We start from the raw sequence: 72089 nt of genomic DNA, 5'->3' as shown, positions 1-72089 counted from the left end.
GGCCGTCCGTTCGATTTCTTCCTCTCCTCGCCGTTGCCTCAGTTTTCGTCGCCGCCGCTTCCGTCGCCGCCGCCTCCGTCGTAGCCGTCATCCCCGACGATAGGACCTCCCCGGCGCCGTAACCCCCTTCCCTCCGTGACGTCTCGACAGAAAAGCAAAACAGGGGAGAAATAATCTCCCCCTCCCTCGCGCGAAGATGATCTCGCACGTGCGAGATCATAAAATAAAAAAATAAAAAAAAAAACTTTTTCCTCTGGAAAAAATTAAAAATAAATTTTATAGAAATCATTTTCTATAAACTATTAGTGTCTCATGTTTTTTTAAATATTTTTCTAATTGAAATTTTTTATTAAAAATCATATAATTTTCTAAGTAAAATTTTTCATCCCAAGATGGGGTAGAAAACTATATAAAATTTTTTTGAATAAGTATTTAACAGTTGATGCTGTAATACTTTTAGCATGAAGCAATTTTCATTGCAATTTTGTGTTTGATATTTTATTTAATTAAAATTTTATTCATAAGTATAATAATATATTAGATTGATTATTAATTTTTATTTATTTCCCTAGAAGAGACAATAAAAGGTCCATTTAACTTTCCTAACAAAATTTTAAAATATTTCCTGTAATTTTCTAATAAGTCACTAATAGTAATAAGATTTTATTTAAAGGTTTTTTGGGAATATGTATCATAGGAAAAATATTTTTATTTTTTCCTAGAATGTAAATTTTTATCTAGGGGCACTAAGGAGGCCATAATAAATTATGGCCAGATTCAAAAATTACAAAACAAGCTAGATAACAATTGGAGTAAAAAATATTAATATTGGTGCATTTTAATCTATTATTGAAATTCAATCCTGAACCTCCCTTATCATTATATTTTTTTAAAATGTATGCATAATTTTATATATAATTTATTCAAAGCCACCCCTACGTGTGAGATCATAAACAAAGAAAAAAAAAACTCTTTGTCCCTTCCTCATGGCTCTTAAATAAATTGAAAAGATATTTTAGTAGAAATACGTTTCTAGAGACTATTAGTGGTTTTTTCAATAAATATTGAAAAGACATTTTTAATAGAAATATAAGGACCATTAGTACCTCATGTTTTTTTAAAATATTTTTTTAATTATAATTTAGTTTTAAAAAATCATATAATTTTCTAAGTAAGATTTTCTTGCCAAGATGGGTTAGAAAACCATATAGAAAATTTTTGAATAAGTATTTGACAATTGATGATATAATACTTTGAGCATGAGGCAATTTTCATAGCAATTTTGTGTTTGACATTTTATGTGATTAAAAATTTATCGATAAGTATAATAATATATTAGATTAATTATTAATTTTTATTTATTTCCTTAGAAAAGGCAATAAGAGGTCCATTTAACTTTCCTAAGAAAAATTCAAAATATTTCTTGTAATTTTCTAGTAAGTCTGTAATAGTAATAGGATTTTATTTAAAGGATTTATAGTTTTTATTTGGGTGATTGTAAATTGATAGTGATATTTTATTTAATTTTGTTGTGCTTGATTATTGTATGGAGTTTATTTATAATGTTATGCAATGTATGAAGTGTTTAAACTATTTTATGGAGTGTATAAACAATTTTATGAAGTGTTTATGGAATGTATAGACAATTTTATGGAGTGTTTATGCAGGTATTATGTATATTGATTATGCCCAATTTTAAGTAGAAGTCATGCCGAATTTTATACAAGTATTATATATATAGATTATGCTCAATTTTAAGTAGAAGTTATGCCTAATCTTATCTACGTATTATATATATAAGTTATGCCCAATTTTATATAAAATGTATACATAATTTTATATACTTTTTGAAAAGTTTTAAATGTATGTTGAGGCTCGAGCTTGGCTCAAAGCTCGACTTGAACTAGTTGGGTTCGAGTTCGATAATAATTTTAGGCTCGAGACGAGGCTCGGTTCGAAGCTCGACTCAAAATATTTAAATCAAATTTGGCTTAAACATAAGCAAATTCGGGCTGAGTGAGTTTAGATGCCACCCCTAGTGGAAAAGAACCCCCCGGTGGAAAAGAAGCGAGGACGAAGAAGCAACAGCTGTCCGTGAAGTTGGGAGAAAAGAAGTATGAGACAAATAAGAGGGTTGACGAATAGGCTTGAAAAGAGTTTTAAATAAATAAGAAACGCTTAAATCTAAAGACAAAACTGTAGGACGGATAAACATTGAAGGATTTTGTCCGAAATCCGAAACGGACAGACGTTTATCCAAAAGCCAAACTGCTTTGTGGAACTGGAAAGATTTCCGAGTTTCTCCCGTAATATTTCTGGACAATAGGGATAGTTGACGATAAGTCCTGTCCTAATCTTACCATCTTTGCTTGTTATCTTCGATTACAATGAATCGGGACCTATTTTAAAAGAGCGACGGGGTTGACAGACCATTTGCTTCCTGCGTCTCTCTCTATCTCTCTCTCTCTCTGATTTGTGCCATTCCAGCGGCTGGTAACCTACGAGTCTGCCCTTTTTCAAATTGTCCCTGTTTTTGGAAGTTTTTTTATCTGTCAACTGCTGGTTGTAGAAGCAAACGGCGTAGTTTGGTGGAAGAAACGAACTACAAAATGCTTTTCTGTAATCAAAATGGTTTATGGTTGTTCGATTTTGTTTTAGGATATGTATATTTATTTCTATTGTTTTCTATTCCAGTTTGAAGTAGGCATTTGGTGGCGTACAGTATGGCTGCTATTGTGTTGGAGTCATCACCTATCTCTGGTCTGGATTCTGAGATTCTATCCAAGAGTTCCTGTCATAAGACGGGTCCAGGATATGCTTCTCCTATCGAAGCCATGTCCGGTCCTCGCGAGAAGCTCATCTATGTCACCTGCGTATATAACGGTACAATTAGTTATTTACTCTCTAATATCAGTTTTTGTGAATCCATTTGACCAAGAACCTCGATTTTGGTAGTGGCGTTTCTCCTGTTTATGAATGATGAATTTTGGGTGCTCAACTCTTTTTCTTCTTTTTTCTTCTAATCCTTCCAAACTCAAAATGATGTTTGTTTCCACTCTTTTTATTCTACTGTGCCCTGAGTAGGTATATTAGGACCTTGTGAAACTGTGGTGGGTGTATCTGGGTTTCTTTTATTTGTATTGGAGCAAGCCTATCCATAATGATGTTTTGGCGGACTTATCATTGTAATTGTTAGGAGTTAGGCCAACTTGTTTATTTATTTTCCTATGATCTAATAGGAACGGGCAGAGAGAAACCTGATTACCTTGCTACAGTGGACGTTGATCCAAGCTCCCCAACCTACTCAGAAGTTATTCATAGACTTCCAGTAACTCACATAGGTGATGAATTACATCATTCTGGCTGGAATGCCTGCAGCTCTTGCCATGGGGAGTTGGTCGTGTCTAGACGTCATCTTATACTACCATCACTGCTGTAAGTGAACTCTTTTGATCTGCATATGTTTTAGAGCGGTACGGAATGAACTTTACTGAAATTGTGAGGTTACTTGTCATGATGTTATGAGTGATTAATTAAGACTTTATTCTGGCTATTGACATAACAAAGCCCAGCGCTTTTACCTTGGTTTAAGCCTGAATGTTAAAGTACTAAGAATTTAAATTTAACACTGTTATGACAATGTATGCTTCTGCAGCTGACAATGATTGATTATCTATCAGTATTTACTGTATCATTGGTTTATAATCTGTATAAAAGGAACATGACTCTCCAATTGCTAACACTATCATGACAATTCTATGCTTTTGCCACTGACAGTGATTTATTATCTATCAGTATTTACTGTATTATTGATTTATAATCTGTATAAATAGAACATTGCTCTCAATTGCTGGTTTTCTTCTGTTATTTCATTTTCAGGTCTGGTCGTATCTATGTCATTGATACACAAAAGAATCCAAGAGAACCCTCTCTGCACAAAGTTGTTGACAATGCAGAGATCTTGCAAAAGACAGGATTAGCTTATCCCCATACTTCCCACTGTCTTGCATCCGGAGATATAATGGTTTCCTGTCTTGGAGATGGAGAGGGAAATGCCAAAGGAAGTGGTTTCCTTCTTCTTGATTCCGAGTTCAATGTTAAGGGGAGGTAATATACACTGGTTTAGGCTTGTCTTACAGGCTAACTAGTGCAGTGCAATTTCCTTTTATAAGGATGGAGCTCTGATGCTTCTAGTTTTCTATCTGTGTGCATGCACTGGATTTATCTTTGGAATGACCTTTTTCAGAAACAAGACACCATGAATACCTTTACCAGACTTTCTTCATTTATTTTAGTTTCATTCTGTTTCTTAGTCATAGTTCTGTTTATAAACGAAAGAGAGATCTCATTGATTCTGTAGGTGAAGATCAATGAGATGGTAACTCATTGTGCTGGTCTTGGGTAAAAGGAAATCATGTCATCAAATGTGTTGCAAAACAAGTGCCCAAACTATGACAGCAATGACAACTCTGGTTCATTTAGACTCTTTAACTGTAACATTTTATTTCTTAGGTGGGAGAAACCTGGTCATAGTCCCCTTTTTGGGTACGATTATTGGTATCAACCCCGACACAAGACTATGATTAGTTCCTCATGGGGAGCTCCTGCAGCTTTCACAAAAGGGTTCAACCTTCAGCACGTTTCAGATGGTCTCTATGGAAGGCACCTATATGTATACAGCTGGCCTGATGGTGAGCTCAAACAAACAATGGATCTGGGCAATACTGGCCTCTTACCCCTGGAGGTTTGTGAAGAGGACTCTGTAAATGTTTCCACTGTTGAGTATTATGAGTAATTAGTTTTAGTACTCATGTATGGGCTGTTGTATATGCTTTTATTCTGCTCAGATCAGGTTTCTACATGACCCTTCCAAAGACACTGGTTATGTTGGCTGTGCATTAACCAGTAACATGGTCAGATTTTTCAAGAAGTCCGATGGTTCATGGGCCCATGAGGTGTGTTAAGATTCTACTTGTAAAGCTTTACTCTAAAAACTTCAGTCTCAGGGGAGCCTGTCACTAATATATATTGCATTGACAGGTAGCAATATCAGTGGAACCACTTAAAGTGCGCAGCTGGATTCTGCCAGAAATGCCTGGACTCATCACTGATTTTCTGATATCTCTTGATGACCGGTTCCTTTACTTTGTCAACTGGTTGCATGGGGATGTCAGACAATATAACATTGAAGACCCTGCAAAGCCTGTATTGACTGGTCAAGTATGGGTAGGAGGACTTATTCAAAAGGGTAGTAATGTTGTAGCTATAGGAGAAGAAGGACAGGACATCCAGTTTGATGTTCCAAAAATTCAGGTTTGCATCTTCATCTTCTTAAAGCCATTTATTTTTTAATTTGTGTTAAAGAGTTAATCTTGATAGATATCACTTTGTAACTATTTTTATTTTTGCTTTAACTTATGGTTTTACTTCATCCCATGCTAGAGGCATTCTTGTAATTGGAACATTAATGAAAATTATAAATAAAAGTTATTGAGGGAGGGGGAGATAACTCTCTCAGACTGTAATCTCTCCGCTTTCTCTTTGTAATGTTAATCTATTACAGATTCTGGCCTTTAAGATTTGATCTTTCATTTTGTCTTTTCTACTTGCTAATTATAGTTATTGTTTTGTCAGAGTAAGCAGCTAAGAGGAGGCTTTCTCTTTGAAATGTTAATCTATTACAGATTCTGGCCTTGAAGATTTCATCTTTCATTTTGTCTTTTCTACTAGCTAATTATAGTAATTGTTTTGTCAGAGTAAGCAGCTAAGAGGAGGACCGCAGATGATCCAATTGAGTTTGGATGGGAAGAGGTTGTACGTGACAAATTCACTCTTCAGTACGTGGGATCGCCAGTTCTATCCGGAGATTATTGAGAAGGGTTCGCATATGATACAGATAAATGTTGATACCGAGAAGGGAGGACTTACAATTAATCCAGACTTCTTCGTGGATTTCGGGTTGGAGCCAGAAGGGCCTTCTCTGGCTCATGAGATGAGATATCCAGGGGGTGACTGTACTTCTGATATCTGGGTTTGAGGCAGTCTTTCAATGTTCATAACTAAAGGGTAGTTTAAACCTTTTAAATAATTCAGCAGTGAGAAATAATTACTCATGCTGTTAAGTAAAACTGTGTATGTTTGATATACCTATATTAACGAAAACAAAAAGAATGAACAAGTCATGACAAGATAAAGAGAAGAGAACGGAAGAAGCTATTCCCTGTCATTGGTTCAAGATTAGAATAAGCAGTTCCCTGCATGTTTTAATTACTAGTAATTTGTTTAATTTGTGTTGCTTCCAATTATTTGCAAGATTGTTTCATATTTGTTGAGAGCAGTGGGTGAACCGATGGTGCTTGACAGTGATCAACACGAATTTCTTGGATCACTTTAGAGGTATTTGGGATTGTGGCTTTGCAGGCTTTCTACTTCGTGTTGTTGTTCCTATTGGATGTAATCTAGATTGATATAAAGAAAAGAAGAAGGAAAGAGGCTCCCACAGAAATTCAAATAATAACCCATTGTCAGAGCCCAAAAAATTGAAGTTCAGGAAATACGAAGTCCGTTTGAAGAATCTAATTCGATAGCAACGTCAAAAAAGAAATAGCCTCGGGGAAAAACTTGGAGAAAGAAATTGAATGACAGGTGAGGCGGTAAGTAAAATTCAAGAGTTTCAGACTAGGACGAAGAGCCTCGAGTAGAAGCGATTATGGCGCCAGTCTTGAAGTTAACCCAAGACAAAGAACCGTGAATGGCAAAAACTGCCAATGGAGATGGCAGGAAATTTTCGGAGTTGTTAAGTGCAATCAAGGTGATAAAGATGAAAGAAAAATCAACCCAAATAAGAATTTTATCGTGGATTTCAAAACAAATAAAAGAACCAAGTTGCAAAAGACGAAACAAAATACTCACAAATATGGAAGATTTACCTGATTAATGACAGGCTTTACCATGGGACAAAATTCTTTATTAAAAATTTGTGGAAAAGGTTTAGGTTGGAGAAATTGAGAGAAATCTAGGGTTGAGGGTTCAAAATAGGGGGCGACCGAGATGAGATGAGTGAAATTAGGGTTAGAGAGAGGGGCAGCGAGGTTGAGATGAAAGAAATTTAGGCTTAGGTTCTAAGAGAGGGTCAGCGAGAGAAACTGAGAGGGACGACGGTTGGGAAAAACAGAGAAAAGAGAGATGACCTGAAAAGAAGCCAGTTTAAGAAGATAGGAAAAAAAGGCAGTTGTAGAGAGGAAGAGAAGTCGAGGAGGGACGAGGCCACAAAGGAGAACCGTCGAGTGGAGAGCAAAAATATTGAATTTAGGACCCCATGCTTGGAACCTCAAGTAATATGATAGAGGAAGAAGAGAAATTTTAGACTATGAGAAAGATTCTTCCACGAATTGAGAAGAGGAGAGCTTGATTGAAACCCTTCAACCAAGACCCTTATTTATACTTTTTTCCATTACATATTTAGTGGGGTTAGTCCACAATGAACTTGAATTGAAGTGAAGAATTAAATTGAACTAAAATGAATTGATTCAACTTCAACTCATGTTTGGGTGTTAATGTAGACGAGTTCAAGTGGCTGGAAAACAGACTCTAGTGTTAGTGCCCCCAAATGAAAAATATGATATAAAGAAGAGAATGAGTAAAATTTTATAATATACTTAAATAGAACATATATATATACATATAATTAACCAAAATAAACGTGATTACTACACTTATAAGCGATTTAACGTGTAGTATTAGAATATCTTAATTAATAAAAAAATATATTATATTACTTAATGATTATAGTTTATTATAATTTAAAACAATAATTACGTATGACTAGAATAAATTATACAAAATTAATAAAAAAATTGAAAAATAACATAAGAGAATATAATAAATAAACCTAATGGTTTAATTAAATATAGAAATTGGATAATTAAACCAATTAATGATTACAGTTTATTATAAATTAATATACTAAATACGTGTGACTAGAATAAATTATTTAAAATAAATAAAAACTTTAAAAATAGCATAAACGAATATAATTAATAAATAAATTATTTTGTAATGTCATAAGATATAGTTTAACATTAAAACTCACTATTTTAATACAAAATAAAAAATACATAATAAATAAATAAATATATTAATTTATCAATAACATAATATATTTATTTATGTATTATTAATTAATAATATATTAACACAAATTGTAAATCCAGTGGTTTAAAGTTTATTATAATTAAACTAATTCATGATTAAAGTTTATTATAAATTAATATACTAATGACGTGTTTTTAGAATAAATTTTTAAAAAGTGAGAAAAAATAAAAAATAACAAGTCGTCGTTGTCGAAGAGCCATGCCACGAAAGAGACCTTCAATTTCGGATTTCCCAGACGGCTCCGAGACCGTTGTGAAGTTTTCTTACGGCGTGAAGATCAACCTCACGACAACAAATGTCCCTCCATTGCTCTGCGCCGACGAAGTTCCTGTCCCTATCCGTTCTCCGAAGTATCATAGACTCGGTAAGAACCCTAAAATCCCACGAATCGCTGATGCCGATGACAGAAACCCTAGGCATTGCACAACGAGAGAGACAAGATGAATGAAGCTGGGGCGAACGGAGAAAGCAGAGAGCGAAAACAAGAGATGACGAGAGAAAGCAGAGAAAGCGAAGACGAGAGGAAGAAATGGGGTGAAAAAATCGTTGGGAGACGAAGGCCAAGGGAGAGGGAGAGGAGAATAGCGAATGAGGATAATTTTTTCCTTTCGGGTGAGGGGAAGAAGCAACGCGCATCGCGCGAGGAAAGTGGATGATTCACATAATAGGTAGGAATCAGTTTTCCCCCATTTTTGCCTGAGCGAATGAAATGGTGTAATCTCACTTCAATTCAATTCTTTCTACACTAACGCCATAATTTGATGAACTAGGTAATGCGGGAGGAATTCATTCCACTTCATTGTGGACTAATGCTTTTGGAGTCACTTTCCCTAGTGAAAGTGAATTCACTTTCACTTACACAGTGCACGAACATGCCCTAGAAGTTTAACGAACATTCTCAGGTCCCTTTTGTCCCTTCAACTTCTTTGCTTTCCCTTTCATATTATCTTTTTAACATTTTTCTCTAAAGTTTACCACAATGCCCCTCCCCCCTTTCTCTTTTTCTACCTTGCCCTTAATGCAAAATAGACTTTGTTGTAATTGGGACATGGGTTATTTAATTGTAATCTGATTCTACTTATTTCCTTTATTAAACACAAAGGTCTATTATATTTAGTTAATAAATCAAATTAGTAAATTATTTTCTCCAAAAAATCAACATATGTAAATCACTAAAGGAGTAGGCAAAAAACAAAAACACGAGTACTTCAGAGAAGGAAAAGACGACAGAAAACAAGCTTTATAGCTCAAAGTAGGTTTCTGTACTTGGCGTAACACTTGCATGCTTGAAATAATAATTGAACCCAAGATTCAATTCAAAATATATAGAGTTAGAAAATATTAGATCTTTGATGATTCCATCGTTGCAAAAACTTCTAGATAGGTATCCTACATTTGAATTAAATTCTTTCTAGTTAAAGAATATCTTGTTGGCCCAAGTGGTATCTCAACTAGATTCCGACTCTAGTAAGTGAATTAAGGCTCTAGAAAACCTCTTAAACAAAGTAAAAGTACAAAATAGAAAAGAAAAACTTTCAACTTCCTTCGGAGAGGTAGCCCACTCCTAATGAGAATCAAGCTTCCAAATCATTATGGATGAGCAATCAAATGTGTGGAGCTTGCTCGAACATGGAATGTAGAGACTTTGGAAAATATGAAAGTTTGAGTTTTTCATGTAAGGGTAAAACTAGAACTTTGTGGCACAAAAATCCTTATAGAATTGTTAGATATACCAATAAAGACTCATAATCTCCTAGGAATGAGCTAAAATCCCTTATTTATAAGTTTGGAAGCACAACTAACCATTTTAGAAAGGTTTATTGATTATACCTTTCCACTGATCAATCAATCACCCTCAAACGGTTATATTTTTTAGTTTTTATGGCCTTATGATTGATTATGGCATCAATCAACCATTTTAAAAGTTTACAAATTTGGTTGATCAATCATGATTTATACACTTGTCAACTAGGATTCTAATTGATTGACCATGCCTAAAAAGGTTGATTGATCATACTTTACAAATGCTGCAAGACAACTTCTGCCTTGCAACATTTGTATGATTGATTATGCATATAAAGGTTGATTGACAATAATTGATCGTACAATTAAGTGGGTGATCGGTCATGTTATTTTTTAGTGTATAGCATTAAGCTCAAAGCATGGTAATGGTCAAATCTGTTAAAGAACCCATATTAAGGAGTCTAAGATGAGTTTCATGTAAAGCATATCCCGCAAACATCATAGAGCCTAAGGTGAATCTTATGAAAGACAAGTCTCATAAGAGAAGATTTCCTCTTATTTTCTTAGTTTTAGTTTCATCATTACAACTTATTGTGATTAGATTAGTGAGATATCCTTGAGTGTAATTAGGAACTATGGAAAATATTATTTTTGTAGGATTCAATAAAAGGACATAATGTTACAGTGCAATCTCTCTCTCTCTCTCTCTCTTTCTCTCTCTCTCTCTCTCTCTCGTTTTTCTCTAAATCAATACCGACATGCCTCTCTTTGTCATCTCTTTCTCTCTCAAGTTTCTTCTCCTCTATTCTCTCCTTTCTTTCATGCTTCCTCTCTAAAAATCAATATGGTATCAAACTTGGGAAGGTCATGAGATGGAGAAGCAAAAAAAGATGGAGCAGAAGGGAAGTAAAAAAGGAAAACAAAAAGAGAGAAAAGGAGCGGCACAATTATTTAAAACTTTACAGATTTTAAATAAATAAATATGGAACAATCTTACAAAGAATTGGAATTGGAAGCAACGAAAATTAAACAAGTTAGCAGTAATTAAAGCATGAAGGGAATTGCTTAAAAGCACGGGTAATTTATTTCTCACTGCTGAATTATTTAAAAGGTTTAAACAGTCAAAGTGGAGTCTACCCTTTTGTTTGGGACATTGAAAGACTACCTTAAACCCAAATATCAGAAGTACAGTCACCCCCTGGATATCTCATCTCATGAGCCAGAGAAGGCCCTTCCGGCTCCAATCCGAAATCCACGAAGAAGTCTGGATTAACTGTAAGTCCTCCCTTCTCGTTATCGACATTTATCTGTATCATATGTGAACCCTTCTCAATAATCTCCGGATAGAACTGGCGATCCCACGTACTGAAGAGCGAATTTGTCACATACAATCTCTTCCCATCCAAACTCAATTGGATCATCTGTGGTCCTCCTCTTAGCTGCTTACTCTGAGAAAACAATAATTATAATTAGCAAGTAGAAAAGACAAAATGAAAGATGAAATCTTAAAGGCCAGAATCTGTAATAGATTAACATTTCAAAGAGAAAGCGGAGAGATTACGGTCTGAGAGAGTTATCTCCCCCTCCCTCAATAACTTTTATTTATAATTTTCATTAATGTTCCAATTACAAGAATGCCTCTAGCATGGGCTGGAGTAAAACCATAAGTTAAAGCAAAAATAAAAATAGTTACAAAGTGATATCTATCAAGATTAACTCTTTAACACAAATTAAAAAATAAATGGCTTTAAGAAGATGAAGATGCAAACCTGAACTTTTGGAACATCAAACTGGATGTCCTGTCCTTCTTCTCCTATAGCTACAACATTACTACCCTTTTGAATAAGTCCTCCAACCCATACTTGACCAGTCAATACAGGCTTTGCAGGGTCTTCAATGTTATATTGTCTGACATCCCCATGCAACCAGTTGACAAAGTAAAGGAACCGGTCATCAAGAGATATCAGAAAATCAGTGATGAGTCCAGGCATTTCTGGCAGAATCCAGCTGCGCACTTTAAGTGGTTCCACTGATATTGCTACCTGTCAATGCAATATATATTAGTGACAGGCTCCCCTGAGACTGAAGTTTTTAGAGTAAAGCTTTACAAGTAGAATCTTAACACACCTCATGGGCCCATGAACCATCGGACTTCTTGAAAAATCTGACCATGTTACTGGTTAATGCACAGCCAACATAACCAGTGTCTTTGGAAGGGTCATGTAGAAACCTGATCTGAGCAGAATAAAAGCATATACAACAGCCCATACATGAGTACTAAAACTAATTACTCATAATACTCAACAGTGGAAACATTTACAGAGTCCTCTTCACAAACCTCCAGGGGTAAGAGGCCAGTATTGCCCAGATCCATTGTTTGTTTGAGCTCACCATCAGGCCAGCTGTATACATATAGGTGCCTTCCATAGAGACCATCTGAAACGTGCTGAAGGTTGAACCCTTTTGTGAAAGCTGCAGGAGCTCCCCATGAGGAACTAATCATAGTCTTGTGTCGGGGTTGATACCAATAATCGTACCCAAAAAGGGGACTATGACCAGGTTTCTCCCACCTAAGAAATAAAATGTTACAGTTAAAGAGTCTAAATGAACCAGAGTTGTCATTGCTGTCATAGTTTGGGCACTTGTTTTGCAACACATTTGATGACATGATTTCCTTTTACCCAAGACCAGCACAATGAGTTACCATCTCATTGATCTTCACCTACAGAATCAATGAGATCTCTCTTTCGTTTATAAACAGAACTATGACTAAGAAACAGAATGAAACTAAAATAAATGAAAAAGTCTGGTAAAGGTATTCATGGTGTCTTGTTTCTGAAAAAGGTCATTCCAAAGATAAATCCAGTGCATGCACACAGATAGAAAACTAGAAGCATCAGAGCTCCATCCTTATAAAAGGAAATTGCACTGCACTAGTTAGCCTGTAAGACAAGCCTAAACCAGTGTATATTACCTCCCCTTAACATTGAACTCGGAATCAAGAAGAAGGAAACCACTTCCTTTGGCATTTCCCTCTCCATCTCCAAGACAGGAAACCATTATATCTCCGGATGCAAGACAGTGGGAAGTATGGGGATAAGCTAATCCTGTCTTTTGCAAGATCTCTGCATTGTCAACAACTTTGTGCAGAGAGGGTTCTCTTGGATTCTTTTGTGTATCAATGACATAGATACGACCAGACCTGAAAATGAATTAACAGAAGAAAACCAGCAATTGAGAGCAATGTCCTATTTATACAGATTATAAATCAATAATACAGTAAATACTGATAGATAATAAATCACTGTCAGTGGCAAAAGCATAGAATTGTCATGATAGTGTTAGCAATTGGAGAGTCATGTTCCATTTATACAGATTATAAACCAATGATACAGTAAATACTGATAGATAATCAATCATTGTCAGCTGCAGAAGCATACATTGTTATAACAGTGTTAAATTTAAATTCTGAGTACTTTAACATTCAGGCTTAAACCAAGGTAAAAGCGGTGGGCTTTGTTATGTCAATAGCCAGAATAAAGTCTTAATTAATCACTCATAACATCATGACAAGTAACCTCACAATTTCAGTAAAGTTCATTCAGTACAGCTCTAAATCATATGCAGTTCAAAAGAGTTCACTTACAGCAGTGATGGTAGTATAAGATGACGTCTAGACACGGCCAAGTCCCCATGGCAAGAGCTGCAGGCATTCCAGCCAGAATGATGTAATTCATCACCTATGTGAGTTACTGGAAGTCTATGAATAACTTCTGAGTAGGTTGGGGAGCTTGGATCAACGTCCACTGTAGCAAGGTAATCAGGTTTCTCTCTGCCGGTTCCTATTACATCATAGGAAAATAAATAAACAAGTTGGCCTGTTAAAGACGAGTCACTCCTAACAATTACAATGATAAGTCCACCAAAACATCATTATGGATAAGCTTGCTCCAATACAAATAAAAGAAACACAGACACAAGCATCACAGTTTCACATGGGCCTAATATACCTACTCAGGGCACTAGTATGCAAAGAAGGAATCCACAACAAAAAGTTTACATCTAGTAATGTAAGAGTAATGTTCAGTCTTCTTGAGATGCCATAATTTCAAATATGCCAATCTAGATGCCATAATTTTTAACATAGCCATATATCAAAAACAACTAACATAATCTGTAAAGATCAGAGGTGAAAAATATGTAAATTTTTTTTGTGAAAACAGATAAATTTTGTCTGATTGTGATATTTTTAGGCAAAAATATTATTAAGGAATAAATTTGATTTTTAGTAAAAGTAGACAAAACAAATTAAATATTTGATAAAAATGTTATTAAAATATAAAAGTAGACCCTACTCTTTCCAGCATAGAGGGAAAAGTCCCCTCTATTAGTGACTCAAATCACAGGAGAGGACAGGACGGCCCTCTTTGGTGATTCACAAAGGAGGGGGGCGGTCCCTTTTTAACTATAAAAATTTACATAAAAATAACTTTTTTTGAAAAAGGATAAGTTAACAGTTTTCATTTTTAAATACGGTATTTCAATTGTCCATTAGATCTACCTAGTGGGTTATTCAGCAACACTACAATAAAAAGAATGGAAACAAACATCATTTTAACTTTGCAAGGATTTAAAGAAAAAGAACAAAAAGAGTTGAGCTACCCAAATTCATCATTCATAAACAGGAGAAACGCCACTACCGAAATCGAGGTTCTCGGTCACATGGATTCATAAAACCTGATATTAGAGAGTAAATAACTAATTTTACCGTTATATACGCAGGTGACGTAGATGAGTTTCTCACGAGGACCAGACATGGCTTCGATAGGAGAAGCATATCCTGGACCCGTCTTATGACAGCAACTCTTGGATAGAATCTCAGAATCCAGATCAGAGATAGGTGATGACTCCAACACAATAGCAGCCATACTGTACGCCACCAAATGCCTACTTCAAACTGGAATAGAAAACAACAGAAATAAATATACATATCCTAAAACAAAATCGAACAACCATAAACCATTTTGATTACAGAAAAGCATTCTGTAGTTCGTTTCTTCCACCATACTACGCCGTTTGCTTCTAAAACCACCAGTTGACTGACGAAAAAACTTACAAAAACAGGGACAATTTTGATGAAGGGCAGAATCGTTGGTTACCAGCGGCTGCAATGGCACAAAGCAGAGAGAGGGACGCAGGAAGCAAATGGTCTGCCAACCCCGTCGCTCTTTTAAATATGGTGCGGAGGCAAGAAGGACACATGTCTTGCATTGATTTATCTCTGTGTCCCGATTCATTGTACTCGAGAATAACAAGGAAGGATAGTAAGATTATGACAGGAAGCAACGTCAACTATCCCTGTTGTCCATAACAATCACGGGAGATACGGGAGAAACTTGGAAATCTTTCCGGTTCACTCAAAACAAAATTCCTTAACAAAAAAATATAAATGGGCTAACAGCAATATATGTAGCCACACATCAATTATATAAAGCCATTTGGTGTAAAATATAAGAAACAATTATCTCAACCGTTCCATCATGATCATACTGTTGATATAACCGTTGATCGAATGGTTGCGATAGTTGTTGATCGGACAGTTGAGATAGTCATTGATCATGATCGCACCAAATGGTTTTTTGTATTGGATCAACCCTATATAACCATTCTCAATATAACCAAATGAAAGCTCATTACAATTTTAAGAAAGAAAAATTAACACATTAAAACGTGTAAGGCAAATGTTGAACAATATTTTCCAAGTTGGCAAGCATCACAAGTAGGGGTGGCTTCGAACCGAGCCGGTTCGCGAGCCGCTCGAGTCCGGCTCAGTTCCGGCTCGATTCAATTAGTTTTATATCGAGCTCGAGCCGAGCTCGAGCTCAGAAATAGGTTCGTTTATATTAACGAGCCGAACCCGAGCAGAGCCAGGTTCGGCTCGTCGACTCGCGAACCGGCTCGTTTTAACGAGCAGCGATTCGGGAATCGGAGGAGTTCTAAAATTTTTTTCGGGACAAAGAGTCCCGTCTCTTCCCTTTCATCCTACCCCGTCTGGAACCCATACTTCTTTGCCATTTCTTCCTCCTCGTTGTGGCGTTGATATAGCAGATGCTATTTACAAGTGTTTGAAAGAGTGGGAGATCGAAAATAAAGTTTTTAGTATTTCAGTTGATAATGTTGTATATAATGATGTTTGTATCAGAGTTTTGAAACAAGATTTTTCAAGGAAAAAAAATTTGGTGTGTGGTGGAAAGTTGTTTCATGTGCGTTGTTGTGCTTATATTTTGAACTTATTAGTTCAAGATGGTCTTGTTCAGATTAAGGATATCATTGATAATGTGCGAGAAAGTGTCAAATTTATAAATCTGTCTGAGGCTAGACTTCTGAAATTGTACAACAATTAGAACTTGGTGAAAAGAGGTTGGTTATTGATTGTCCAACTCGTTGGAACTCCACTTATGACATGTTGTCTTCTGCATTAAAATTCAAAGATGCATTTTCTAAATTTAAAGTTAGAGAACCAACTTATGATTGTTTGCCAAGTTTTGATGAATGGGAAAAGGTTGACAAGGTGTGTGAGATCCTAAAAGTTTTTAATGCAGTTACTAATATAATTTCTGGGAGTGACAACCCTACTTCTAATTTGTACCTTAGTGAGGTATATAGGGTAAAAGAAGTTCTGGATTTTCATTCTACAAATGAAAATGTTTTCATGAGGACAATGGTTAGTAGAATGAAAGAGAAATTTGAGAAGTACTGGGGTGAATGCAATTTATTGATGGCTGTTGCTTCAGTTTTGGATCCAAGGGTCAAATTAAAGTTGATCGAAATGTGTTTTCCAGTGATATATTCTAAGGAGGAAGCTACAATGAATATAAATTTAGTTCGACGCACCTTATATGAGATCTACGATAAATATGTATCCTTTTATAATGTGGATATTAGAAATGAAGAGATTGTTTCAAGTACTAGCTCTATGGGTGTTTCCACAAGTCGTAGGCCTTCGTCAAGTTCAGGTTGGTCAAAGTTAATGAGTTATATGAAACAAAAGGATATAGTTAATTCACCAAGGTCAGAATTGGAAATTTATCTTGAAGAAGGTGTATATAGTTGTGAGAAAACTTCACAATATGATTTTGATGTTTTAGAATGGTGGAAAGTGAATCATATGAAATTTCAGGTATTATCTAAGATGGCAGCAGACATCCTTGTAATTCCCATATCCACACTAGCTTCAGAGTCTACATTTAGTGATGGTGGTAGAGTAATAGACTCATATCGTTCTTCCTTGGCACCAAATACAGTTCAAGTTTTATTTGTGGCAGTGATTGGGTTCGGGTTCTTCACGGTGTAAAGAAAAATCAAAAGGTGAATTTCTTTGATTAATTATTTATTATAAAAAAATTTAGTTTATTTGTTAGTTTTATTTATTAAAATTTTGTTTTATGATTACAACCTGAGAAGAAGAGTGTAGAGATAATACTACCAGCTACATGATTTTTCATGTTCCTCTCATCATGGTAATTTTAATATTTTTAACGACATTAAATAACTAGTAGTGGAACAATATTTTTTTTATCTGACAATAACTAATTTTATTTTTATTTTTTTGTCATAGGTGGAGATTTTGCTCATGCAAGGACACATATTATTTTCTAGCATTAAGAGAAACAACTATAGTTTGTAATTTTATAATGGATTTATAGTTTTTATTTGGGTGATTGTAAATTGATAGTGATATTTCATTTAATTTTGTTGTGTTTGATTATTGTACGGAGCTTATTTATAATGTTATGCAATGTATGAAGTATTTAGACTAGTTTATGGAGTATATAAATAATTTGATGGAGTGTTTATGGAATGTATAGATAATTTGATGGAGTGTTTATGCAGGTTGTATGTATATTGATTATGCCCAATTTTAAGTAGAGGTCATGCCGAATTTTATACTGGTATTATGTACATAGATTATGCTCAATTTTAAGAAAACGTTATGCCTAATCTTATATATGTATTATATATATAGGTTATGCTTAATTTTATGTAGAGGTTATGCCCAATTTTATGTAAAATGTATGTATAATTTTATATATATTTTTTGAAAATTTTTAAATGCATGTTGAGGCTCGAGTTCGGCTCGAAGCTCGGCTCGAGCTCGGTTAAAAATTTTGGGCTCGAGCTCGATAAAAATTTTAGGCTCGAGACGAGGCTCAGCTCGAAATATTTAAATCAAGCTCGGCTTGAACATAGGCAGGTTCGGGCTAGGCTCGGCTCGATGCGACCCCTACCTCTAACCGAGAGACAAAAAGGGGAGAGAGGGCAAATGAGCTTCCTTCTATTCCGTAACTTTTCAGCAGGCTTTGCTCACCACTGTAATTTGTTCCTCAATTACAAAAAAATGATTGACGACGAAGATCGAGGAAGAAATCTTAGAAATAGAGGATGAAATCGAATAAAAACAAAAGTTTATCTGAAGGGGCATATTACAGACCTCTTTTTCTTTGTTTAGACTGGGGAAAGATCTTACTGAGGGAACTTTGCATCACCATCAGTAATTTTCTTCCGATTTTGCCAAGCCTTGAATCCTTGATTCGCTGATTCCCCGAACTCGAAGCCCGAAGACTGAAAGTTGAAGATGAAGGAAGGTTGCCAAAATTGCTCGTTAAGTAACAAGCTGGTTTGCAAGCCTCTGAACCGAAACCATGGTTCGCTAGAGCTTAGCTCGTTTACTTAAAAGAGCCTGAGTTTGATCTCGAATTGGATTCGAAGTCAAGATGACTCAAACCGAACCAAGCCGAGCTCGAGCTACTCGCGAACGGGCTCGGTTCGATGCCACCCCTAGTAAATGAGATAAGGGTAGTTTAGTTGTACTTGGATTTTACTTATTTCCTCTATCATAAATAGAGACTTATATACTCAAATTATAACAAGTTAGTGAGATATTTCTCTTTTCTAGAAATTCAACAAAAAAATTGATGAATCTTGGTTATGGCATAAGAAACTAGTACACATAGGAATAGATTCCTTGAACATACTCGCAGAAGAAAAAAAACTAATGAGAGAACCACTGGATAAAAAAAAATTGTACAAAGAGAGACCTTGTGATTAGGGGTGGCATTGAGCCGAGCCGAGCCCGAACCTGCCTATGTTCGAGCCGAGCTTGATTTAAATATTTCGAGCCGAACTCGAGCCTCAACATACATTTAAAAATTTTCAAAAAATATATATCAAATAAATTATATATAAAATTATACATACATTTTACATAAAATTGGGCATAACCTCTACATAAAATTAAGCATAATCTATATATATAATACATATATAAGATTAGGCATAACTTTTTCTTAAAATTGAGCATAATCTGTGTACATAATACCAGTATAAAATTCGGCATGACCTCTACTTAAAATTGGGCATAATCAATATACATCAACCTGCATAATACCTGCATAAACACTCCATCAAATTATTTATACATTCCATAAACACTCCATGAAATTATTTATACACTCCATAAACTAGTCTAAACACTTCATACATTGCATAACATTATAAATAAGCTCCATACAATAATCAAACACAACAAAATTAAATGAAATATCACTATCAATTTACAATCACCCAAATAAAAACTATAAATCCATTATAAAATTACAAACTATAGTTGTTTCTCTTAATGCTAGAAAATAATATGCGTCCCTGCATGAGCAAAATCTCCACCTATGACAAAAAAAAATAAAATAAAATTAGTTATTGTCAGATAAAAAAAATACTGTTCCACTACTAGTTACTTAATGTCGTTAAAAATATTAAAATTATCATGATGAGAGGAACATGAAAAAGCATGTAGCTGGTAGCATTATCTCTACATTCTTCTTCTCAGGCTGTAATCATAAAACAAAATTTTAATAAATAAAACTAACAAATAAACTAAATTTTTTTTATAATAAATAATTAATCAAAGAAATTCACCTTTTGATTTTTCTTTACACCGTGAAGAACCCGAACCCATTCACTACCACAAATCAAAGCTTGAACTGTATTTGGTACCAAGGAAGAACGATATGAGTCTAGTACTCTACCACCAGGATGTCTGCTACCATCTTAGATAATACTTGAAATTTCATATGATTCACTTTCGACCATTCTAAAACATCAAAATCATATTGTGAAGTTTTCTCACAACTATATACACCTTCTTCATGATAAATTTCCAATTCTGACCTTGGTGAATTAACTATATCCTTTTGTTTCATATAACTCATTAACTTTGACCTACCTAAACTTGATGAAGGCCTATGACTTGTGGAAACACCCATAGGGCTAGTACTTGAAACAATCTCTTCATTTCTAATATCCACTTTATAAAAGGATACATATTCATCGTAGATCTCATATAAGGTGCATCGAACTAAATTTATATTCATTGTAGCTTCCTCCTTAGAATATATCACTGGAAAACACATTTCGATCAACTTTAATTTGACCCTTGGATCCAAAACTGAAGCAACAACCATCAATAAATTGCATTCAACCCAGTACTTATCAAATTTCTCTTTCATTCTACTAACCATTGTCCTAATGAAAACATTTTCATTTGTAGAATGAAAATCCAGAACTTCTTTTACCCTATATACCTCACTAAGGTACAAATTAGAAGTAGGGTTGTCACTCCCAAAAATTATATTAGTAACTGCCTTAAAAACTTCTAGGATCTCACACACCATGTCAACCTTTTCCCATTCATCAAAACTTGGCAAACAATCATAAGTTGGTTCTCTAATTTTAAATCTAGAAAATGCATCTTTGAATTTTAATGCAGAAGACAATATGTCATAAGTGGAGTTCCAACGAGTTGGACAATCAATAACCAACCTCTTTTCACCAAGTTCTAATTGTTGTACAATTTTAGAAAAAGTGCGAAGTCTAGCCTCAGACAGATTTATGAATTTGACACTTTCACGCACATAATCAATGATATCCTTAATCTGAACATGACCATCTTGGACTAATAAGTTCAAAATATGAGCATAACAACGCACATGAAACAACTTTCCACCACACACTAAATTTTTTTTCCTTGAAAAATCTTGTTTCAAAACTCTGATACAAACATCATTATATGCAGCATTATCAACTGAAATACTAAAAACTTTATTTTCGATCTCCCACTCTTTCAAACACTTGTAAATAGCATCTGCTGTGTCAACGCCACGACGAGGAGGAGGAACATGCACAAAACTCAAGACTCGTTTTTGTAGCTTCCAATTACAGTCAATAAAATGCCTAGTAATAACCATGTATTCAATCTTTTGATTTTGGGACTTCCAAAGATCCATGGTAAGACTAATCTTGTTAATCTCTTTTAAAAAAAATTTCAATTTCTTTTTTTCTGCCTCATACACCTCCATACACTCCTTCTTAATGGTCTTACAGGATATTTTCTCATAATTCATATTTGCCATCTTCATTACAAAATTAAATCCCTCCTCTTCTACTATCATGAATGGATGCTCATGCATAAGAATCCAATGAGCAATGAGTACTCTCATTTTAGCTTGATCATATTTTCCTCCAAAATCCATAAAAGGAAGTCCAGATGGACTCTGATCAACATTAGATCCCGCTCCCACTGGTTGAAAGTTTAAGGTTTTTTGTTTTCTCATTGCCACTTTTCTACTAGTGCAACGTTTCAAATGTCGACTCATATGTGTGGTCACTCCACTACTAATAACACTCAAATTGATTTTACAATGAACACACTGAGCCTTTTTTGTACCATTAAGTGATATTGCTTTGAATTCCAACCACACATGAGACTTTTTTTGTCTTTTTGAAGTATGGGTAAAGTCACCTTCATCCTCATTTATGGTAATTTCATTTGGGTCCACTTCTATGACAGAGGGTAGTAACTCTGGTGGAGTTGAGTCACTATTTATAGTCACACTAGAACTAGTGTTAATTATTGATGTCAATTGAGGAGGTGTTGACATTCTTACTTCTACAAAAAACAAAATTACAAATTAAAAACATAGAGAAAATAAAGTTATCCAAAAAACAAAGATCCTACACATAATTTAAGATACTTGTCTATTCTTAGAGGAAGGTACGTGACGTTGTGACAATCAGGAATGACCCTTGTCTTTCAATGCAGCGGGGTCTCTTTGAGCCAGTAGCCCTGCACCCAATAGTTTCCAGTCCAATATACCGATCCTTTTTTATATATAAATTTTAAAACTTCTAAGAGAAGGAAATAAGCATACCAACATTCTCTTCTAATATTCTGATGAAATACAACCTCAATAACAAGAAATTAATGATAAAAATGAAAAGAAAAAAATTCAAACCTTACAGAAACAGAAAGTGTGTTCGCTGTTCAGGGATATCTCCAAAAGCCTTTCCAAGAATGAAGGAGCACTATTGAAATGAAACAAGAGTTAGAAATTTTGTAGGGTAAGGTCGGCGACGAAAAAAAATAGAACATTAAATAAAAATCTTACCTCCCGCCGGACCGTCGCTTTCGTCTCGTCAGTGAGGAAGAACTTTGGATGAAGAAAATGAAGAGGAAGGATAAAAATCGATTGCAAAAAAGAGAGATAATTTACATCGGTCTGTATCTAACGTATCAATTCAACGAAATATTGGGTCTAAAAATAAAAATTATGTACTGTATTCTGAAATATTCTGATCTAATATGTATGATGAATACATACTTACTAGACTTGTTACTAGTCTAACAGAACATAATTGGGTTGAGTTCCATATGCATAAACAAAAGTTTTGTTTTGGTGAACAACAATTTAATTATTATGGTTGTTTTATGGACCACAATATTATATTTAGGAAGAGGAAGAGTTCCATAGGAATAAGAAAAAGACACATGAAGAAAGAACAAGCTCTGATCACACCAGATAGGGTTTTTTTTTACAATTTTGCAGTTAGGACATGATTTTTGTCTACACAATTGATTCAAAGAGCATGTTATCGTAATTTTAATTCTCTCATGTTATTGAAAAAAAAAAAAAAGAACCAAGTCACAATAGAAGCTGCAGAAAAAAGGTAAAAACTAATAATTGCATTTTGGATTAAAAAAGTCCACTACCAGATAAAATATAATTAATATGGACACAATCTATATGAACAGAGATCAATATAAGTAGTGAACTGATAGATGCTATATTCTGACATGAGAACTAAGTTAATTATAATAGAATAACCTTTATAATTGTGTTATAGGTGGTTATTTATCGGTTTTCAAATGAAATGAGCATTTATTGAATTTGGCATTAATCACTGTCGATATTGCATATTTTTCTCTCCTGAATTATATTTCATTATTTTTAAGGTTTATTTCTTCCTGAAATGCTTTTTATAGATTTAATTATGGAATTTCAGGAGAATTATGGTGGAGAAGGAGATATTTACCAAAATGCCCTTAGTGAAATGGAGATGATTTTTAGGTCAAATCGTTTTAAAATAAATAAGATGGTATTTAAAGCAAAAGGGGGGCGTCGAAAGAGGAGGTCGAAAGGGGACCCGAGAGGGAAAACCCGAGAGGGGAGACCCAAGCGGGAAGACAAAACAGAGCACGACTGTTGATCGAAACAGGGGAAGACCCGAGAAGAGTTTCCCTCCGTCGGTTGCCGCGTCACCATCGTTCGCCGCACCACCGTCGTCCACAGCCGTCAACCGCCGTCCAGAAACCGAGAACAAACCCGAGGAGAGCTCGAGAGAGTCTCCGTCGAGGTGAGTTCGACAGTTTCTGCTCGCCAGAACAGAGCACCGAAAACAAGGGAGACCCGAGAGGAGTTTCCCACCGTCGCTCGCCAGACCACTGTCTTCCGCCGCACCACCGTCGTCTCTACCTCCGGCCACTCACTCTTGCCAACCCGAAGCCATTGATTTCAGGAATTGCAGCACCCGTGAGAACGAGTTGCTGCCCGAGCGAGAGGAGGAAGAAGGGGAGTAATTCGTCATTATTGAATTTAGTTTTTATATGGTTTGAACTTAGGTTTTGAATGTTAATTGAATCTGATTTGATAATTAATATTTATTTAAGATTTTCTTTCTGGATATTTGATTAAATTAGCTAATTAGGGTAGGATTATAATTGAGGTTGGATTTTGGTATTTTAATCCGATTTCTGTCTTTCACTCTATGCGACCGAGAGGGGATAGACGCAAGGATTGAGAAATTGGATTCGTGATTATGTGGCGCACGAGAGAGGCATGAATCACGGTAAAATCCAGAGTTGATAATTTTAGCATCATCACAATAGGAAATTGATTCTCTGCATTCTATTGTAATCCGCTCTTTGTCATTAACTCTAGACGCCCGAGAGGGGCTAGACGCAAGGATTGAGAATCCGGATTCGTGGTTACGTGACGCTCGAGAGAGGCACGAATCACGGTAAAATCCAGAGTTGACGTTTCCTGTTGTGCAAGTAGTTAATTAGATTATTGCTTGATAATTTAGGATATAATTAGTGTTTAGTTCAGATTAATTCATCATATTTGGTTAGGCTAGTTGACTGAAGAATACACAGAATTCAATCCTCCCTGTGGATATGACCCTCGCTTACTGCTAGATTACATGAATGATTCGTACGCTTGCGAGGTATTAAAGCCGATGTAACTAAATTCTACATCATGAACTAGCAAAAGTAGATGTGCATTGTACATTGAAAATGTTGATAATCCACATATTGTGACTAGAATAAGGGTTTTGAGACTTTGTCCACAAGAAAATCGTATAGGATACCAAATGTAGGACAACATATGAATGACGATTGTACAAAATGCAATGTTGAGCAAAGGATGAATGATCCTTTTCAGCTTAAATAGATTCTTAAGAGAGAACAGAAATTTTATGCATTTAAAACCAATATCCCTGATAGCAATATAGATGGAAATTGGAAGGTCAAAGTTTAGGCCTGTGAGTAATAAGATAATAATCAACTACATGGTCTGCTAAATTCTCTTCGTGCTTAAAAAAACCACATGATAGAAAACGATACGAGATAAACTTATTGATTGAGGAAAAAAGGTAAAAAAATGATTAAAATGATGTATTTAACTTTATCTGGAACATATACAACGAACCCCAGAGTCCTATCAACCAAAGGCTAACTAGACTTACAGAAGATAAAAATGAAAAAAAAAAATCAACACTGAAATCACAGAGGAAAAAAACGTACTGAAAAAAAAAAATCAACACCGAAATTGCAGAGGAAGAAAATATACAGAAGATAAAAATGAAAAACAAAAATCAACTCCGAAATTGCTGAGGAAGAAAACATACAGAAGATAAAAATGAAAAAAAAAATCAACACTTACAGAAATAGAGAGTGTTCGCCGTTCGGGGATATCTCCAAAACCTTTCAAAGAAATGAAGAATCACTGCTTAAACGAAACAAGATTTAGAGATTTTGTAGGGTTAGGTCGGCGACGCAAAAAAAAAACATTAAATAAAAATCTTACCTCCCGTCGGACCGTGGCTTTCGTTCATCGGCGAGGAAGAACTTCGGATGAAGAAATCGAAGAGGAAGAAGATAGAAGAGGAAGAAATCGCAGAGGAAGACGAAAAAATCGAAGTCATTGACAAAGATTGAAGAATCGGAGAGGGAGAGGGAGAACGAGGGATTTGAAGACCAAAATCCCCCGTTTCCCATGAATACCCGCCGATAAACAGTGATTTTTACGAAAAAATCATGCTGAAACAGCATGGAAATGGCAGAGAAGTATGGGTTCCAGATGGGGTAGGACGGAAGGGAAGAGACGGGACTCTCTGTCCCGAATTTTTTTTTTTAGAACTCCCTCGATTCCCGAATCGCCGCTCGTTAAAACGAGCCGATGAGCCGAACCTGGCTCTGCTCGGGTTCGGCTTGTTAATATAAACGAACCTATTTTTGAGCTCGAGCTCGGCTCGAGCTCGATATAAAACTAATCGAACCGAGCCGGAATCGAGCCGAACTCGAGCGGCTCGCGAACCGGCTTGGTTTGAAGCCACCCCTAGTTAGAGGTGCTTGTGATTAACAGGAAGTTGTTCTGGCTTTAGAGCTGAAACCGGAGGTGCTTGCTTGTTTGCTTGCATACCTATTGGTAAGTGAATGAACCTGCGAATTCTCGCGGTAGGCATTCTCAAGGTCTTTGGTCTAGTGAAAGCCTTCTTTCAAAACCAAGTCGTAGTGATGAAAGGCAAACACGCATCCTGTAGGTCAGATCAGCCCGCCCCTTATTTGTTTTTGTGAATTATTGCCAGTCTTTTTTTTTGTTTTAATGGTGGTTTTAGAGTTCTATTTATGTGAATTATTTCCAGTCTTTTAGGTATGTGTAGAATTATTTTATACCTTGCATTATACAAACATGTCAACATAGATAATCAAGAGAGGACTTCTGCATAAAGAAATGAGAAATTAGTTTTAAAAGAATAAGTGTTCATAGTTCGTGCAGAAACACTTGAAGCATAATGCTAGAAAATCTATTGCTTCAAGAAAAAAAAACATGAGTTTCAATATCAAAGTTGTCTCAGGTTCATCAAATTTGACTAAACATTCTTATCGTTAAATATCTTAAATTACATTGATGATTCCACGAGTCCCAAACATAAGAGATTTCCATTAAAGGAGTACAAAATTAAGCTAAAAGGTACAAATTTCAGTCAAAATTAGCAGCAACAATATCAATATGAAATATGCTTAAATTACTAGCAACAATATCAATATGACATTAGCAGCAAGTTCAGGTTCATCAAAAGGTTGTGCTTATATCAATATTTTGTTCAACCATGTCCATGTTTATAACCAAATTGTAGTTATAACAAATCATAGGTTAGATCAAAGAGTAAGTATAAGCAAAACCTACTGAAAAGTAGATGATCATATGTGTTCTTTATCTTCTTATCGAACCTGAGAAATAAGTTTCATATCAACATAAGAATTAAAAGATAACAAGACTTATCTACTACTACAAATATTTTGGGTGTTCTACTACAATTATTCATTGTTGAGATAGATAAAGTAGAGCTAGAAACTCCAAAATGCATAAAGTTAGTCGATATTGCAACTAACCATATGTGATTCTAATTGGCTCGAGCTTGAGCCAACCCCTTAAAAATGCCCTAGTCCTATGAATTCCATTATGAACCCCTTACATAATAGAAACTATTTTTGTGTCGTTTCTGATCTATGTGTCTACATTTATTTGTTAATCTTTCTTTTTTTTGAATTTATCTTTGTTGTTTGGATATTTTTTTTTAATTTGTAATTTTTTTTAGAAGTCAGAGTATCAACACCTCTTGATCAATTAATATCACTAGTTAACACTAGTTCTAGTGTGGCCATAGGTCGTATCCCCTTAGAACTGTTAATGTAACAGAAGTGAACCTAGATGAAGGTACCCTAAATGAGGAAGAAGGTGAGTCTGTCTAGAGTTCAAAAAGACAAAAAAAGTCTCATGTGTGGTTGGAATTCAAAGATGTCTCGCTTCTAGATGGTACAAAAAAAACTCAATGTGTTCATTGTAAAACCAATTTGAGTATTATTAGTAGTGGAGTGACCACACATATGAGTCGACATTTGGAACATTGTCTTAGTTGAAAAGTGGCAATGAGAAAACAAAAAACCATAAACTTTCAACAATGGGGTCTAATATTGATTAGAGTCCATCTGGCCTTCCTCTTATGGATTTTGGAGGCAAATATGATCAAGCTAGAATGAGAGTACTCATTGCTCATTGGATTCTTATGCATGAACATCCATTCATGATAGTAGAAGAGTAGGGATTTAATTTTATAATGAAGATGGCAAATATGAAAAAAATATCTCGTAAGACCATTAAGGAGTGTATGGAGGTGTACAAGGCAGAAAAAAGGAAATTAAAAACTTTATTAAAAGAGATTAACCAAATTAGTCTTACCACAGATTTTTGGAAGTCTCAGAATCAAAAGATTGAATGCATGGTTATTACTGGGCATTTTATTGATAGTAATTGGAAGCTACAAAAACTAGTCTTGAGTTTTGTATTGTTCCTCTTCCTCTTCGTGGTGTTGATATAGCAAATACTATTTACAAGTGTTTGAAAGATTGGAAAAAAATTAAAGTATTTCGTATCTCAGTTGATAATGTTGCATATAATGATATTTGTTTGAGAGTTTTGAAAGATGATATTTCAAAAAATAGGAAATTAGTTTATGGTGGGAAGTTATTTCATGTGCGTTGTTGTACTAATATTATGAACTTATTAGTCCAAGATGGTCTTGCTCAAATTAAGGATATCATTGAGAATGTGCGTGAGAGTGTCAAATTCATAAATTTGTCTGAGACTAGGCTTCACACTTTTTCTAAAATTGTGCAGCAAGTGCAACTAGGTGCCAAAAAGTTGGCTATTGATTGTCCAACTCATTGGAACTCCGCTTATGTATGTTGTCTTCTGCATTAAAATTCAAAGATGCATTCTCTAGAGTTGAAATAGATAACCAACTTATGACAGTTTGCCAAGTCTTGAGGAATGGGAAAGATTGACATGGTATGTGGGATTATAGAAGTTTTTAATGTAGTCACTAATATAATTTTTGGGAGTGACTACCCTACTTCTAATATGTACCTTAGTGAGGTATATAGTGTAAAAGAAGTTTTGAATTTTTATTCTAAAAATGAAAGTATTTTCATTTGGACAATGGTTGGTAGAATGAAAGGAAATTTTGAGAAGTACTGGGGTGAATGCAAGTTTGTTGATGGATGTTACTTCAGTTTTAGATCCAAGAGTCAAATTAAGATTGATTGAAATGTGTTTTCTAGAGATATATTCTGAGGAGGAAGTTACAATGAATATAAACTTAGTTCGATGGACCTTATATGAGATTTATGATGAATATGTATCCATATATAATGTGGAGATTAGTAATGAAGGGATTGCTTCAAGCACTAGCTCTACAAGTGTTTCCACAAGTCGTAGGCCACATTCTTCATCAAGTTCAGGTTGGTAAAAGTTAATGATTTATGTGAAACAAGTCGTAGTAGTGAATTGGAAAATTATCTTGAAGAAGGTGTGTATATTTACGAGGAAACTTCATAATATGATTTTGATATTTTGGAATGGTGGAAAGTAATAATTTAAAATTTTGGATATTATCTAAGATGGCAGTAGACATCCCTGTAATTCCCATATCAACAATAGCTTCAGAGTCTACCTTTAGTGTCGGTGGTAGAGTAATATACCCATATCATTCTTCCTATGCACTATATACAGTTCAAGTTTTGACTTGTGGCAGTGATTGAGTTTAGGCTCTTCACTATGATAAGAAAAATAAAAAAAGGTGAACTACTTTTGAATAATTATTTATTATTATATTTTTGAGTAAGTTTTTTAGTTGTATTTATTAAATTTTGTTTGATGACTACAGTCTGAGAAGAAGACTATTGAGATAATGCTACCAGTTACTTGATATTTCATCTTTTTCTCATCTTGGTAATTTTAATATTTTCACTACATTAAGTAACTAGTAGTGGAAGAGTATTTTTTTTATCAGACAATAATAAGTTTTATTCTTTTTTTTGTCATAGGTAAAAATTTTGCTCATTCAGGGACTTAGTATATTGTTTTATAGCTCGAAGAGAAAGAGCTAGAGTTTATAAATTTATACCGGATTTATAGTTTTTATTTGGGTATTTTAAATTGTTATTGATATTTCATTTAATTTTTTGTGTTTGATTATTGAATAAAGTTTATGCATAATATTATGCAGCATTTATGAATAATTTTATGCATAGTGTATAGACAATTTTATGTATAAAGGTTATGCACAATTTTATGTAAAATTTATACATAATTTTATATATAGTTTATTTGACATGTATTTTATGCAAAATTTTAAATGTAGGTTGGAGCACAAACTCGGTTAAAATTATTGGGCTCGAGCACAATTAGAATTTTAGGCTTGAGGCTAGGCTCGGCTCGAGCTCAAATTTGAAATATTTAAATCAAACCCATCTTGAACATGGCCAGGTTCGAGCTTGGCTCGACTCAATGCCACCCCTACCAGTTACACCCAATTTTAAATACTACAAGATAAGTCCTAAAACAATTAAACAGTTAAACATAAATAGAAGACTAACATAACTAAAACACCTTTAAACTGAAACTTTTCTATGAGACTTCCTTTCACAATAATTCTGGCTCTGTAAGACTTTTTGTTGTGAGAGTCATGTGAGACTCTTCCATACCTGCTCTTCAACATTTTTCACCCAAAAAAATTGCACAAGTTGAGGGTAAATCAACTATATTCACAACATAGAGGTTTCTATTTCTATGTTCCTCTAGAACTAGCTCCATATAGTGGCCTAGGTGGCTTCTTAGGAGGGGCTATGAATTGATTTTTTGTAATTTAAAATTAAATGTGCTCAATTAAAAATTAAAGAAAGTAAATAAAATAACATGCAAACACCATAAATGACACAAGATGTTTTAGTATCGATGTTCCCCTATTAGTATTAACCACCCAAGAACCCTTTCTTGGAAAATTCCACTAATTTAGCTCTATTAGCTTAAATTTACATAAAAAAAATTTCAACTCTCTTTTAAGCCACGTGTATCCTCAAATGCACGATTACAAAGATTTCCCCATAGATTTGACTCTATTCTAGCTTTAACAAGCTTTTCTATCTAGAATTTAAGGTTCTCGATGAACCTATTAATTGAAATGTAAAAATCCAAGAAAAAGAAAAGCTTTCTCCCTTTGATTGATGGATGCACAACTTTCTCCTTTGAATTGTCCAAGCCTCCAACTTTGATGCATAATTTGAAAAGGATTTGGGACTTGAGAAAATGAATGCAACGAGAGAATTTAGAGAGGAGTTGAAGAATTTTTGATAAAGTGCTATTTTTCTCTCAAAATGAACTTCATAATGAATTTTCAAGAGTAAAAGCTATGAAAAATGTGGGTATGAGAATAAATTCCCATTGACTTCTCAAATGCACATTTGGTGGGGTATTTATAAGTTCCCCAAGCCAAATTAGTCGTTATTTGGCCATTCACAAAAAGTTGATAGTACATTGATGGATTGATGTAAAGGTATAATTGATCAATCATGTGTAACAGTTATATTTTTTTCAGACATTTGGTTGATCGATCGATGGATTGATCGATCAATATTTTTTGGTTGGGTCTGACAAGTTGAGTTGATTGATCAATGCACTTATATTGATCAATCATGTAGTGTTCCTACTGGTTGTGCAATACATGTATGATCAAGCGATGACAAACCAATGATCAATCAAGCGTTGTGTCCCTCATTGACAAACTTGTGTATGATTGATCAATCAAATTGTATGATCGAAAAGTTCATAATTTTTCAATGCATGGACATGGTTGATCGATTAGTCCACAAGGGATGATCGATCGTGTTTTGTAACAAATTCTAACCAAGTTTTGATTGATCAATCAAAGTGATTGATTGATCATGCTTTATATTTTAGGGCATTGCACATATTGGATCATGACATAGCCATATCAATAATTGTAGTTTCAAAGCATGATGGATTTTTTTCATAACATGTTTGAAAAATAGATATGCATCAATAAAAACATGTTATGAATGCAAAATATCCTATAGCTCCAAAAACTTTAATCATAGCTCAAATTTGAAGAATTGGGGTTGTTATCTTACATAGGTAGAGTTCTTGAGATTTGTTAGACTACTCATACTCTGATCTTCAATTCTTTGTTTCTTCTTTATGGGTGCTTCTTCAAGATGAGTAGACACATTTGGTGAAACTTAAGTTATAGGGATGTTTGTGTCGATTCTTTTGTATAGACCTTAATTTTTGTGTCTCTTAAAAGAAATACACCAGAAATATTAAATTTTAATTATTAGATCAATTAAGTTTTATTATCATCAAAATATGTATGAGAGTCAACCCTCAGTCAACACCATACACCTGTCAAAATGGTCATAGTCTAAACCACACTTTAGGGCACAACAAAGAGACTACTTACTTTTTAAGGGTCACTCAAACACAAATCACCTCTTGGGTGAAGAATAAATGGCTTGATTCAAGCAGAATGTTGGACACACTACTATACTTTTAGTTTGTAGGTCTAGGCATTGCTTTAAAATGATGAAAACACAAGATAATAAATAGAAGAAAAACTAGAGAAAAACAACCGAAACCAGAAGAAGTCAACTATGTAACACTCATACTTCCAAACAAATCTATAATGTGACATTCTTCTTTTTTTTTTAGAAAATCTAGGAGTGAATGTTAAGGTATAACATAAATAATTTCACAGACCAGTTTGACCTAGTATGACCTCAAGGGAGTTTTTAGAGGGTGACTAAAATTTTTCGAAGTTGACCATGTGGAAATATGCAACTGATACAAATGAGCAACCCAACACAAGAGAGGAGACCCCAAGCCAAATCACCAATCTCCTCTCAAACCAAAAATATAACTTTATTGAGATTGAAATTACATAATGCTCATGGCCAAGCTGTAATTTATTTGAACTTTATAATGTTGACTCAGATTCGGAATCGGATCTGAAGTCAAACCGTAAGTTGGATATGGATTCAAACCCAGATTTAGCCCTTGAGTTTGACCTGGAGTGGAATCACATCCAACACTCTCTCCATGATGTTGTGCTTCATTTTCTACAAAAGAAGGCTTCAAAATGAGAGAAGAAGGGACGAACAAGCTGCAGCAGCCATGGCAATAGTAGAAGCTTGGTTTACCTACTTACGCTCCATCTATTAGCACCACAAATAGACGACTTATGCTTCTGATTTGTCTTCTTTGTTTTTAAACAGGTTTGGTTTTTACGTGGGAGAGCTCAACTGCGGGAAGGTTGAGCGGTAGGAGGAAAGGAGCAGCATGGACTTCTTCATTGGAGTGAATGAATAACCTTGAGGATGAGGAATGCCAATGGGAGGTTGTTGCCAATGGGAGGTTGTTGCTAGTTGTAATAACTCATATCGAATCGTGAACAATCAGGAGAAGAGGGAAGACATTTCTACTCTTGGAAGGAGGTCCTCCACAACCAAGCTAGTAACGCAAAAGATAAAAACACTTGTAGACCAAGCAAGATTGCAACCACTGCAATTAGAGATAGAGTTCGAGGATGATTGAGAATCAAAAGTACTCCAAGGCACAAGGAACAATCTTCAGACTCAGCAAGTAGAAGAAGATGGGAACTAATGACATGAAGCCATGATTCAAGCATTGAAGAAGCAACGAGTAGTTACTACTTGAAAATCCCAAAGAGATTTTGGCTCTCTTTGAGCCATGTGTAATACCAATTATACTATTCTCTATCTCTCTCCATGATATTTTCTTCCAACTATATTTCAGCTCTAGTGGACACTTCCATTTCCATAATCAAGCCTCTAGAATGTCAACGCTTCCAAATTTTAAGGTTCTAGAAATTCACTTTACAAAGAAAATGAAAATATGAAAGTGAAAATGAAAACTTACACCTTTCTTTGTAGAGTAGTCAAACTCCTACTGAAAACCGATCTTTTAAACCTTTAAAACAAGTAATCAAGTGAGTGGAGCTTGTACGAACTAGGAATTTCAAGATGGAATGTAGAGATTTTGAAAAAGATGAAGGATTTGAGCATATTTTCTTGAAAGGGTAAAATAAAAAACTTATGGCTCAAAAATATTTGTAGAAGACTTAGGGTTTGCAATAATTGTTCATTGAAAGCCTTGAGATGTGCTTATATCCTCAATATTTACATTTGGTAGCCAAACTAGTCATTTTAGATTGTTAAACAAAACATTTTAGACTACTCTCATACCAATTGTTGACCCAAGTGGCTTATCAAGAGGAGGGTTGAATTAAGATTTTACAAATTAAAAGCAAGTGTGTACAATTTAAAATAAACACAAGTACAAGAAAAATAAAATCATGCACACATTGCAATTAACACTAAATATTTTGTTATCGATGTTCCCCAATTGGTATTCATTACCCAAGAACCCGTGCATGAGAAATTCCACTAATATAAGCTCTATTAGCTTGGAATTTCATAAAAGAGATTCAAACTCTCTTTTAAGCCATGTGTATGCTCAAATACCAATTACAAGCATTCTCCTTTGAGATTGAGCTAGATTCTAGCACTAGCAAGCTCTTCAATCTATATTCCAGGCTCTAGATAAACCTCTCAAATAAAATTAAAAATTACAAGCAAAAAGAAAAGCTTACACTATTTGAACTTTGGAGAGATAACCATCTCCTTTGATTGTTGAAGACTCCAGTCTTAAGGATATTGAAATGATTTTGGAGCTTGACTATATGAATACAAGGAGTTGGAGTAGTGGAAAGAGTTGCAAGTTGAAGCTCTCTTTCTCTCAAAAATAAACTCAAGAAGGAATTTCAAGATTGGATCCTTAGAATGTAATAGGTATGCCAATAAAATCTCATTAACTTCTCAAAGTTGCATTTTGTGGGGCCCCAAGCCAAACTAGTTATTTGCCTATTTGAAAAAAGGTGATATCTAATTGAATGATTGATCCATCAAGTGTAACAACTATATTTTTTCAGAAATGGCTTATTGACTGATGTCATTAGTCAAACAAAATATAGTAGTTGGGTTGATCAATCAATGCACTTGGCATAATCGATTATGCTTTGTAATTTTTGGTTGTGCAATACAAGAAAGATCAATCAAAGTAAGGCTTATGATTATATTTTATGTCCCTGAATGGCATAGTCTGATTGATTCATCAATCTAACAGTTTGATCGATCATGCTTTCTAATTTTTGTTTGCTTAGACAATATGATTGATCAATCCACAAGGAATGATTGATCATGCTTTATAGCACAATATGACATTGTCCTGATGATTGATTAATGTACATGTCTTGATTGATCATTCTTCGTATTTTGTGTCAATGCACATTTTGGTTGATCGATAATTGGTAGCAGATGATCAATCAATCCAATGCCAATTTTCAGAATTGAAGTTCAAAGCATGAGACAAATGATTCCTAATTGGTTTTAAGGCTCCAAAAATTTCAAGTTGTACCTTAATCTTGAAGAGTTGGAGCTATTCTATTTACATGTGTAGAGTCTTGAAATTTCTAAACTACTTGGACTCTAATCTTCAGTTCTTCATTTCTTTTCTTATGGGTGGTTCTTCAAGATGACTTCACACACATTTGAAGATTGTTTCACACACATTTTAAGATCATAACAATCCACCACGCTTCCATATCGACTTCCACAATGGCCCACTCTATTATGGCTTACACTCTAGACCAAGTAGCCATTTTCACCTTTATTTATGTCAAATAAGAGAGTAGATGAATAAGAGAGAAGGTAGAAGAAAGGAGAAAAATAAGAGCAAGAGAGAGAATAGACGATAGTGAGAGAGAAAGTGACAACTTTCACTTGGCATTAGATAGCCCATTTCTTAGATTGCCCCCTTTGAAATTCGAAAACATGACATTGTGTCTACTTTGATAACAAATGTTAGGTACCTAATCAATACGCTAAAAACTCTAGAACTGATGGAACATGAAAATTTAGGCCCTTAAACCTATCCCACATTAGGCTGGCCTAACCTGCTCCCATTCCCCAACATACCACCATTTGCCCTCCCATCTAATCCATACCCTTACAACCCCCAAATCCCCTATTTCATGCCATCACTGCCTCCTTACACTCCCATGATGCCTCCACCTAGGGGTGGCTTCAAACCGAGCCGGTTTGCGAGCCCCTCGAGTTTGGCTCGATTTGATTAGTTTTATATTGAGCTCGAGCTCAGAAATAGGTTCGTTTAGATTAACGAGCTGAAGCCGAGTAGAGCAGAGCCAGGTTCGGTTCATCGGCTCGCGAACCGGCTCGTTTTAATGAGCGGCAATTCGGGAATCGGGGGAGTTCTAAATTTTTTTTTTGGGACAGAGAGTCCCGTCTCTTCCCTTCCGTCCTACCGTCTGGGGCCCATACTTCTCTGCCATTTCCATGCCGTTTCAGCATGATTTTCTCGCAAAAATCACTGTCCGTCGGCAGGTATTCATGGGAAACGGGGGATTTTGGTCTTCAAATCCCTCGTTCTCCCTCTCCCTCTCCGATTCCTCAATATCTGTCAAAGACTTCAATTTTTTCGTTTTCCTCTGTTATTTCTTCCTCTTCTATCTTCTTCCTCTTTGATTTCTTCATCCGAAGTTCTTCCTCGCCGACAAAAGAAAGCCACGGTCCGACGGGAGGTAAGCTTTTTATTTAATGTTTTTTTTTTTTGCGTCCCTGACCTAACCCTAAAAAATCTCTAAATCTCGCTTCGTTTCAACAGTGATCCTTCATTCTTTGAAAGATTTTAGAGATATCCCCGAATGGCGAACACTCTCTATTTTTGTAAGTGTTGATAGTTTTTTTTTCATTTTTATCTTCTATAAGTCTAGTTAGCCTTTGGTTGACAGGACTTCGGGGTTCGTTGTATATGTTCCAGATAAAGTTAAATACATCATTTTAATAATTTTTTTACCTTTTTTCCTCAATCAATAAGTTTATCTTGTATCTTTTTCTATCATGTGGTTTTTTTTAAGCATGAAGAGAATTTAGCAGACCATGTAGTTGATTATTATCTTATTACTCACAGGCCTAAACTTTGACCTTCCAATTTCCATCTATTTTGCTATCAGTTGTATTGGTTTTAAATGCATAAAACTTCTGTTCTCTCTTAAGAATCTGTTTAAGCTGAAAAGGATCATTCATCCTTTGCTCGGCATTGCATTCTGTACAGTCGTCATTCATATGTTGTCCTACATTTGGTATCTTATACGATTTTCCTGTGGACAAAGTCTCAAAGTCCTTCTTCTAGTCACAATATGTGGATTATCAACATTTTTAATGTACAATGCACATCTACTTTTGCAAGTTCACTACTTATATTGATCTCTGTTCATTTAGATTGTGTCCATATTAATTATATTTTATCTGGTAGTGGACGTTTTTATCCAAAATGCAATAATTAGTCTTTACCTTTTTTCTGCAGCTTCTATTGTGACTTGGTGCTGCTTTTTTTTTTCATTAACTTGAGAGAATTAAAATTACGATAACATGCTCTTTGAAGCAATTGTGTAGACAAAAATCATGTCCTAACTGCAAAACTGTAAAAAAAAAACCTATCTGGTGTGATCAGAGTTTGTTCTTTCTTCATGTGTCTTTTTCTTATTCCTATGAAACTCTTCCTCTTCCTAAATATAATATTGTGGTCCATAAAACAACCATAATAATTAAATTGTTGTTCACCAAAACAAAATTTTTTTTATGCATATGGAACTCAACCCAATTATGTTATGTTAGACTAGTAACAAGTCTAGAAGTATGTATTCATCATACATATTAGATCAGAACATTTCGGAATACAATACATAATTTTTATTTTTAGACCCAATATTTCGTTGAATTGATACGTTAGATACAGACGGATGTAAATTATCTCTCTTTTTTGCAATCGATTTTTATCCTTCCTCTTCAATTTCTTCATCCGAAGTTCTTCCTCACTGACGAGACGAAATCGATGGTCCGACGGGAGGTAAGATTTTTATTTAATGTTCTATTTTTTTTTTCATCGCTGACCTAACCCTACAAAATTTCTAACTCACGTTTCATTTCAGCAGTGCTCCTTCATTCTTGGAAAGGTTTTTGGAGATATCCCTGAACGGCGAACACACTTTCTGTTTCTGTAAGGTTTGAATTTTTTTTCATTTTTATCATTAATTTCTTGGTATTGATGTTGAATTTCATCAGAATATTAGAAGAGAATGTTGGTATGCTTATTTCCTTCTCTTAGAAGTTTTTAAATTGATATATAAAAAAGGATCGGTATATTGGACTGGAAATTATTGGGTGCAGGGCTACAGGCTCAAAGAGACCCCGCTGCATTGAAAGACAAGGGTCGTTCCCGATTCTCACAACATCACGTACCCTCTAAGAATAGACAACTATCTTAAATTATGTGTAGGATCTTTGTTGTTTGGATAACTTTCTTTTCTCTATGTTTTTAATTTGTAATTTTATTTTTTTGTAGAAGTAAGAATGTCAACACCTCTTCAATTGACATCAATAATTAACACTAGTTCTAGTGTGGCTATAAATAGTGACTCAACTCCACCAAAGTCACTACCCTCTGTCATAGAAGTGGACCCAGATAGAATTACCATAAATGAGGATGAAGATGACTCTACCCATACTTCAAAAAGACAAAAAAAGTCTCATGTGTGTTGGAATTCAAAAAAGTATCACTTAATGGTACAAAAAAGGCTCAATGTGTTCATTGTAAAATCAATTTGAGTGTTATTAGTAGTGGAGTGACCACACATATGAGTCGACATTTGAAACGTTGCACTAGTAGAAAAGTGGCAATGAGAAAACAAAAAACCTTAAACTTTCAACCAGTGGGAGCAGGGTCTAATGTTGATCAGAGTCCATCTAGACTTCCTTTTATGGATTTTGGAGGAAAATATGATCAAGCTAAAATGAGAGTACTCATTGCTCATTGGATTCTTATGCATGAGCATCCATTCATGATAGTAAAAGAGGAGGGATTTATTTTGTAATGAAGATGGCAAATATGAATTACGAGAAAATATCCTGTAAGACCATGAAGGAGTGTATGGAGGTGTATGAGACAGAGAAAAAGAAATTGAAAATTTTGTTAAAAGAGATTAACAAGATTAGTCTTACCACGGATCTTTGGAAGTCCCAAAATCAAAAGATTGAATACATGGTTATTACTGGGCATTTTATTGACAGTAATTGGAAGCTACAAAAACGAGTATTGAGTTTTGTGCATGTTCTTCCTCCTTGTCATGGCGTTGATATAGCAGATGTTATTTATAAGTGTTTGAAAGAGTGGGAGATCGAAAATAATTTTTTTAGTATTTCAGTTGATAATGCAGCATATAATGATGTTTGTATCAAAGTTTTGAAACAAGATTTTTCAAGGAAAAAAAATTTAGTGTGTGGTGGAAAGTTGTTTCATGTGCGTTGTTGTGCTCATATTTTGAACTTATTAATCCAAGATGGTCTTGTTCAGATTAAGGATATCATTGATAATGTGCGTGAAAGTGTCAAATTCATAAATCTGTCTGAGGCTAGACTTCGCACTTTTTTTCTGAAATTGTACAACAATTAGAACTTAGTGAAAAGAGGTTGGTTATTGATTGTCCAACTCGTTGGAACTCCACTTATGACATGTTGTCTTCTGCATTAAAATTCAAAGATGCATTCTCTAGATTTAAAGTTAGAGAACCAACTTATGATTGTTTGCCAAGTTTTGATGAATGGGAAAAGGTTGACATGGTGTGTGAGATTTTAGAAGTTTTTAATGCAGTTACTAATATAATTTCTGGGAGTGATTACCCTACTTCTAATTTGTACCTTAGTGAGGTATATAGGGTAAAAGAAGTTCTGGATTTTCATTCTACAAATGAAAATATTTTCATTAGGACAATAGTTAGTAGAATGAAAGAGAAATTTGAGAAGTACTGGGGTGAATGCAATTTATTGATGGTTGTTGCTTCAATTTTGGATCCAAGGGTCAAATTAAAGTTGATCGAAATGTGTTTTCCAGTGATATATTCTAAGGAGGAAGCTACAATGAATATAAATTTAGTTCGATGCACCTTCTATGAGATCTACGATGAATATGTATCCTTTTATAATGTCGATATAAGAAATGAAGAGATTGTTTCAAGTACTAGCTCTATGGGTGTTTCCACAAGTCGTAGGCCTTCATCAAGTTCAGGTTGGTCAAAGTTAATGAGTTATATGAAACAAAAGGATATATTTAATTCACCAAGGTCAGAATTGGAAATTTATCTTGAAGAAGGTGTATATAGTTGTGAGGAAACTTCACAATATGATTTTGATGTTTTAGAATGGTGGAAAGTGAATCATATGAAATTTTGGGTATTATCTAAGATGGCAGCAAACATCCTTGTAATTCTCATATCCACAGTAGCTTCAGAGTCTATATTTAGTGTTGGTGGTAGAGTACTAGACTCATATCGTTCTTCCTTGGCACCAAATACAGTTCAAACTTTGATTTGTGGCAGTGATTGGGTTCGGGTTCTTCACGGTGTAAAGAAAAATCAAAAGGTGAATTTCTTTGATTAATTATTTATTATGATATTTTTTACTTTATTTTTTAGTTTTATTTATTAAAATTTTGTTTTATGATTACAGCCTGAGAAGAAGAGTGTAGAGATAATGTTACCAGCTACATGATTTTTCATGTTTCTCTCTTCATGGTAATTTTAATATTTTTAACGATATTAAGTAACTAGTAGTGGAAGAGTATTTTTTTATCTAACAATAACTAATTTTTTTTTTGTTTTTGTCATAGGTGGAGATTTTGCTCATGCATGGACGCATATTATTTTCTAGCATTAAGAGAAACAACTATAGTTTGTAATTTTATAATGGATTTATAGTTTTTATTTGGGTGATTGTAAATTGATAGTGATATTTCATTTAATTTTGTTGTGTTTGATTATTGTATGGAACTTATTTATAATGTTATACAGTATATGGAGTGTTTAGACTATTTTATGGCGTGTTTATGGAATGTATAGATAATTTGATGGAGTGCTTATGGAGTGTTTATGGAGTGTTTATGCAGGTATTTATGTATATTGATTATGCCCAATTTTAAGTAGAGGTCATGCCGAATTTTATACAGGTATTATGTACATAGATTATGCTCAATTTTAAGAAAACGTTATGCCCAATCTTATACATGTATTATATATATAGGTTATGCTTAATTTTATGTAGAGGTCATGCCCAATTTTATGTAAAATGTATGTATAATTTTATTTGATATATATTTTTTGAAAATTTTTAAATGTATGTTGAGGCTTGAGTTCAGCTTGAAGCTCGGCTCGAGCTCGGTTAAAATTTTGGGCTCGAGCTCGATAACAATTTTAGGCTCGAGACGAGGCTCGGCTCGAAATATTTAAATAAAGCTCGGCTCGAACATAGGTAGGTTCGAGCTCGGCTCGGATCGGCTCGATGCCACCCCTACCTCCACCCATCCCCCATCTATCACCTCTTTATGACAGTCCCTACGTAGTCTCATCTACCACGTATTCGAGAAAATCCTTGACCAACATGTCCTGACAAATTCTGCCTCATATATTCAACTTTCCTCGGTACAAGGTAGAGGATAAGAACCTAGACAAGGTGGCAATATCACTTGGCCATTGGAAGCCACAACCTTTGGTGCCATTGACATTGGAGTCATTAGTTGCATCATCTGAACCAGATAGATCTACATTTGGCCCCTCTCAAGTTCATGGTGATCCGCCCAAGGTAGAAGAAAAGGTCACTAACGAGTCTCATGGCTTGTCGACCAATTCAAGTGGGTTTGTTGAAAGAGAGAAGGGATATTTTATTACTTACTTGGTAAATCACATTATTTAAAATAATAGTATTTATTTTATTATATTTATAAGTATACCATTATATTCATTTTACCATAAAATTTGATAAAAATAAGAAAAAATTAAATTAACATCAATCATGAATGTATGAGATAATATTTAATAATAAATAAAAATAAATCAAGTTTTTAGTCATTTTTACTCAAATTTGAAGATTATAATATCTTAGAAGGATTTCAATCTATATTTCCTTTTTTCTTATTGAAATGGCTTTCATAACGTTACATGACTAAGAGGGTTTTTGTATCGTTTATGTAACAAAAAAGTAAAATGTATATTTAAGCCATCATTATAAAAACCAATCTACTTCAACCAAGTTTAACCACTAGTTAAACTGTAATGATATCATAATAACATATTAATTTTAAAAAACAAGAAAAAATCATGGAAGAACTGTTAAGTTGTGGAGCCTAATCAACGCCCTATGCTGAGTCGATATGCGGATCGACATTCACAGTAAAATCGTTGTGTGGGTTGGAAGGGGGGCGACTGCTATTTCATTAAGGGCAGTTTAAAAATTTTAATCTTGTATCACGATTGCCCTAGTTTGATCTTTATATTTGGGGCACCGCTATTAAGGTTTTATCATCTGAAGAACATCAATTGCAGACAAAAGAGGTTAGAGAAGAAACTATTTGTAAATGTGTGTAACTTCTCTTGTAAACTATTTAATATTTATAATAGATTACAACAGCGACAGAAGACAAGACGTAGTCTCACCTTAAAACGAACCTACGTAAATCTTGTTTGTTATCGTGTTTGTTTTTCTTTTCTTTTGCGATTATTATTATTACTCTAATTAGTTTAGAATTAAGACATCTAATTCCTAACAAGAACTATATTATTTCCCCCTTTCCCTATATTCTAAGTTTGAAACCTACCCAATCTAGTCCAATTTTGATAACACTAATTCAAACTAAAGTTATCTCATATCTCATTAAACCCAAGTCAACACACTGATCAGGTCTAGTTAAATCCAACTCACCTGAGTTTGAGCATCTATTGACCTGTCTCACTATAAAGGAGACTGTTTGTTGAATCTCATTTGATTTATAATCAGTATTTGGTTACAAATTATATTAAGATATATGTACTAACACTAGGTTGGTCCCTTCAATCACATTGAGAGGATGAGTAAAACTCCATTTTATATATACACATATTAATTTGAATGAACCAACTCCATTTTCAAATACAGATATTAATAATTCTTAAGTACATGCACAATAAGCCATAGAAACCTGATAGAGACAAACAATAACTAAGACAGTTTTAAGTAGATTGAATCAGTTGAAATTTTGACTCATCTAAATAAGTAAAATGAGAGAAAGGGGAAACAGAGACATAAAACATGTCTTTTTTTTCTACTACAACAAACTATCAGTTCTTCTATGTAACCGCCTAAAGAAGCTGAGAAGATGGGATGGGAGGGTAGTCCGATCCTAAATCTCAGAAGCTGAGATCTAGGGGGGGTCTGTCTTGTCTGATTTGCTACTACAACAAAGTATCAGTCCTTGTAGGTAACCTCCTAAAGAAGCTGAGAGCAGGGAAGGGTAGTCTGTTCCTAAATCTAAGGGGGGGTCTGTCTTGTCTGATTTGCTACTACAACAAAGTATCAGTCCTTGTAGGTAACCTCCTAAAGAAGCTGAGAGCAGGGGAGGGTAGTCTGTTCCTAAATCTAAGGGGGGTCTGTCTTGTCTGTTTTGCTACTACAACAAAGTATCAGTCCTTGTAGGTAATCTCCTAAAGAAACTGAGAGCAGGGGAGGGTAGTCTGTTCCTAAACCTTGGGGGTCTCAAAGCATATACACCCCAAAGCGCCACCACCAGCCTCAATGGCACAGTATAAAAAGCTACTGCAGCAATCAAGCAAACCATGACAAATAAGAAGGTAGCTCGTGGGTCTCGCCAGCTCAAAAGTGCCTGCAGTCGCTCTCCTTGTGTTGCTAGATCCCCAACCACCGTCTGTATCCTACCTGCAACACTCCTCAGCCGATCATATCTCATCCTTACAATATCTGCACTTCTTGTTGTAGGGAAGGTATCAAACTCTTCATCCAGTTCATCCGGGTAAACAGATTCAGCATATGACAACCTTGTATCCATGTGAGGGGGATGCCTTGGGCGAGCTCGGTAACGCCACAAACCTGTGAATGAAATAGAAAGCAGGACTGTGGGGAGGATTAATTCGGGGATGACCACAAACACCAGAAAGATAAGAAGGAACAGGACTGAATGAAGAGGACGGTTCCAGCTCCTGAGAGTTTCCAACCACCTGCCGGCAGCAATGAGACCTGAGAGAACTGATACCAAACGGAAGAAATTAGCTTTGCTTCTTCGCATACACCACAAGTGTGAGTCATGGTCTAGCATGTACTCCACAACTTCACGACCAAGAGGTGGCTCAGCACGGCTAAGACGGGCAGACACTACATTCATTGTCTGGGATCGCAACATCTCCAACTGATTCACTGTTAAAGGAGAGATGTAATGCATCTTTGGAAGCAATGCCTGAGTGTAGAGATGTAGTAGATTTGCCATATTTGCAGATGAAAATCGGATAGCTAGATGAAGTTCACCCATCTTTTTCACTCCAGATGTGTGCAGCATAAGAAGTGGGTATGCATGGGTGTAAACTCGATCGGATTCAAGAGTGGATAGCCTGATCCTTACCTTTCCTATTCTTGAATCAAGAATGTTGTATAAACCTGAACTTTTATCCAAGTGACTATTGTCAAACACACCAATTGTAATCACTGTGCAAGGATCAAACACTTCCCATGTGTACTGCTCGTTCCACTTAGGTGCCAAATTGTCAATCACAGTGCGGCTCCGAACCCACTTTTGCCCATACTTAGCAACACAATAAGCATCCACAGAGCCAATTTTTCCTTCTTTTATTTTCATGGGCAGTAAGCCAGTGGCACCCAGAATACCCATCTCAAGAACTCCCACATTGGGTTTCCACAGCTGCTTTGCAGTTGGACGCATATCACTACTATACATGGTAGATTCATCCAATACATGATATCCACCATCAAGACATATCCGGAGATGAATACGACTACCAACTCTAGATGACCCCATTTTTGAGTCCCCAAAGCCATTATAGTTCTTGTAGTCAAGACCCAACCACCTTGAGACCACCATCTTATCATCCAATCTTCGTTCAATTGAGTTGACAGGTATAATCACTCGGCCAACCAGTTCATCACGACCTGGACCAATTCGATCCTCAACACTAACCATCACGTAATCTTCAAATGGCTCAGCCACAACAAACATGAGATCCTCATTCCAGATTGGATTGGAGATACTTCTGTTAGCTGAAGGAACAGCTGATCGAGTCCTTAAGACTTGGTTTGCCACTTGTGCTTTGACATACAGCTCAGGATATCTCATAATTGTTCCTCCTTTGTCACCAGGAACCAAATCTTGTGCTTCAATCACTGAAACACGAAGGTACCAAAGCTTTGGAGAAAGATAAACTTTAGATTTTATAGATCCAAGTCCATCTCCATGCACGTTTTCTGCCTTTGAATGCCAACCTTCTGAGAAGGCCTCATCAGCCTGAGTACCATACCACACAGATACCATAATCTCACCCTTTCCCTTGTCACCTTTCCTATCCTCTATTCTGTACCACTGTGGTGCCAATGGACTATCAGGAGGGACCCGACGAGGTACTTCACTCAGATCAAATGCAATCCTACCCACATAGTCATCCCCCCTCTCCTTTATAAAGATCTCCACCATTGAAGACTGTACACAATCTTTGGAGAAGGCAAATGTTTGATCCCAGTCACGTTTCTCTGAAGCAGGTTTAGTCACACCCTTATAATTTCCAAGCTTCACTTCTGCATGAGCGTCACCACCAATTGCAAGATCCCGAGCCTTCACAACACGGACATAAAGGTACTGCATTTGCTCCACAAGATCATAGGTTGAGCTTGTCTTATCTTTGCTTGTCATTCCACCACCCAGAGAGGGGCTAGTCTCCTTTAACTGGAACTCACCGCCACTACCAACAAGATGATGAAAAGAAGGCCCTACAGGATCAGGAAGGAGTGGTACAAGTTTAGCAGCAGCAATCACAACCGGTTTTATCTCATTCGGCCTGGTCTCCACAGAGTTGCCCTGTTTTTGTTGCTGCTGGATCAGTTGCTGGTTTTGCTGCTGCCGTAACTGCACCGATTGTGAGGAAGATGCTTGAGTTATCTTCTGCTTTTGAACATGTGTATTGTTTCGGTCCTTTTCATTTTCTGCTGATTTCTGTACAGCATTGCTTTGTGAGGAATGTTCATCTTGGGTGGTTATATAAACCTTTAAACTAATTTCACCACGTATATGAGAAAAGAGACTGCGTTTATCAAGTGTGAACAGTTGAACCATCTCCTCTCCTTGTCGAGCAATGCTCGAACCATATATTCGAACCTTGCCCAAGAAATTGCGGCTGTTGCCAGATTTTTTCTCGTTATAGATATTGACTTCAATTGTTCGATATGGGAGATCAGCAGGGTTGCTGATGTCAAAGACAAGTTTCTCATTCCAAACTGGATTGAGGTCTTTGTACTTGGATAGAGTCCTGAGCCGCTGGTTTTCAAAGTCAACTTCAACAAACGGAGATGAGGAGCCCTGACCATCTTTTGGCATCAGGTTGTGGGCAGCAACCACCTCTATCACTAGTTTTTCTCTTCTCATCCTTTCTCTGGAAAAGAAAGGAATCAAAAGAAAAGCAGTTAGGATTTTATTTCGTTAAACCACTTCTGGCTTAAGTCAGATTCTTTAACAAAGACAACAAGTGACGAGCACTGAGATTCTACATCGAAAACATGATGTTCAATAAACATGTTTGAGGATAAACAAAATGGAATGGAATCGTGATTCGTGAAGGCTGCCTGAGAGAGAGAGATAAACAAATATATGGAGACGAGGAAGAAAAACGAGAGAGAAGACGGAGTGGGAAACAAGTTCCCTATATCCACTAGAACGAAAAGGCAAAGAAGAAAAATGGACTAGAAAGATAAGAGCAGTAAGAAGAATGAAAAAAAAAACAGCAAAAGGAAAACAGGTGCCAGGTTTCGAACTTATTTCTCGAGCACCTTGACCGGAGAAAGTAACAACAAAGGGAGTTTGGAGTATCTGAAACAGAAGGAATGTCGAGGAAAAGGGACAGCTGTGAAAATGAAAAGAAGAGGACAGACGGAGAGAAACATTAGCTACTCAAGTTCACTCCTTCATCCAATAAACACGAGGAACCAGGCATCATCGGAAGCCAAAGGAAAGAGTCTCAACCAGAAGAAACTGACCGAAGAAGATGTACTCCGAAACATTTGACCCTACTCGTTTCATTCTATTCGACAAAACTGAAAGAACAGGAAGTGAAAACGATTCTAAACGACATCTAAAAGAAAACGAAAACACATCATTTTTCTCTTAGGTTGAGAACAAAAGAAAAGCATCTTGAAAAGAACAAACAGTAAAACGAGTGCCTTAGGAACTGAAAAACCATAAAGCGTTTCGAAGTAGAGAAGACATACCAAGTTCTCAGTGCCTGTTGGTGATAGCAATGAAGAAGCAAGAAGTGAACCCGCTAGCCGATTGTTTTCATGGAGGAAGTTCTTGAAACAGAACCGGTAGCAGTCTTCTAGTGTACTACTTGGTCAATGGTCCTCCCATTACCCAGCGAAGCTAAAGTTCCATTTTTGGAGGAAACCTGAAAAAGTAAAGGAAGGCAAACACGCAGAGAGAGAGAGAGAGACAGAGAAAGAGTAGGAAAGGGAGAAGAAACTGAAAAGCAGAGTCGGATTTGGGGAAGGGTGCGAGTATCGCACAATGTACAAGGTGGCAAAACGGGAGGCTCAATCGACTAAGTCCGGTAGAGTGGCGGGCTGCCAGGGATTCAGACGTTTGCCACAAGCGAGCAACAGCGCTTGCTGTATCTGCAGATTCTGAAGAGAATCCGATATTATTTTCGGTAACTATTAAATAAGATTTTCGCGCTCTCGGATTCGTCTCCTTCCACTTTCCAGAATAGCTTCTCTCTCCTTCCTACGGTAACCCTTGTCGCCTCTAGCCCTGCCGTTACAGAAGTCAGAAGGAATTGGAATTGGGTAAACGCTCCCTCGCACTGACAGGACACATTAAAAGAAGAGAGGTTTGTCGTCTTTTCTTTTTCTTAAGTGTGCTCCTTTTTCGTACATCGCAAGCTCTTCCTGCTGGTGAAAATTGAAAAATCTGATGAACCCATAATCGATAATAATATCGTTCCCACAAAATATATCAACGGAAAGCTCTTGTTTCTCTGAAACGTTTCCTTCTCGACCATTTATTACGGTTCATGGAGATGTCTGGTTTGATCTTCACACAGGTATTTGCAGTTGTCGTCTTAACGAAATACATTTGATTTACAAGCACGCGTGGTGCCATTCAAGGCAAAAATCCTCAATTCAAACTTCAAAACTGTTCTGGTTGTCTCGAGACGATTTCCAAATTCCAAAGGCAATCGAAAGAAAACACAGGATGACACATATAACAATAAATATTCAGGATGATACAGTGGAGAAATTTTCTGCTTGCATTAAACAATTAACTATCTTATTCTTGGACGAATTTTTCATCCATAATTCCATATAGATTTTCCTTGCCCCCAAGAACAGTTTACTCGTCTAGACTCTAGATAGGTAACCCCCCAGGACCAATGACAGGGTGAAACTGTAGACTCAAAAACAGTTTTTTTCCCTTTTTTCCCTTGAAGATCATTCCTTACCAGTACTGCTGACCCGAATGGACCGACGATCATCACTGCTTTTAGCTTCGTTGGCGTCCGTAGTTCCATTAACCTGTAGAATGCCTGCTAATGTAGAAGGTCAAATCTTGTTTAATATCGGTCAGAGTTTCCCTCTCAAGTACAACCTTCATTGGATAATAATTTATTGGCGTAACTTCGCTGCTTCTGCACACTCAGTCAGCTGCGCAGAAACTGAGAAGCTTCAGATGTGAGAGATCCGTATTTGTTTGGTTAAATAGTCCATACGTCTGCTTTCCTTGGATCGAATGTTTGTCCAGACTCCCATTGATTGTACTAAGCATCCAATCAACTACCCGAACTCGGTGAGAACCGGGAACTTAAAAAGAAACTTGAGCAGCATAACAATGGCTGTCCTAATAAATTTCTGTATTCTAATGTGTAACAAGATTACATATTTGTACATACATATGTAAATCAAATCGAATAAAAAAAAGATTATCATTCAGGATCTTTCGAGATCTTGGTTTCAAGGTTAACTTCAACACTTCTTCTCAAGGTGGAGTGTATATTAATGATACCAATTTGTCAAGTAATGTCTCAAATTGAAATAAACTAACAACTTAGTGTATAAGTCTGCAGTTTGGTTGTTGGTTCATATATGTGTTGTTTTAATCATGCCTGATTGCATTTTTTCACAAACTAAATGACAATCAATTTCGATGTGTTTGGTTCACTTATGAAAGAACGGGTTTGAGGCGACGTATAGAGCAGCTTGGTTGTCTACAACATGACCAGCTGAGTATATACGATTTTTAAGTCCTTCAAAATATTCTTCAATCAAGTAATTTCGCAACATGTAGTAGCCATAGAACAATACTCTGCCTTGGTAGTTGATCGAGCCACCATTGTTTGCTTCTTTGTTTTCCAAGAAATGGGTGATTGTCCGAAAAATATACAATACCCTGTTATTGACCTTCTTGTGTCTCTACAGCAAGCCCAATCTGCATCACAAATTACATTTAATTGAAGTATACTTGTAGAAGATAACATAATACCTTGTCCTAGAGTTTGTTTCAAGTATCTAAGGACTTTATGTGGTGCCTTAAGGTGTGGTGTATGTGTTTTTTTCATAAATTGGCTTAAAACATGGACGACGTAGACCATACGTGGTCTAGTAATGGTCAAGTAGATCAATCATCCCACACAACGTATGTATGATGAAGGATTATTTAGGAGTTATCCATCGGATTGTGTAAGAATAAGTTTTGCTCCATTGGGAACCTTGTAGTTTCGCTCCTAGAAATCCAGATCTTCTAATATCTCCAAGGCATATTTCCTTTGGGAAAGGAAAATCTCCTTTGTAGACCTTGCTACTTTTATGCCCAAAAAATATTTGAGTTGACCAAAATCCTTAAGTTTAAACTGCTTGGATAATAACTGTTTCACATCTTCAATTTGTTGCAGATTGTTATATGTCAAAACCACGTCATAAACATACACAAGTATTGTAGTAAAACTTCCCTTGTGGGATTGGACGAATAATGAATAATCTGTTTTTGGCTGATGAAACCCAACAGTTTTTAGGGCTATGGAAAACTTCAAAAACCATTGTCTAAAAGCTGTTTCAAGCCATATAATGACTTATTGAGTTTGCACACTCGAGTCTCCCCCTTTCGTCCAAAACCTGGAGGTAGGGACATGTATACATCTCCATTAAGATCACCATGTAAGAATATATTGTTGATGTCGAGTTGGTGAAGATGTCATCCTTGAATAGTAGAAACACTCAGTAGAACACGTACAGTAACCACTTTGGCAACTCGGGCGAACGTCTCCTGATACTCGAGTTCTTCAACCTAGTTGTATCCTTTGGCGACCAAGCACACTTTGTAACGTTTGATGGTGCCATCAGATTTGAGCTTCACTTTGTACACCCAATTACATCCACTGGGTTTCTTGCCAGGTGGAAGAGAGATGAGTGTCCATGTGTGGTTAGCTTGTAGTGCTTGATTTCATCATGCATGGTTTGATGCCATTTAGGATCCCTCGTGGCCTATAAGAAACTAGTTGGTTATTTGGTAATGGTTAATGAATTGGCAAAAACTTTATGAGAGCTAGATAAGTAGCCATAAGAAAAAACTTGAGAGAGTTCATAAGGTGTACCTGATGTTGTAACCACGCTGGAGGAAGATAATTGTTCAGGTCGTGATGGTAAGGTCACTTCCACATAAATTTTTTGAAAGAAGTTGGGTCGTTTAATTGGTCTGGTAGATAGTCAATGAGCAGGGGATGGCAAGGGAGTGGGAGAAGGTATATGAGGAGAAGAAGCATTATCAACATTTGCAATCTCATGACTTTCTGACTCAGTAGGCGTATCTGGTATACGGTCATCATAAAAAACAAATATTGTGGGAGGAGAAATCATGAGACTCTCATTGGTAGTGGAAATGTGTTGAAGAGTGAATTCTTTTTCAAAGAAGGTAACATCTCGGGATACAAACACTCTATGGAGTTCAAGTTCATATACTCTATATCTTTTTTGTCCATAAAGGTACCAAGAAAAATGCATCGAATTGTATGCACGTTAAATTTGGATGACTTGTGGGCAATGGTGGAGGCAAAACATAAACATCCAAATACTCGTAAATGTGATTAATTAGATACAATATTAAATAACTGCTCATAAGGTATTTTATCTTGCAAAACTAAGGTAGGTGTCTGATTTATGAGATAAGTAGCAGTTAAAATAGCATCCCCTAAAAATCTTTCAGGAAGATAGACTTGAAAAAGTAAGGCTCCGGCCATGCTTAGCAGGTGTCTATGTTTGCGTTCTGCTACCCCATTTTGTTGTGGGGTGTGAACACAACTTGTTTGGTAGACAATGCCTTTGGACAAGTAGTAAGTCGCAAGAGTAAATTCAGAGCCATTATCACTACTCACAACTTTTACCTTGGAAGAAAATTGGGTTTCTACCATACTAATGAAATTAGTCAGGTGAGTCTGAGTTTCAGATTTGTGGAACATCAAATAAATCCATGTGCATCTAGTAAAGTCATCCAATTGGTGAGGAAATATTGAGCCCCAGACATAGATGCAATTTGGTAACCCCCTCTCTAGATATCAACATGCAACATTTCAAAAGATGATTTGCTAAAGATTTTGCTCAAAAAAAATGACAATCTAGTTTGTGTAGCTAAGGGTAAACCATACAATTTTTGAACTACAAAAGTTTTTATTAAAAAAATGAAATGAAATAGATACTTTATTTGAAGGATGCCCGAGACGCCAAATACCAGAGGGGTGGATGTACGAAATAGCGGGATTATTTTTGTGGGTGATCAAGGTAGTAGAGACTCTTCCATTTAGTTCCGTCCCATTCATTTTCCCTGAGCGTAGGTCCTGTATGGCTAAAAAATGGGTAAGGAACACAGTGAGGTAGAGAGAATGATAAATAAGGTTGCTTATGGAAATGAGGTTTAATTGGAAAATTGGGACACATAAAACATCGTGAAGAATCAAGCTAGAAGATAAAACCACTTGATCAACATGTGTAACATTGGCATGAGAATCATTTGGTAATTTCACTATTTTATTCGTAACAGCTCTCCAAGATGCAAGCAATTCAGGACAACAAACAAAATGATCAGTTGCTCCACTATTGAGGACCCATGTGGCTTGTATAAGTACCACATTTCTTGCTTGAATTCTTAACGGAAAAAGCTGCTACCTCAGGTTGAACTATGCTCCTTTTAGCTGACACATCTTTCTATTGTTCATTCCTGAGCACGAGGGAATAAACCTTGCTAATCTTAGGCAAATAGTCTATTGTCAATATTTGTCCATGTACTATAGTAAAATATTCAGTTAATCCCATGAGAAAATTGATGATTTTATGTGTTTCTCGATAGGATAGTTTTTCTTTCATGGTTTCACAACTACATTTGGAGATAGGACAGAGAACATCTCTCTCTTCCCACAATCCTTTGATCCTGGTGAAATAGGATTTAACAAACATATTATATTGTATGCAAACAAGAACGGAAGGGAGGTGAATTCTATATCTGTTGAAATGAGCCGTAAATACCATAATTTTAGGATCTAAATGATTCGTTCCCTGATTTTACGATCTGGTTTGGATCTATCTTTAGGGTGTAATTGTATCATTAAATACCTCAATTTGAGAGAAGAATACATATCGAAAAATTATTTTTTGAAACCTCTGTTTTACATGGTATCAGAGCAGAAGAATTCTCTTCTCCTTCCAGTAGCCGAAGATCAGAGTAGTGCTCCTGTAAGTCATTGAAAAAAACCAGAGTAGAAGCTCTCTATTTTTTCTTCTCTTGCCTGACTGTCTCCACACTGTCTCGAAGAAGAAGAAGAGCAGCAACTCTATCCCGTAGCTGAAGAACGTCGCCGACGACCGCACCACCAGCAAGGTTGTCACCGACGACCTCACCACAAAACCGAAGACGTCCTGCTATCGCCAAAGACACTCTGTCGTCGTTGTGAACACCGAAGATGTTGTTTGCATTTTTCTTCCATTCGTCGCCGTAACACTAAACCACCACCCGAACTCCAGAGGAACTCGAACTCCCAAAAGCCGACGAACCGTCGGCTAAGTTCACGACCGTTACCATCCCCAAAATAAGCAAACGAACCGTTGCCGTCGTCGAAGGAGAAGACACGAAGGTGATCGTTTGTTTTTTTATTTTCTAACTTAGGAACTACTGTTCATTTATTTTTTGTCGATTGAACCGAACAAGATCGACCGAGACCGACGGGTTAACTCAGCGGATTAGACCAAGTTATCGGACCGGACCAAACTAAATTCCCAGACCGGATCAAATTGGACCGGACCAAATTTTCTAGACCGAACAAAGTTGTGGTTGGGACTATTTCAGGTCAACCTAATGGCTACCACTACAGGCACATCAACAGAACTTATCCCAGTACCAACACCGCAGATTATCATCCACCAAGAGAATTTTTCCTTTCCAACTTGAATCATCCTCGATGAGACGAATTACTCATTATGGTCTCAGCTCATGCAGATGTGTATTTACGCTCACAACAAAATTGGATATCTCACAAGAGAAACGAGAAAACTAGAATTTGGAGATCCCAATCTTGGTGCATGATTATTGAAAATCAAAGAGTGAAAAGTTGGCTTATTAACTCTACGAGTCCGTTGCTAATGGAGCGATTTATTCGCCTCTCCACTGCCAAGGAGATATGGGAAACCGTATAAAAATTGTTCTATGATGGATCAGACAAAACCTATATATTTGAGTTGAACCAGAGATTTTTTTTTGCCAAACAAAATGGTAGACCAATGAATTGGTTGCTATTTTCCAGGAGATTGATCATAGAACTACATCTCAGGAAGGAACAGTTGAAGGGCTAATCCAGTTGCACTCTACGATGGCTAGACTTCGAGTTCATATTTTTCTCAGGGGGCTTGACTCTGAGTTTGATCAGTTTCGTGGAAAAATCTTGCGAAAAGACCCAAAACTTGATTTGGAAAGCACATATGCATATGTCAGAAGAGAATATCAACAGAGACAGACAATGGGGAGTAATCGTCCAATCTCAGAGAACTTGGCTACGCTAGTCAACCAAACTCGACAAGGATATCAAGCAGTCGAAACACTCAATCCTCTAGAAAAGCCAACAACCAGGTATTCACTCACTGTGGGGAAAAAGGACATCCGCAACAACGTTGTTACGAGATTATTGGCTATCCGGAGTGGTGGGACTTCTCATAAAAACCTCGTAAAAAGATTGTTGGGAAAGCCATGGCAACATCTACCGAAGAACAACTGTTGCCTACAAAAAATGTTGCCCATCTAGGTATTATCTGTAAAACATCAATATTCTTTTCAAATTCTAAGAATAGAACTTGGATTATTGATACAGGTGCATCCGATCACATGATGAGAGATTCCAGTCAGTTAAAATTTGTCCTACCTTCTCCTCAATCCGTTATTTCCACCACCAATGGTAGTACCTCTCTTATTATAGGGGAAGGATCTATTATCTTGTCTAATAATCTTACATTAGATATTATCCTTCTTGTTTCATCTCTTGAATACAATTTGTTGTATGTTAGCCAAATTACTTCAACTCTTGCTTGTACTGTAACTTTCTGACCCTCATTTTGTGTCTTTGAAGATATTCTAACCCGGAAGATTCTTGGTTATGGTGTTAGACGGGGCAAACTCTACTATTTGGAGTTGACAGAGAATGGGGGATCGAAGATCAGTCAGGCCAATCAAGCTAGCAGTAAAGACAGTGCTCAAGCAACTATATGGTTATGATACCGAAGATTCGGTCATCTTTCCTTTGGTTATCTCAAGAAATTGCAACCAAGACTTTTTTCAGGTTTGAATAAATTGAATTTTCATTGTGATACTTGTGAACTGGTTAAGAGCCACCATATCTCTTATTTACCAAGTTTGAATAAAAGTTTTGAACCGTTTGAGGTTATTCATTCTGATGTTTGGGGTCCTACAAAGGTTCCCTCTATTTCTAGAGCTCATTACTTTTTGACATTTATTGATGAATGTACTAGAATGACTTGGGTATCCTTACTTATACAAAAGAGTGATGTGTGTCTAGCATTTTAGAATTTTCATCAAATGATACATACTCAGTACCAAAAGCAAATTCGTGTTTTGCAATCTGACAATGGTACGGAGTTTGTTGATGTTTCTCTCAGAAATTTTTTGAACAATCATGGAATTCGTCATCAGACCTCATGCACCTATATACTCCCCCAACAAAATGGATTGGCAAAGAGGAAGAATAGACAACTTTTGGGAGTAGTGCGCACGTCCCTCTTCGACATGAACATGCCTCAGTTTTATTGGGGCGAAGCTGTCAAATTTGTTGCCTACCTCATTAATCGAACACCTTCTTGAGTAATAGACTTTCAAACTCCTCAACACAAACTGCAATCCCTAATATCCATTCCCCGTCTTCCGAATCTTGAACCCCAGATTTTAGGGTGTGTCGTATATGTTCATATCCCAAAACATCTTGTGAAATAAACTTGATCCATGTGCCAAACGATGTGTTTTTGTTGGCTACTCTAAATTTCAAAAAGGATATCAATGGTATGATCAACACACCTGGAAGCTTCATGTGACTCTAGATGCCTCTTTCCATGAATTAGAGTTGTATTACTCTAGGGGAGTTGTCTCTCGGAATTCTCTTTAGGGGGAGAGTTCAAGTGAAGAGAATGTTCAACTAAAGAATAATAGTGGAGGTGCTGAGTTAGAAGTAATAAATGAATTTTTTTAAACAACCAGTTGTGCAACAAGACTGTGATCACAACCATGAAGCCGAAAGTGAGCCATTAATTTCTCCTAAAGAACCCTCAGAGTTGCCTTTGTCTGCACCATCAACTAAAGAATCAACCCAGAATGTTCCTCCTCGGGTAAATACGAACCATGTGTTTAATGAGTCAAATGAAATGTGCATTCCTATAGAAAATATTATTCCTGGATATCCACAAAGATTGAATAGGAGAGTTCCAAAAAAAAAGTATGAACCTGGTCCTGAAGCCCAGACCAAATACTCCGTCAACAACTATGTATTCTCCCATAGGTTGACTAAATCGTATGTATTTACTATTGATCAATTATTCATGGTTTTTATTCCTAGTAACATGCAGGATGCATTAGCTTATCCAAAATGGAGAAAGACGATGAACGAAGAGATGGAAGATCTACAAAAAAATGCCACTTGGGAACTTGTTCCACAGCCTAAAGGAGTGAAGACAGTTGGATGTCATGGGTGTTCACGGTGAAACTCAAACCGGATGGAAGCATTGAAACATATAAAGCTCAACTAGTTGGAAAGGGATATATGCAAAGGTATGGGGTAGACTACCAGGATACTTTTGCACCAGTAGTTAAGATCAATACAATTCGCATTCTTATATCTATAGTAGTAAATTGAGATTAGCCTTTGCAACAAATCGATGTTAAAAATGTCTTTCTCAATGGAAACTTAGAAAAAGAAGTCTACATGGAGCTACTACCCGGAGTTAAAAGCAGTTCTTTGTGTCAATGTGAAGTTTTTAAATTGAAGAAGTCATTGTATGGGCTGAAACAGTCACCTAGAGTGTGGTTTGGGAGATTCTCGGCTACAATAAAGGAGTTTGGCTATAAGCAAAGTAACTCAAATCATACTTTGTTTATAAAACACAAAGAAGGTAAAGTAACAACTTTAATTGTGTATGTTGAGATATGGTCTTGACAAGAGATGACCCAGGTGAAATGCAAGTTTTAAAGGAGTATTTGGCCACTAAATTTGAAATGAAGGATCTCAGACAGGTTAAATATTTTTGTGGAAATTGAGGTAACAAGATCAAAACATGGAGTCTTCCTTTCACAACGAATATATAGATCTGCTAGCCGAAACCGAAATGCTTTATTGTAAACCAGTAGAGACACCCATAGAAATACATCATAAGCTCGAAATTCTCCCAGATCAAACCCCAGTAGACAAGGGGCGTTATCAACGGTTAGTTGGAAAATTAATGTACCTAACACACACAAGGCCAAATGTAGCATATGCAATGAGCGTTGTGAGTCAATTCATGCATGCACCAAGTGAAGAACATATGGAAGCTGTCTATCAGATCTTGAGATACTTAAAGAGTGCTCCAGGAAAAGGTTTGTTATTCACAAAAAAAAGGTATCCCTAACATTGAAGGATACACAGATTCTGATTGGGCAGGTGATCAGACAACCAGAAGATCCACGTCTGGTTACTTTAATTTTGTGGAAAGTAATCTTGTCACGTGTAAAAGCAAAAAATAGAAGTTAGTATCAAGATCAAGTGCTGAAGTTGAATTTTGAGGCATGGCTCATGGTGTATGCGAATTGTTATGGATAAGAAATATACTAATGGACTTAGGGATTGGATATGTTGAACCTATGAATCTCCACTGTAATAATAAGGCAGCCATCAAAATTGTACAAAATCTTGTTCAACATGATCACACTAAACATGTTGAAGTTGATCGTCGTTTCATCAAGAAAAACCTCGATGCAATGATTACAAAATTTCCTTTTATTCCATCCGAGAGTCTCCTGGCTGATATGCTCACGAAGAGAGTATCAGAGAAGGTATTTTATGGTATAATTGACAAGTTGGTCATGATCGACATTTATGCACCAACTTGAGGGGGAGTGTTGAAATGAGTTGTAAATACTGTAATTTTAGGATCTAAATGATTTGTTCCATGATTTTACGATATGATTTGGATCTATCTTTAGAGTGTAGCTGTATCATTAAATACCTCCATTTGAGAGAAGAATACATTATTTAAAACCGCCATTTTACAATATCATACACATATAGGAGAATAGGAGGAAGATGTTCTTCTTATTTTCTTAGGTTCAATTTCCTTATTGTGATTTATAGATTATTATATTTAGTGATATATTATTAGGTGTAATTAGGAACTCTGAGAAAGTAAATTTTTTGCATGATTTCAAGATAACTATTATAAAAAGACATTAATACATGTGCTCTCTCCTATTGGTCCTTCTCATCTCTCATCTTATTCCACGTTTTCCTCATGCAAGAGAGAAAGGACATAACCTTCTCTCATATTTTTCTCACACATTAATACATGTGCTCTCTCCTATTGGTCCCTCTCATCTCTCATCTTATTCCACGTTTTCGTCTCTTCTCTATCTCTTCTATGCTTCTTTTATTGAAACTTAACATGGAAAAGGAGAAGCAAAAGAAGATGGAGAAGAAGGGGAAGAAAATAAAGAAGAAAAAGAGAAACAAAGAAGTTTCCATTATCCATTCCTTTTGTTTTTGAAGTTCATTATCATAACACACTTTTCATATTTCAAATTAAATATTGCCAAAAAAAATCTTTTGAGTCTCATTCCAACTTAAAAATAATTTTGTCAATCAAACTTCTCTATAAAAATTTAGGCAATAAGAAGGATTCAAGGAGTAGAAAAAAACTTTATTTTTGTCACATTTTTTGCCACCAAGTAGAAGAATTTATGTAGAAAATTATATCTCAAAATAAAGCTTAGAAGATCTACTTTCTAAACAATTAAACTATTTCTCAATCAGATGTTTCCTGAAAGAGATGTCAACATAAAAAAAAAAAAGATCATACTAGTTAGCTTCTTGAATACGAAAATTCTAATTTTAAGACAATTTCATTCTTCTTCTCTTTTTTGAGTTGCTGATCTTGATTTGACTTTCTTTCCTATTTTTTAAAATTCCAATCAAGTATTTAGCAACTTAAGTATCTTTCATTTTTTAAGAGAAGCCTTTCCCTACATGAGTTTAGTTTCCTGTTTTAGACAAAGCCTGAAATTTCTTAAGGAAGTCTTATTTCTTCATTCTAAATTCTAAATATACTTATTATAAATTTTTCTTATTCTAGAATTTTTTTACTTGGAATTTTTTTTTTTCCAAATTGGTCAAGTTGTGTTAGAAAACCATTGCCTAATATTGAATTTATGAAGAAGAAAAAATAATTCATCGACTTGTTTATAACTAAGTATAATAGCCTCTATTTATAATAGAGGAAACAAGTAGAATCCAAATTACAAATAAACTACCCATGTCAAAGTTACCCCAAAGTCAAACACTTAAAGATAAATCTTATAGTAATTAAACAATTGAACGTAAATAAAAGACTAACATAACTAAAAAATACCTTTTAACTAAGGCTCTTCTATGAGATACCCTTGTGTGAGATTTCTTTTAGACTCCACCATATTAATTCTAACTTCTTAAGACTTCTTACTGTGAGAGTCATGTAAGACTCTCCATACCTATTCTTCAACTCCTCATCAACCTGAAACTTCAGCTTGAAATGAAAACGATTCTTGGTCTTCAAAAAAAGAAATTTTTATATTGTGCTCCCCCTGACTTAGATATTCTGGTCACATAAAAATTAATTACCACAACACATGGAATTTTTCATTGTAGATTTTGTCACCTACCACACCATTTATTTCTATTCTCGCCCTTAAGCTGGGAGATAATGATAGTGATCCCATCTTGAAACAAACAAACAAAAAAAATAGTAATTATCGCCTCCATCAAAGTGTATTTTGGATAAATACTCAATCAAACATCAACTCTCAAAAAATAAGGGTGATAAAAAAAGATTCAAAGCCAAACTCAAAAGAATTTGAACAAAATATTGACTATAATCACTAAATAGTGTAATACCTATCACTCAAAGGATGATGACAAAAACCAACTAAAGGGGACCATTAATAAAGTCTCAATGGACTTTAAAAAAAACTATATAAAAAAGAACAAACCTAAACAATGCAACAAAGGGTTGATATAAAAGGGTAAATGAGAGCACAAAAAGGATGCTAGTAGAAAGGTAACCGAGTAAAAGGGTTATGAGAGGATGAAAGGAAAAGAAAACAAACACCATGGTAATAAAACAAGAAGGAGATTGTAAAAATTATAACCATGTTGGACCAAATATGAGCTCCAAAAATTTCTGGGGGGTGAGAAATTTTTATGGAGATGACGATACAAAAGATACACAACCGATGAAAACAAGCAAGCCAACACTACGGAGGAGACCTCGGACCAAATTGCCTCATGCAATCTCTGAAAACCAAATTAATAGATGCCAACATGGAGTACATAAATCTAACCAAAACTCTTTAATTAGAAGGAAAATATGTCTAAAAACTAGGACTCTATAAGAAAAGGAAACTCTATTCACGTCAATACTAGGAGAAGTAGTAGGAGAGAAAAAAAGGAAAAGGAGATATTTTTTGTATAATTGATCTTTGATACTTCAAATATAGATATCTCCCAATATAATCACAAACAATTTATTTCTAAAGAAACTAGACTCAAACACTATTCTCGAGAGATATTATTTTCCATATAAAGTTTTTAGAAGATGGGCTCAAGCCCACACGTCCAAGAGGTTCATTGTGGGTAAATAAGAATATTTCTCATAAAGATGGCATGAAGATGTAATTGTTTGTCTATTTATGTCTCTTCTCTTGTAATGTTGTAGCCCTAAGGGCATTGTAAAAACTATAAATAGAGGCCCTTGGCTAAGAGGTAGAGCATTATGTTCTCTCCTCACTTCTCAATGTCGTCCAAACTCTCCTCTCCCTTCTCTTGGAATCCTAAACTCTCTCTCCTTTCTCTCTTCTTCTCTTCTTCCTCTCCTTCTTCTCCTTCTCCTCTCCCTCTTTGGTTCAGGATTAATATGAAGGAGTCGTAAATTCTACATGGTATCAGAGCTAAGGATTTAGGACCCCACATTGAAGTGAAGCTTAAGTACCTTTGAAGGTTTCATGCAAGGTGCTCTTGAAGCAAGAGATTCAACCATGGAAAGATAAGTGATTTCTGGTTATTTTTTTTCCATACATTCATACTATGTACCCAACCCTTAATCTCTATATTAAATCAAGAAACAAATGGCTTTCATATGAGAAGTTATGAAAACTAATGCTTGGTGTTTAAAGGATATTATGACTTCGATCTTCTTGCACTCAAATATTGCAAGTTTGATCAAGATTGGTTGATTACAAGGTTATGAAAACCTATTTATTATGAAGTTGATGGTTATATGAATGATATGAGACTTGCATGAGACTTAAATTGATCTCACATTATTTAAGACCAGTTGTTTACTTGATTTTTTTGGATTAAATCAAGTTCTTTTATGATTTATGGTACTCAAATTCTCGAAACATGAAGAAATTGTTTGTGGCACGTTTCCGAACTCAAAGAGCAGTTGGTTAAGGTGATTTATGAATTTTGGAAATTGTTAATTCCTTCTCCAAGATTTTAAGACTGATGACCAATTTTATTTCCTAAAGGATTTTTTTGGAAATGAGTAAGGGAAAGGTGTCTTTCTAAGTGATAAATATGACACCTATCATAAGGAAAAGTTAAGCCAAGCTTGGGTGAAGAACCAACCCCGATTTCTTGAGTTTTAGAAGGAAAAAAAGGATTTGAATTGATATTTAATGAGTAATTATTTTACTCCACTTAAGACACGATTTGTGGTGTGTTTGGAGCCTGATTTAGTATCTAATATGGTGGATAAGAAATTATCTTTATTTGAAAGTGGCTGGTATTTGAAAGAAGATTAAGAATTTATCTTTATTTGAAAGTGGTTGGTATTTGAAAGAAGATTGTTCAAATTTGATTAAGAGTACTATTTTCAAATTTGAACTATAGACTTTTTTGGCAAAGATAAGCCTCCCAATATTGTCTCAGTTTGAATACAAGTTTGAATTGTTTTGAACCCTTAAAAGTCCCTCTTGGGTTAAAATTCGGATTGGGAGGAAAATTCTCTTACTCAGGTTTCCTATTTTTTTGGATAGCATATCATTGCTTTAAGTGGTTCTCAAGATTTACAAAGTGTCATTAGTTCAGTCACAATCAGCTCTTAAATAGTGGATTATAGCAATTGGCGCTATCTAAACTGGGATTTTAGTTTGATTGGGTCTCAATTGGAATTACAACTCTTCTTGTTTGTGCTTTGATAAGCATTTGTTAAATTAAGATGGTTGAAGGAAATACAAGTAGAAAGAGCGACATACTCACAATTATTATCATTCCCTTTATGAGGATTATCGAATTATCTTTGTTGTTCTCAATCGGTTAGAAGGTTTCTTATTACTCGAGACCTTCTTAGTCACTTAACCAAGCCTTCACCACCAATTGATGAAGAAAGTCAATCCTATCTAAAGTGGGTTAAGGATGACAATTTGGTGATTAGTTGGCTTCTTAATAGTATGAAAGAGCGTGTAGCCAACAATGTTGTCCACTTAGAGTTAGTCAAACAGATTTGGGACACTTGTTCTAAGTTATACACAAGTATGGCGACTTTACAAAAGTTATTTAATGTATTCCAAAACATGCTCAATACTAAGCAAGGAAACAATATTCAAGAATATTTGGCTCGATTTGGCTTGGTTTTGAGGTTTAATTCAAGAGTGGAATATCACTCAACCATACTCAACTGATATTTCAGTTCAAGAAAGGCAAGGGAAGCTTTAGCGGTAGTAATTTTTTGACAAATATCAAACCATACCTTGAAGTTGATAAGATCCAACTTCTTAGCTCCTCATCACTTCCGTCATTTGATGATATAAGTGCCATGTTGCTGTGAATCCCCAATCCTTCTCCTAACTCAAATAATGGTGCTTCATTTGCTATGTATTCAGGCAATAGCGATACAGCATCCTCCAACCGAGGCCGGGGTAGAAATTCTAGCGGAGGTCGAACAAGAGGTAGTAGAACCGGTCTTATCTAGTCTTGCTCGTAGCCTCAAAAATGTACTTATTGTGGTGGTCAAAACCACCTTGTGGAAACTTGTTGGAAGCTTCATGGCAAATCGGAATGGGCCATGACTACTCTAGCTTCCATTACTAATGATAAGCAAGAAGAAAAGGCTGAATCACAAACAGGAAGATGACTCTCACTCATGAAAACTATGAAACATTTCATAAATGAAGTCATTCATGGGGTCTTCCCTTACATCTTTACATACAACTGCTACCACTATTGCTTCAGGTATACTTTCTTTCATTTCCTCCTCTCCATCTTGGATAATAGACTTTAAGGCCTTCAAACATTTTTGAAGAAACAAATAGATGCTATTTTTTTTTATCTCTATGTATTCCCGATAAGTTTGTTACTATAGCTAATGGTACCCAAACCAAAGTACTTGGCAAGGGATCATCTTCTATTACACCCTCTATCCCACTTGGAGATCTCCTATTTGTTCCTCAATTCCCTTTAAACTTACTCTCTGTAATTCTGCTCACAAAACATCTAAATGGCTCTGTCACCTTATCGCCCTCTTCTTATGTATTTTAGGATCTAACAACAAAGTGGGTGTTTGGTGTGTTAAGTTGTGGAGCCTAATTAACACCTTACCCTCTGACCTGGATCAACCTTTGCGATAAGATCGTTGTGGGGGGTTGGGGGCGGAGCCCCCCGACGGGTCCTTGATATATTGACTGCTATGTCATTAAAGGTACTTTAGGGATTTCATACTTGTAATCTAGTTGCCCTAATTTTCTCTTTACATATGGGGGCGCCATTGTTAGGGTTTTATCACCTTGACGATCATCATCACCGAGGAGCCAGAGTTGCAGCCCGAGAGAGAGGTTAAAGAAAAACCTATAAGTGTGTGTGATTTCTCTTGTAAACTATTTCATCTTCCTAGTGGATTACTATAGCGACGGAAGACAGAACATAGTCTCACCTTGAGGCGAACATGTATAAATCTACATTTATTATTGTTGCTCTCATTAGTTTAAACTAGGGCGTCTAATTCCTAACATGGTGGAGGTCATGAAAAGGGGGTTTGTATTACTTGGACTGGCCTTCGTTAGCTGCACTTTCATCCTCTCCATCTGAGGTGCAACTTTGGCACAGTCGGCTTGGTCATCCTTCTACATCTTCTCTTCGACATTTATTTCATTCTTTAAAGTCTTTGTCTACTTTAAATTGTGAGGTGTGTCGGTAAAGAAAACACCAGAGGAGTACATATTCTCCTTGCCTAACCAATAAAAGTGTTGCTCCCTTTTCTCTAGTACGCTTTGATGTGTGGGGACCTTTGAGTGTCTCCAATATTTCTTAAGTTAAATATTTTGTTACTTTTGTTGATGATTTTACCCGGGTTACTTGGTTATATCTATTTAAAGAAAGATCTAAAATATTTACTATCTTTAAGGCTTTTCATGCAATGGTATTTGCCCAAGTTGGCAAGAAAATTCAAGTACTTAGGTCTGATAATGCTAAAAAGTACTTGCCCAGTGAGTTTCGGTCATTCTATCAAGATAATGGCATTATCCCATCAAACATTATGTGCTTATACACCTCAACATAATGGTGTTGCCAAAAGAAAGAACCGCCATCTCCATCAGGTTGCCCGGGGCCTCATCTACTCCATGATGGTACACTACTTGTATTGGCCTCATGCCATACTTACGGCATGTTTCCTTACCAATAGGTTACCTTCATCTGTACTTGGTCATAAGACTTTTATATTATGTATTAAGACCGACTTTCTCTTCCCGTAAAGGTCTTTGGTGTTAGGAATTAGACGCCCTAATTCCAAAATAATGATAGCGATAATAATAATCGTGAAAGAAAGGAAAAGCAAGCACAAAGAACAAAAAAAGTCAATAGGGCTATCAACCGAAAAGAGTAAAGCATTTTGTACCTCTTCAGTCACCGCATTTACAACATCTTTTTTCTTTTCATCCTTCTTCGGTGCTCTGTTGTTCTTCTTTATGTGACCAAACTTGCCAAAATTCCAGCACTCCAATTTCCTTCCGAATTTGGACTTGCTTCTACCATTCTTTGACTTCCCTCTACTATTGCCCTTGTTGAAATTCCTCTTAAAATTCTTGTCCCTAGTATCGATACTTAGGGTAGAATTAGAGGCCAATGATCTTTGAGGTACTTTCTACGAACTTCCTCTACAAAAAAGGTATCGCGAACATCATTAAAAATCTACTTCCCATTGGCTACAGAGTTACTGACCGCAACCCTCATAGGCTCCCAATAATTTGGCAGAGACGCCAAAAGAAATAAAGCATGAACCTTATCATCAAATTTAATTTGAATGAAGGTCAATTGATTTACAATCGTGCTAAAATCATTAAAATGCGATGCCATAGATGTATATTCTATCATCTTTAAATTGAAGATTTTTTTCATGAGATGCACCTTATTATTTGCGAAAGGTTTCTCATACATGTTGTACAAAATCATCATCATCCCCGCTGTGGCTTTCTCTAATGCCACATTGTGAGCAACGTTCTTCGACAGTGTTAATCGAACTACTCCCAACACCTGTCTATCAAGGAGATTCCACTCATCATCTTTCATACCTTCTGGTTTCATATCCAGAAGTGGTGCGTACAGTTTTTTACTGTACAAATAATCTTCGATTTGCATCCTCCAGAATGCCAAATCCATATCATTGAACTTGTATATTTCCAAGTGTCAATCCTTCTCCGCCAACCATTGCTCTCAATCACGAATCAAAGCTCTGATACCACTTGGTTGGAATTAGATGCTCTGATTCCAAACTAATGAGAGCAATAATAATAAACGCAGAAGAAAGGATAAGCAAGCACAAAAAATAATAAGATTTATACAGGGTTGCTTCAAGGTGAGACGACGTCCTGTCTTCCGCCACTGTAGTAATACACTATAAAGATGAAATAGTTTACAAGAGAAATTGCACACACTTACAAGTGTTTTTCTCTAACCTCTCGGGCTGGTACTCAAGATGCTCCTCGGATGATGATAGAACTGTTATGGACTCAATAGCACACTGAGTCACTCAGAGGAGGAGACAATGACTCACCAAGTAACCTACTTTTACTTTTATTACTTATGTTGCTTTTAATTTCGAATTTGATTGATTATGTAATAAGACTTGAAGGTAGGAGTATAGTTGGGATTTATAACCCTAACCCTAACCTATCTTGGCGTGAATGACCCTATTTAAAGGGTAAGGAATGAGAAATAAAGTAAGTTCGGATTTAGATTAAAATAGAGTAATTAGGTTCTTGCTAGGTTCCCTATCCTAGGGTTCTTGGCGTGAACTATCCTTGGTGGTTTGCTGCATCCATTGAGTCTTTGATGAGATCGTGGAAGGAAAAGGAAGAGGAATCATCCTTCTCTTCCAAGTTACAATAGTTATCCATCTCTTCCATGAACCAGTAGTGAGGGAAGGAGGTTTTGTGTGAGCCTTAGCATCAAGAAAGAGGTTTTCAAGTTGCTGATTGAAGAAGGTCTTAAAGAGGTATTTTTATCTATCTTTTTTTAGTTTAGAAGAGCTATAGTCTGTCTTCTTTACGTACATCATTGGTAGTTGCATGAATTCAGAAACCCTACTCATTGACGTGAAGTATAAAGTGGGTTTCATAATTGGATCCTTAAACAGTCTCTTTATTGATTTGGTGCATCTATAATTCAGAAAATGAAACTCCTTTTCAATTACAACATGAGAGGGAAGTAAAAGAGAGTTTCTTTTCACAAAAAACATGTTAAGAAACCCTCTAATAGTGCTGGATCCTTATTTGGCTCGTCGAATTACTAGATTCATACCTAGGGACCATAACAAGAACCCTAATAGTGGGGCCCCTCAATTATAAAGAGAAAATTAGGGCAACCACGATACAAGAGTAAAATTCTCAAACTACCCTTAATGAAAGTAAAATTTATATATCTGCGTACCGACTCAATGTAGGGCGTTGATTAGGCTCCACAACTTAACATTCCATTCTCTACTCAATCAAGGAAGTTGTTGTGTTCGGAAAATCCACTAGCTAGTCTTTATCGCCAGCTTCGTTGTCGTTTCTGGAGGGAAGATCTATATATGTTTTTTAGCCCTGAACATTGTTGCCTTTCCTTTGAAAATTCCTCCTTCATTGGGTCTAGCAAAGTAATCCCGTTATTAATTTTGGAATTTATTATTTCTGGGTCATCTCCTTATGCCATCTTTGGTTTTTTGTATGAATCTCGGTGTTGTTTCTTATTATGGAAAATTCTATCTACCATTTGCAGCAAACTGGGCACTTATGATGTTCTCTCACCCCCAACTTGAGGGGGAGTGTTGGAAGATGGGCACAAGCCCACACGAACAAGGAAGGCCCACAAGTTCAAGAGAGGTAGAAGATGGGCTCAAGCCCACATGACCAAGGAAGGCCCATATGTCTAAGAGAGGTGGCATGATGGTAAATAAGAAGTCATCTCATAAAGATGACACTGATGTAATTAGTTTAATTTTCTTGTCGCTTCTTCACTCTTCTAGGGTGAAGGGCATAATAATAATATTGTAGTTTTATTCATCTATAATTAGAGCTTCGGGAGGAGAGTTAGGACACAAGTCTATAATTGATAGATGCCATATTCTGACATGAGAACTAAGTTAATTATAATAGAATAACCTTTATAATTGTGTTATAGGTGGTTATTTATCGGTTTTCAAATGAAATGAGCATTTATTGAATTTGGCATTAATCACAGTCGATATTGCATATCTTTCTCTCCTGAATTATATTTCATTGTTTTTAAGGTTTATTTCTTCCTGAAATGCTTTTTATAGATTTAATTATGGAATTTCAGGAGAATTTTGGTGGAGAAGGAGATATTTACCAAAATGCCCTTAGTGAAATGGAGATGATTTTTAGGTCAAATTGTTTTAAAATAAATAAGATGGTATTAAAGGAAAGGAGGAACGTCAAACAAAGGGCGAGCATGAAGAGAAAAGAGGGTCGTCGACCAAAACAGAGGACCGAAAACAGGGGAGGACCCGAGAGGAGTCTCCCACCGTCATTCGCCAGGCCACTGCCTTTCGCCTCGCCACCATCGTCCACTGCCGTCCACCGCCGTCCAGCAACCGAGAACAAACCCGAGGAGAGCTCGAGAGAGTCTCCATCGGGGTGATTTCGACGGTGCTATTTTTTGCTCGCCAGGCCGAGAGGGGATCCAAGAGGGCTTCTCCGGTGCCAATTCCGCTTTCCGACCATCCTCCGGCGTCTATTACATATTTCCGACCATTCCCGGAGCTATTCCGACTCCGACCGAGACTCGAGAGAGCCGGTTAGAGAACGTCAGCTCTGTTTCGTTCTTCGTCGGACATTACCTTCGTCCGTCGGCTTCCAACCTTCGTCGCCGGCGTCGTCTCTACCTCCAGCCACTCACTCTTGCCAACCCGAAGCCATTGATTTCGGGAAATTGCAGTACCCGTGAGAACGAGTTGCTGCCCGAGCGAGAGGAAGGAGAAGGGGAGTAATTCGTCATTTTTGAATTTAATTTTTTATATAGTTTGAACTTAGGTTTTGAATGTTTATTGAATCTGATTTGATAATTAATGTTTATGGAATATTTGTTTTCTGGATATTTGATTAAATTAGCTAATTAGGGTAGAATTATAATTGAGGTTGGATTTTGGTATTTTAATCCGATTTCTGTATTTCACTCTATGCGCCCAAGAGGGGCTAGACGCAAGGATTGAGAAATTGGATCCGTGATTATGTGGCGCTCGAGAGAGACACGACTCACCGTAAAATCCAGAATTGACGCTTCCTGTTGTGCAAGTAGTTAACCAGATGATTGCTTGATAATTTAGGATATAATTAGTGTTTAATTCATATTAATTCATCATATTTGGTTAGGCTAGTTGACTGAAGAATACACAAAATTCAGTCCTCCCTGTGGATATGAACCTCGCTTCCCGCTAAATTACATGAACGATTCGTACGCTTGCGAGGTATTAAAGCCGATGTAATTAAATTCTACATCAAGTTTTTGGCGTCGTTGCCAGGGAGGCACGTATTAAGTGTATTTCTTTGTTCTCCACAGTCTTAGGTTAGATTTATTTTTATTTTATTTTATTTTATTTTATTTTTTATTTTTTATTTTTTGCTTTCATAATTTTAGCTTGGTATTTTGTATGGAATTATTTTTATTTCTTCTAGTTAGTTCATATTTTTAGTAGTGAGTTTGTTAGCTTAATTTGATAGTTCGTTTTGTTTCTTTTTGTGTTTTTATGCACGGGCGCCGCTCCCTAGGTGGACCATTAGCTCCCTTTGTTGAAGAGGTAGAACATATTTGTAGGAAAACACCCGAAGTCAAGTTAGGAGTTACCATGGCCAATCAGGGCGAACCATTACAGTTACCTGCAGCAGGTGACCGTAAAGCCCTGAGGGATTATTCTATCCCATCCCACTTCACATCACCTTCTTGCATTATATTGCCACCCACTACTGCCGCCAGTTATGAGTTGAAACCGGGTGTGATCCAACTCCTCCCTACATTCTATGGGTTGGAGAAGGAGGACCCATATTACCACATCAAGGAATTCTTAGATATTTGTGCAACTTTTAAATTCCAGAATTTCTCAGATGACTCTATCCGGTTAAGACTTTTTCCATTTTCACTTAAGGATAAGGCCAAGTCTTGGCTTAATTCCTTGGAGGTGGGCAACATTACTTCATGGGACACATTAGTCATAAAATTCTTATCCAAGTACTCCCATTCAGAGAACTACAGCCCTCAGGAGAGAAATCTCCAACTTTATGCAGCAGGAGGGTGAACACTTTTATGAGGCTTGGGAGAAATGGAAGGATTTGATCCGTAGGTGTCCGCATCATGGGTTTGAGAAATGGCATTTAGTGCAATATTTTTATCAAGGACTTACACCCCAGGTTAGATCCATGGTAGATGCAACGAGTGGTGGGAGTTTGATGGGTAAGAGTGCTACTGAGGTGTGGGACTTCTTTGAAACATTGAGTGATCAATCTCAGCAATGGGGTTCGTCATTTAATGTTGATAGGAGATCCCACGAAGCCAAAAGAGGGGGTCTCTACGAGGTTAGTGAAACACCCATGCTCATGGCCAAGATTGAGGGGTTGACTAGAAAAATTGATGCCCTTATGGTGTCCAAGAGTTCACCTGCTCCTAACCCATCTACTGTCTGTGCCATATGCTCTGGTTCATCTCATCCCACACAAATGTGTCCATCTAGTTCATCCTACCCAGAGCTCATTGAGGACTTGAATGCAGTCCAGAATTTTCATAGACCAAACCGAAACGATCCTTTTTTAGAAACATATAATCCGGGTTGAGCTAGGCACCCAAATTTCTCATGGTCCAAGGGCCCACAGGTTGGGGGTCCTCCAGGGTTTACTCAACCCCAAGCTCTGCGCCCACACTTCACTCAACAGCCATTGATTCCACAAAAACCTTCACTTGAGGATACACTTCAATTATTCATGCAGAATACACAGTCCTCCATTGCTAAACTTGAAATGCAAGTGAGTCAGTTGGCCAGCCACATGAGTGAACAAGCACAAAATAGACTCCGGAGTCAAACCATTCCTAACCCCAAAAGCACACATGAGAGTGGGTTGAATTCCAAACCCCACCATGAGCAAGCCAAAGCCATAACCACCCTTAGGAGTGGTCGTGAGTTGAACAATTGGGTAGGGACCACTAAGTCTAAGGAGTCAAAGGATGACAATGGGGACACATCATTGGGTGGAGAACCTCCAAGTTCTCCACCAACAGCCAAGCAGGTCCCTAACCAAATCCCACTAGTTCCTTATCCGCAGAGGTTATCGGGCCCACCTAGGAAAGGAGATAGCATGCATGAAACGTTGGAACTGTTTAGTAAGGTTCACATTAACATTCCACTTCTTGATGCTATTAGGCAAGTCCCTGCCTATACCCGATTTTTGAAAGACCTTTGTACACAGAAGAGAAAACAACATGTTAACAAAAAGGTCTTTCTTACTGAGAATGTAAGCTCAATTCTGAAGCACAACACTCCTCCTAAAGTTAAAGATCCTGGATGTCCCACAATTTCATGTGTCATTGGTGAACATACCATCCAGAGAGCTTTTCTTGACTTAGGAGCAAGTGTGAATTTGCTTCCTTTCTTTGTGTACCAGCAATTAGGTTTGGGGGAATTGAAGCCTACTCCCATCACACTTCAACTAGCTGACCGTTTTGTCAAGATACCACGAGGAATAGTTGAAGATGTTTTGATAAAAGTGGATAAATTTCTGTTCCCGGTTGATTTCATTGTTCTTGATACAGAACCAGTAGTCAATGTGACCAACCAAATTCCTGTCATCCTAGGACGTCCCTTCTTAGCCACATCTAATGCTATCATTCATTGTAAAAGTGGTGAGTTGGAGTTGTCTTTTGGAAATTTTAAGGTCTCATTGAATGTATTTAATGTCGGGCACCACCCACTTGAGTCTGATGATCTGAGTCTTGCATTTAAGATAGAAACAGTTATACTTGATGACGAATCCACTCTTGAATCTTTTGAGTCTTGAATAACATCTTTATACATGGACTATTTTGATGAGGAAACATATTTTTGAGAGGTTAATTCTTTACTCAATTTTGTACCTCTGTTGGAGGAAGCTTATGAGGTTATCACAACTGATCATCCACAGGATTTTCCTCTTGACTTAGACAAACCACTTGAAACTTCCAAGCTAGATCTTAAGCCACTTCCTCCCATGTTGAAGTATGCGTTCTTGGGGCCCATGAACTCATTACCAGTCATTATTTCCACTGATTTGAGTACTGAGCAGGAGGAACAATTGACTGAAGTTTTACAAGCACACAGAGAGGCATTGGGGTGGACTCTTGATGCCTTAAAAGGGATTAGCCCCTCCATATGCATGCATCATATTCATTTGGAGGAGGGGACTAAAGCCTCACGTGAGATGCAACGTAGGTTAAATCCCCATATGCTGGAGGTTGTGAGAGAAAAAGTCATCAGGTTGCTTGTGACAGGAATCATTTACCCTATTTCCGATAGCACCTGAGTGAGTCCAATTCAAGTTGTCCCTAAGAAAGGGGGGATAATGATAATGAAAAATGAGAGTGGTGAATTGATTCCCACAAGAACTACCACCAAGTGGCGTGTCTGCATTGACTATAGAAAACTTAATTCCGCCACTAGGAAGGATCACTTCCCACTACCTTTCATTGATCAGGTACTAGAGTGATTGGCCAGCCACAATTTTTATTGCTTCTTAGATGGATACTCCGGCTACAATCAAATTCCCATTGCTCCAGAAGACCAGGAAAAGACCACATTCACGTGTCCTTTTGGTTTATGCAATGCGCCCGCACTTTCCAACGGTGCATGATGAGTATCTTTTCTGACATGATTGGTGAATTTTTAGAGGTCTTTATGGATGACTTTTCTGTGTTTGGCTCTAGTTTTGATACAAGTCTGCACAATCTTTCAGTCGTATTATCCCGTTGCATTAAGTCCAATTTAGTCTTGAATTGGGAGAAATGCCACTTCATGGTGAAAGAATGAATTGTTTTAGGACATGTAGTGTCTGAGCGGGGTGTAGAAGTGGACAAAGCCAAGGTTGACCTAATTACCAATCTGCCACCACCTACTTCTATGAAGGGGGTGTTCTTTCCTTGGCCAT

At 36.3% G+C, this 72089-nt stretch overlaps 4 protein-coding genes and 1 non-coding gene across 6 annotated transcripts; 2 read left to right on the top strand and 3 right to left on the bottom strand.

The window, feature by feature from the left end:
• The first annotated feature begins 2225 nt into the window (after positions 1–2225).
• LOC137962239 (selenium-binding protein 1-like) lies at positions 2226–6294 on the top strand. The gene is made up of 8 exons (XM_068808995.1): positions 2226–2493; positions 2695–2883; positions 3240–3435; positions 3880–4107; positions 4513–4744; positions 4848–4955; positions 5041–5313; positions 5756–6294. The coding sequence occupies exons 2-8, from the start codon at positions 2724–2726 to the stop codon at positions 6035–6037; spliced, it is 1479 nt and encodes a 492-aa protein (XP_068665096.1). The 5' UTR covers positions 2226–2493; positions 2695–2723; the 3' UTR covers positions 6038–6294.
• Positions 6295–10888: 4594 nt separating this feature from the next.
• LOC137962282 (selenium-binding protein 1-like) lies at positions 10889–15110 on the bottom strand. 2 transcript variants are annotated; one of them, XM_068809061.1, is made up of 8 exons: positions 15014–15110; positions 14666–14854; positions 13544–13739; positions 12872–13099; positions 12236–12467; positions 12025–12132; positions 11667–11939; positions 10889–11345 (listed from the first exon to the last, which is right to left on the bottom strand). In XM_068809061.1, the coding sequence occupies exons 2-8, from the start codon at positions 14823–14825 to the stop codon at positions 11064–11066; spliced, it is 1479 nt and encodes a 492-aa protein (XP_068665162.1). In that variant the 5' UTR covers positions 14826–14854; positions 15014–15110; the 3' UTR covers positions 10889–11063. The 2 variants fall into 2 exon arrangements, with proteins under 2 accessions (XP_068665162.1, XP_068665163.1); XM_068809062.1 differs by having other exon boundaries at positions 15057–15088.
• A 27493-nt stretch (positions 15111–42603) lies between these two features.
• LOC137962322 (FT-interacting protein 3-like) lies at positions 42604–47071 on the bottom strand. The gene is made up of 2 exons (XM_068809123.1): positions 46889–47071; positions 42604–46056 (listed from the first exon to the last, which is right to left on the bottom strand). The coding sequence occupies exon 2, from the start codon at positions 46047–46049 to the stop codon at positions 43059–43061; it is 2991 nt and encodes a 996-aa protein (XP_068665224.1). The 5' UTR covers positions 46050–46056; positions 46889–47071; the 3' UTR covers positions 42604–43058.
• A 6060-nt stretch (positions 47072–53131) lies between these two features.
• LOC137963059 (uncharacterized) lies at positions 53132–55019 on the top strand. The gene is made up of 6 exons (XM_068810242.1): positions 53132–53341; positions 53455–53920; positions 54016–54099; positions 54271–54409; positions 54554–54680; positions 54753–55019. The coding sequence occupies exons 1-6, from the start codon at positions 53132–53134 to the stop codon at positions 55017–55019; spliced, it is 1293 nt and encodes a 430-aa protein (XP_068666343.1).
• A 14154-nt stretch (positions 55020–69173) lies between these two features.
• LOC137964331 (small nucleolar RNA R71) lies at positions 69174–69280 on the bottom strand. Its single transcript, XR_011115528.1, has one exon. It is a non-coding gene; the product is annotated as a small nucleolar RNA R71 (small nucleolar RNA).
• Positions 69281–72089: the final 2809 nt, after the last annotated feature.

The sequence above is a fragment of the Aristolochia californica genome, unplaced genomic scaffold, assembly GCF_029961685.1.
Source record: "Aristolochia californica isolate CCGP_79_NKW_82.1479 unplaced genomic scaffold, dmAriCali1.0.hap1 SCAF_4, whole genome shotgun sequence".
NCBI lineage: Eukaryota > Viridiplantae > Streptophyta > Magnoliopsida > Piperales > Aristolochiaceae > Aristolochia > Aristolochia californica.
Note: the sequence above shows the minus strand (reverse complement) of the source record. Positions and strands in the feature narration are given on the sequence as shown.

Excerpts from the sequence above, each read along its gene's own strand:
- LOC137962239 (XM_068808995.1), top strand. The coding sequence starts at position 2,724 with ATGGCTGCTATTGTGTTGGAGTCATCACCTATCTCTGGTCTGGATTCT. Across the intron at positions 2,884-3,239 it reads TGTCACCTGCGTATATAACG|GAACGGGCAGAGAGAAACCT; the intron begins GTACAATTAGTT and ends ATGATCTAATAG. Across the intron at positions 4,745-4,847 it reads CTGGCCTCTTACCCCTGGAG|ATCAGGTTTCTACATGACCC; the intron begins GTTTGTGAAGAG and ends TATTCTGCTCAG.
- LOC137962282 (XM_068809061.1), bottom strand. The coding sequence starts at position 14,825 with ATGGCTGCTATTGTGTTGGAGTCATCACCTATCTCTGATCTGGATTCT. Across the intron at positions 11,940-12,024 it reads ATGGTTCATGGGCCCATGAG|GTAGCAATATCAGTGGAACC; the intron begins GTGTGTTAAGAT and ends TTGCATTGACAG. Across the intron at positions 11,346-11,666 it reads TTGATGTTCCAAAAGTTCAG|AGTAAGCAGCTAAGAGGAGG; the intron begins GTTTGCATCTTC and ends TTGTTTTCTCAG.
- LOC137962322 (XM_068809123.1), bottom strand. The coding sequence starts at position 46,049 with ATGAGAAGAGAAAAACTAGTGATAGAGGTGGTTGCTGCCCACAACCTG.
- LOC137963059 (XM_068810242.1), top strand. The coding sequence starts at position 53,132 with ATGGTCTCAGCTCATGCAGATGTGTATTTACGCTCACAACAAAATTGG. Across the intron at positions 53,921-54,015 it reads ACATCTACCGAAGAACAACT|GTGCATCCGATCACATGATG; the intron begins GTTGCCTACAAA and ends TTATTGATACAG. Across the intron at positions 54,410-54,553 it reads AGTGCTCAAGCAACTATATG|TTTGAATAAAAGTTTTGAAC; the intron begins GTTATGATACCG and ends TTATTTACCAAG.